The sequence below is a fragment of the Pithys albifrons genome, chromosome 4 (genome assembly GCF_047495875.1).
Source record: "Pithys albifrons albifrons isolate INPA30051 chromosome 4, PitAlb_v1, whole genome shotgun sequence".
NCBI classification, from domain to species: Eukaryota; Metazoa; Chordata; class Aves; order Passeriformes; family Thamnophilidae; genus Pithys; species Pithys albifrons.
Window position 1 is genome coordinate 41,807,744 of NC_092461.1, and position 72,089 is coordinate 41,879,832.

At 39.8% G+C, this 72,089-nt stretch overlaps 1 protein-coding gene across 5 annotated transcripts; it reads left to right on the top strand.

Moving 5' to 3' along the window:
- The first annotated feature begins 279 nt into the window (after positions 1 to 279).
- On the top strand, positions 280 to 57,389 carry ENPP2 (ectonucleotide pyrophosphatase/phosphodiesterase 2). 5 transcript variants are annotated; one of them, XM_071553937.1, is made up of 26 exons: positions 280 to 555; positions 851 to 953; positions 6,671 to 6,826; positions 8,870 to 8,995; positions 10,860 to 10,920; positions 12,133 to 12,230; positions 13,259 to 13,338; positions 14,480 to 14,599; positions 23,211 to 23,266; positions 25,454 to 25,519; positions 26,283 to 26,355; positions 31,000 to 31,152; positions 34,030 to 34,141; positions 35,477 to 35,602; positions 39,059 to 39,090; positions 39,895 to 40,022; positions 42,078 to 42,165; positions 42,345 to 42,432; positions 43,333 to 43,505; positions 43,779 to 43,830; positions 46,295 to 46,431; positions 46,888 to 47,023; positions 47,768 to 47,845; positions 51,267 to 51,399; positions 51,954 to 52,110; positions 56,778 to 57,389. In XM_071553937.1, exons 1-26 carry the CDS (start codon positions 523 to 525, stop codon positions 56,946 to 56,948), a joined length of 2,736 nt encoding a protein of 911 aa, XP_071410038.1. In that variant the 5' UTR covers positions 280 to 522; the 3' UTR covers positions 56,949 to 57,389. The 5 variants fall into 5 exon arrangements, with proteins under 5 accessions (XP_071410038.1, XP_071410040.1, XP_071410039.1 ...); XM_071553939.1 differs by having other exon boundaries at positions 280 to 414; XM_071553938.1 differs by having other exon boundaries at positions 281 to 555; positions 43,782 to 43,830.
- Positions 57,390 to 72,089: the final 14,700 nt, after the last annotated feature.

A 72,089-nucleotide genomic window follows, 5' to 3' on the forward strand; every position in this document is an offset into this window, starting at 1 on the left:
CCCGCCCGGTCCCGCGGGGTCGGCTGCTCCGGGGGCACCGTGCGCTGAGCCCACCGTGCTGCCACACCTGATACCGGGGGACTTTTGAGGGTGGCTTCGGGATATTTTCCCTTGGCGGCCCCCAGTGAGCTTCCCCCTCTTCTCTGAGCCAGATGAAGACGCATTTGGTTTCTCTTTTAACCCTGTTACTTTTGCGAGGAATAAAACGAGCAGGAGGAGCTATTGGCCGCCGCGGCACAAGCGAGCCCCGCTCTGCCAGAGGAAACCACATAAAAGCGCGCGGGTGTGTGTTTGGGGGGAGGGCGCAGCGAGGGATGATGCCTGGAGCTTCGTGCACTCGGAGCTGCGATTTGTGAGTGAAACATGATGAAATCACCCCCTGGACAAATCACACGAGCCTGTCAACCTCACCAGGTGGGATTACTCGTAGCTAATAGCCCGAACTCCCCGAGCAAACAGAGCTCTGCGCTCACTATAAAAAAAGGCGACGGTGCGGCGTAGACTTTTCAAGAATTCCCTGGTATGGCTAAGCAGGGCTGCGTCCACTCGCACCAGGTAGGGGAGGAGAGGAGCGTGTTTGCTTTTAGAGGAGTAGTAGCCCGTCTGTCCTGAAAAAGTTCCTACAAAAAGGAGCGTTTCAGCTTCAGAAAGAGATGTTTTATTCATAAACCCCTTCTGGTTTGTGTTTCTCTCCAACGGTGACGCTGTCAGCTGCTGCTCCAGTGATGGGAACCACAGTGCTGGGGAGCTCGAATGTACAGAGGACCATCTCTGCCCTTTATGCGTTATGCTCAGCGCGAAAGTCCTGCTTCTTGCACAGTTTGCTTACTCTGCTGTTTTACTTTTGCAGGTTATATCCTTGTTTGCTTTTGCCTTTGGAGTAAATGTCTGCATGGGATTTACAACAAATCGTTTTAGGAGATCTGAAGAATGGGATGAGGGCCCGGTCTCAGGTACAGTAATGAACATAAATTGTACATTGCCATACCCTTATGTTATAGACTCTGGTTAGAAACCAGTCTTACTCCGTAACAGCATTTTGCTTGTTCCTTTTTTCTCTAGGATGTAGAGAAGAATAAATAACTCGCCGAGCTCGAGTGAGTTGACCTTTGGGACTCACCTATAGGTCTCCTATTTACTTAAACTTTTGCTCTGTGTGCATGTGACTATGGACAATGTAGCTTATTTTAGGACTGAGCTCTGTCAACCTCATAGATGAGATCGGTCTCATCAGCTCCTCTGAAGCGTTTGGCTTGTTTTGTGTTCTGCACAGTTCCCTTCAGCACTAAGACGAACTCCCTGAGGGATTTAAGAGTACTGGGTTTATTTTGGTAGCTATTGAAGCGGTTTCTAGAAACTTGATTAATGCTTTCAAGAGGCGCTGGTGAGAAAAGCTTTTGGGATTTCTGTGGCTCCTGAGGTCATGCTGGTTTGTGAACAGTAGACGGCAGACATCTGACGGCGCAGAGGGCCGGGAGAGGAGAGCAGGTGTTCTTGCGAATGTGCTGTCACTGAGTCCTCTCTTTTCCTTATTCTTTCTACTTTATACTTTGGAAGACAGCAAGGACATGTCACAGAAGGAACTGTTGTTTGTGTTGTGTGACAGTGCAGGGTTTTGTAAGTTCAGGCATAACCAAAGTGAAAAAATGTATACAGAAAACTAGCCCTTTTTCCCTAAAAAAAAAAAAAAATGAAAAAAGAAGCAGACTTGACTTGTGTGTTTCTTTGGCAGGAGAAAGGAAACCTGTGGTCATTGACTTAGAGCTGGTTAACGTAATTGAAGTGAAAGGGTTTAATTTGCAATGCCCATCTGTAATGATAGCTTGTGAATTTTAATTACAAAATCGTTCACCATAGCCAGAGTTTGTTGTGTTCCTGGTAATGTATCGTTGTCCTTCTGTCCCACTCCCTCCCCCCCCCTCCCCCCCGCGTCTTTGACAGGAATTGACTTGTAATCACAGCCACCACCAGGGCTGTTGATCACTGAGAAGAAGCATTTTAAGTAATCCAAAAGATAGTGGCTGTTGCTTTTGATCTTTATATCAGTAAAAAAAAATGCTTTGCAAAACAGTTGGGGATCTTTCGGTGTATTTTTTGTGGGTTTTTTTGTTTGTTTGTTTGGTTGTTGTTTGTTTTTTTTTTACTCTTCTAGCATGTTAATAGTAGAGTCGTTGTGTAGTGTGTGTAATAGTAATGGGAAGGATTTGCACTTCAAGTGTTCAACCCCTGACTGCCAGTTGCTTTGATTTTCTGGTGACTGTTTGGGGCAGGGCTGCTCACCTGGTTTTCACTGAAGTCCCAAAGGTCTGATACTGGGGACCCATTGCAGCTGATCGGTGCCACCTCTGCTGAGCCAGCCGGCACCCTTCAACACCTCCAGGGCTGGCATCAGTAGCTGGGTGTTGTTCCCAATAGCAGGAGGATTAGAGCAGCATTCCAAGAAAGCAGCAATACAGGATCTCTTGTAAAAGGGGAGGAGATGCACTGTTTTTGGAAGTCTATTGAGAATTTGCTTACAGGTGGGATTGGCCCTGTGCCTGGCACGGAAGTAATCCAGTCTAGGTTGCAAGAGTGAGAGACAAAAGTAATGGAGGCTTTTGTCCACTCTGTGTTTATGAAGCTTGGTTACTTTTATTGCAGAAAAGGGAAAAAAAAGTGATAGCAAAGAATAAAGTATTATAGTCATATCTGTCTAAAAGGGACAGTAAAAAATTGGTCAGTTATACCTCATTAGCAGTCCAGTGCAATGAAGTATCCAGTCTAAAAGATTGGTATAGTTATTTTTCAACTTCTCTCTTCCTTAGCTTATTTGTATCCAAGTTTCTTGGTGTCAATTTAGATTGACAAGATAGTCTTTACTAAGCATTACTGTGGAAACCAATCTGTTATTTCTGAAGAGATATGCCACGATTGTAAACAAATTTTAGTTTTCATCTAGCATAGCACTCTGCTATAAGCCAAAAACAAATTACGGGGGTTTACTGAGTCCTTTATCAAGGCATTATCATCACCATAATGCCTAAATTCTCCCTTACTCTCTATTCACAGCATACAGATGTATGTCTTTATATATTTGAGCTGTTTGATATTTTCACCCAACAAAGTATTTTAAATTATTTTTTTACTTAAAATTTCTAAAAGACATTAGAGAACCAAGGCTCATAAGTTTGGTAAGGCCATTTCCCCCAAAAGGGTTTGAAAAGGAAGCTACAAAGCTCATAAAACAGTAATTTACAAGAGCAATCTCTTCAACCATGTTACTTGGTTGTGATAGGTGAACTTATGCTTTGGTAGAAGAAACACGGAAGTTTTCTATTCCTTCTCACTGGATTTTTAAACACGTTATTAAAAATTGAGTCTTACCTTTCTTGTATGGGTTAGGATGCGTTTTTTCCTTTATCTGATTTTCCATTGAAATTTTAATCCTTGCTAAAATGAAATGCAAGTTCATAATATGAATATTATCTGGAAAAACTGGAGCTCCAGATGTTTTGCATAAGTATTTGGTTGTTCCATATAAGTTCCATATGAGATCCATAGGATCCAAAATGGCAAATTGTTACCAGGTAGTCTCCTTCCAGTAATGACTGTGTAAGCATTTCTGTACTGTTCTATGTCTTAAACACTACTGAAAATAAATGCAATTTTTTTTTATGTTAGATATTGTAATCAGAGGAAGTAGTTTGATATGGCATTTTCAAAGATAAATGTAACACCTTTACAATGGAAATGTAATAACCTACATGAACTAAATCACAAAGGCACTATTGCCCTATGTAACTTTACTCTCCAACCTATGACAAAAAAGACAATTAGATGGTTGTTATGAGCTTAGTTGGCCAAAAAAGAATGTATGGAAAAGGATGTGAAAAGCTTTATGTATTAAATAAGGAGGGAAGGATCTTCATGTTGAGATCCCTTTGCCTACTGCCCAGTCTGACTGCAGGAGTTGTGAAGGGATACAGAAATTTTGAAAGTGACTTTTAAATTGTCCAAGTTTATTCTGTACAAGGGTTTCTGTTAGTTTGAAAGTGCTTACCAGGGATGGAGCTTCTGATGATATATTTTCAAACCATTTTGCATGCACCAGTACCTGTGCCATGGCATTGTGCACGACCTGAAAATCATGGTCTGGCTGCAAAGGCAAGGTCAAGCATGATAAACAAAGGAGTGATCTTAATATATGCAGAGAAATTAACTGAATCCCCTTTCGTGCTCTGATATGGAAAGTGTCCTACATTGACTCAAGAATTGCAGCTTGAATTTGCTAAATGGTTTGGGATAATTTGTCACCTCAGTAATGAGGTGATTGTCAAGAGATGTGAGAAAATAACAGGAAGGGTAGGTGGGCTGAACCTTTCTTGCATGATATGGAAACCCTACTTGTAGTTATAGAAGGTGGAGATAGAAGGGACCTTGATCAGCTATGTAGGCCTTTTCCATAGCCCAGGACATGGTCAGTTATTACCGAGGTGATCCTAACAGATCTTGGCCTAACCTGTTCTTCAAAATCTCTAAGCTCAGAGATTGCACTGCCTGTGGGCAATTTGTTCCAGTGGTTTCCTGATAAATGAGCTGCTCTTTACAACAGGTAGACATTCCTTGGGCTGCAGTTAATTGTCTCTTATGTAATCTTCAGTCAGATTTACACCTTCTCTTTCCTAAACATATGTTGATGTGGTTTTTTGGCCTTCTGAAAAGCTCTCCCTCTCAGTCCTTTGAAAAGGAGGGTTATGCCAGTGTAAGAGTTATATGCTAGTGCGTAATACCTTTTATTTAAAGCTTACTGGATCTGTGAATACATTTCCTAGCTTCCAAAAGGAAAAGTAGTGGAAGAGGTTAAATAACATGAAAATAGTTTTTGGTCACAGATTTTCAGAAGCAATTGACGGGAAGCAGCTGTCATTAAAAACAAGGAACAAGACATCGTAACACTGAAAATTTGAGTGTTAGCATACTTTAAACAATTCTCATGTGATTAATTTCTGACATAACTTTGTGATGTGGTCTGTGTATAGCCAGTGCAGATACACAACCTTTAGCTCCTTGCAATTCCAAATGGCTAAAAATATTTGTGGCTCCTTAGGAGCATGCTTGCAGGGTATGTATCTTTAGAGTGAAACTACACTATATGTATGATGTTACTCACTCTGAGCATTGCTGACCTGGTTGAAAAAAGTAAACCACAAAAGCAGAGAGACACAATTGTCTGCTACTGCCTTTTTCCCACAGTCACGCGAGTGTGTTTTGACACTGCTATGATCCATGACTGCAGTCACAGTAGGTTTGGGTTTCTTACCCATGATCTTGCTGTACTGTTGATTTGCTGACAGGTTTATTCCCTGAAATGGTTTGGCCTGGTGTCCAACCAGTGCCAGTACCACTCCAAGGGGAAGTGGCGGAGTAGTAGTGCTGGGGATGGCAGCTGGTGAGACACCAGCTACTGCAGTATCGCCTCTGAAGGCGTCCTTGGTTATCTTTTCCATCTATTCTCATGGTGTTTGGTTAATGTTATCTTATTTGGGAAGAGATTTCCCTTTGGTTTATGTGGAGACTAAACTTTCAGCTATGTAGAAGTGTAGGGAGAAAAATATAAAAGAAAATACCAGAGCAACTCTTTCCCAAAAAATGCCATTGTGGCAGTCCTCTTAAAATCATACTGCAAATCATGGTGAAGTTTGCCAGACCCAAAACCAAATCCTAACCTAAAAGAAAACAAGACCAAGATAATTTCAGACAATTAGTCTTTTAATAGATCTTTCAAGGAACAAAAGGCATTGTGAAATTTGCCTTGAAACGCCTCTGTATTTAAAGGATAGCATACATTCATTATTTATTAATAAATGATCCACAAAATACAGTTAACCCTGGAGAATTTTCCTGCTTTATATAAGCTGCAATGTAGGATTTTCTTAAAGGAAAAACTTTTAAAATATACGAAGACTACAAAATAGTAAGTTTTGAGAGAAGAGCAGACACATACATATCAGCTTTGACGTTAAGGACCCTTACTAATAGATTATTGAAGTCTAGTACTTTATTCATGGTGTTCACATTGGCAGTTCTCCATTTACTTACACTTATTTCTAAACTACTTCTACATGTTTAAAGTTTTTATAATGTGGTGCTCTGCAGAAGCCCACCACAAAGCCTTGCTTTATTTCTCCATTAATTTATAGAACATCTTAAAGTTTTGTTTCATGCTTCACATTGATTTGATGCATTCCAGCATAGCAAACCAAGTCCTGCTGTCTGCATGTAGATTAATTGGAGTCCTTTCCTATGCAAACTGACCAGCCAGCCATGAAAATGTCACTTGGTTTCTGAAAACAAAGGCCTGCTTCTGTGGAATAACTACAGCTCCTGGAATGGGGCCTTGGAGACTTCAATACATTTCTGCCAATGATCTCTTGATTGTTGCAGAGGTAAAGCGAGGGCCGTTTCCTTGCAGGATGTTATCACAGCATGTTGCTTCCTTTATTTTTTTTCTCCCTCAAAAGAACAACTCTTTTGGAATTTGTTCTTTTTCTGTTTTGTTTCTTCAAGCAATCCTTCTCCCTTCCCTTTCCCAGAGCAAGGCTCGGAGGTTTTGCTCCTTCGAGTGGCTTGGGACTGAGCCGTCCCATTGCTGCTGGCCTGACAGATGTTGCCCTGTTTCTTGTTCACACAGTCCTGTCAGATTCCCCCTGGATCAGTACCTCTGGCTCCTGCAAAAACAGGTGCTTTGAACTTCAAGAGGCAGAGCCTCCTGGCTGCCGCTGTGACAACCTGTGCAAGAGCTACAACAGCTGCTGCTTCGACTTTGATGAGCTGTGCTTAAAGACAGGTATGATGGGTCTCCTGTCCTGCACGGCCAGGTGCTGCTGACACCTGGGTCCTGACAGTGGCCCTGCTGACAAACCCGCACTCTCTGCCGTAACCTGCATCTCCTCCTCACCTTGCCTTGCTGGGCAGGTTCAGCTCAGCATGGAATACAGCCCATGTTTCCGTGCAAGGAGCAATAGGCACGTGCACTTATCGCTCCTCTCTACGGGGGCAGAAAAGGCAGGGTACTTGTCATACTACATGAAAAGCAGATCTTCTGGTACTAAATTAAAAGCAATTATCAGTGTTCAGGAGCTAATTTGATCTCCAGGCTACAATTAAAGGATGTAGTAAAAACTGGAGGTTGGTCATTTTGTCACCCACTCTTTTCCCTGCCCCCTCAAGTGGTAGCTTAATATTGAAGCAATTCAGACTCGTGGCACGAAGGCACCTTGGAAGTTGGGAGCATTGAAGAGGTATGGGTCCTCTTGGAGAAAGCCTGAGGGGACAGCCTGGGTTGGGTACCCCGGCCCCAGACTGATTTCCTGTTGTCAGGATGCATATGTAACTCTGGTACAAACATTTCACTTCAACTCTTTGGACCCTGGGGGATGGAAATACAGCAATGGGTTCACTTTCTTTTTGTTTGGGTTTTCTTCATGAGTTATAGGCAAGGAAAACTTCAGAGAGGGCCACGAGTTGTTTTACTTCTTAGCATAGTGCATTTAAATTATTAGTTACGCCCTTCTCCTTGAGTGTTTGTGCAGTGGTTGGAGTTGATGCAAGTGCCTTCTGCTTTTGCCATTAAACTTTTTCTTGCTTTATCAAAGTATTACACTTACTGAGCAGTCAGAAGAGAGATCTAATGATTCAATATATCTTTGTTCATGGATGCCATGCTTGAAAGTCCTGATTTCCTCAATTCTGCTTATCATTTTCATAGCTTGGTACCAAAAAATAGTGAGTTAATCTGGAATGAAAAACAACTTTGGTTCCAGGCCAAAAACTTCTAAATTTTAAGCTGATACTGATTTGCCCCTGGTGTAAATGACTGCAGAGTGAGAGGCTCTTTTTGAAGACTTCCAGCTTTCAGCAAGATGCCTTCTACCAAAGGGCAGATTTTCACTTCATCAGCCTCCTGTCTGCAGCAGATACACACGTTCACATAAGTGTATGGATACCTGCATAGCCCTTTGAACTGTTGGGCTAATATACTCCCACAGGCATTTATTGAGGCAATTATCACATGTATAATCTGTAACTGTTACATACTTAGAGAAAAAATCCCCAGTGAAGGAAAAAAGGTACTGCTCTGATGTGGTGTGGTTTATTTATTGTGTGCATGTTGTCTAAACTGATTTTTAAAGTTTTTTTATCGGGCCTGGATGAGGAAAATAGTGCTTAAAACTGTAGGCCCTGTTGCAAAGTGTCGCAGTTTTACTCCTCTTGAGAGAGCACCCATCGTAGACATGCTCTTAGATCCTCACTTCATTTGCAAAGTGAGAAGAGTGTGAGTGTTTTACAGCAGCTGTGCCATGCTTTTCTGTCAAGAACAGCTCTTGTTTTCTCACAACTTTGCAGTTGGTGCTGAATCTTACACTGTGGGTGAAGAGCTGACGAGAGTAAGGCATCAATTTGCAACGAAATAATCTCTTTTCTACTTTATCTTATTTTCTATGGATTGAACTGAGGACTGTAATAGTTGTGAGGATTACCCAAGAAACACCAGAATTCTTAGTTTGTGCTTCAGGGCCCACCGTTTATCTGTCAAAATCCCTTTTGGCCTTTTCTTCGCACACTTCTGGCATTCAGATGTACCAAGCCTGGAATACAACACCTGAGGGCAGCAGAAATACTTACGTGTGTTTAGTGGAGGAGCCCTCCTGCACCTGCAAATCACTACAGTCCTTTTTGGTTTTGGTTGACATACTTACTTCAAAGGTTTTAAAATCACAATAAACTTTACATCCAATTTTAACGACTAGAGTGTTGTCATTATGGCTTGAGTGGGTACTTAGTTTTGATTACTAACTATCGTATTTTGCTTACAATGTGAATATTTTAGCTCGGGGCTGGGAGTGTACCAAAGATCGCTGTGGAGAAACCAGGAATGATGACAATGCTTGTCACTGCTCTGAAGACTGCTTAAGTAGAGGAGATTGTTGTACTAATTACCAAGTCGTTTGCAAAGGTACGTCTTTGGTCTTTCTTCCTTTTATCTTTTCAAACCCAATAGAAGGAAGCCCTGTGGGTAAAGAGTTTTCTTCTAAAGAAGGAACACTCTCCTTGTTAGGATTTTTTTGGAGGAGGCAGGGGAGAATAAGCAGGATGAAAGAAGCGTTTAAAACAAAACCCTAAAATACTCAGATGCATTTGCCTGCATCTCAGGGAGAGCAGAGATATCTGATGGTCTCAGAAGGAATGAAGCATTCCTAGGTATGTTATCTCTGTCCCAAAGACCTCTCTCCACCCCCACCACAAAAGCTCCTGCTCGAACTACTTGGCTTAATACTTGTAGGCTTTGTTTCTTCTGGGAGAGGAGTTGCAGGGCTGTTGCTCGAAGGTGGGTGACATGGGCTTCAGATAAGCATGACATACCATTGGCTATAAAACAGCCTGCACTGGTTGGTGGGTGGGTGGGCTGTGAAGGACGAATTTTCATCCACTACTCCACTCTTTTAGTGCACATCCTGCCTGTGTGATGTGTCTGCCGTTCAGACCAGGTCCACATCCTTGGTAATGAGCTTTACAGGTTCCTTATTTGCTCCCCTTTGCTGGGGCAAGGAGTACAGATTGACATTTTTTCATCCACGCCGTTTTTGACAACTGTATATGTTCACAGAACGATAGCGGTCCAGATCCATACACTGAAAATGGGCTTTTTTGTTTACTTGAGTTTTGCTGTTGGGAATCCAAATGAAAAATGTATTTTCCAACAAATCCCGGTAGATGGTTCTTCCCCTTCCTAAAGAAATCCGAGGCTGAGACCACTTAAACACTGTTTAAGTTTTCAGTTCCTGCCTTTTTTGTGAGCTCCCTCTCACAAGGGTCAAGGTAGAGGAATTTATATGTCTCCAGCTTTAATGTACATAATCTTTGTTTAATTAGCTAATAACAAATTATCTCAATGACCCTGGAACTCTGACAGGAGTAAGCCTTGTGTAAGAACTGTGTTTCCTCTTTATTCATGCCTATCTGAGGATAGTGTGTTGGTTGTTTTTTTTTTCCTTGGAAATTGTCCCTCCATCTCCTGCCATGGTCAGTTGGAATTGCTGCAGCACACATTTCCTGCAAATCTTTTCTATGATTTTTTTTGTTTTGTTCTTTTAATTGAACTGCAGTTCCTTTAATAGTGCCAAGTTCAGGAAGCAGACTCATTAGTTAATTATTTGTTTTTCAATTGACCTGTGAAAGTGCAAGTCATGAGCCGTTCTATAGTCAGCATTCATCAGTGAAAACCTTAAGAAAATAGTTGATTACCTGAAGCAATTTTAACTAATCTAGTTCTGAAAGAGTATTAATCCTTTTTTTAGCCTGAGTCTCACCTGATCCATGAGCTGATCAGTTCTCTTAACCAGCTGGAAACTATTTAGAGTTGTTTTTCTTACCCGGAATGAATTTTGTTTTGTGCCTTTAGCCAGCTGAACCAGCTCATGAAGACATCAAAACTGGGGGGAGGAGAGTGGGAATTCATAGCCAGAAGCAGTACTACCTGTTTTTGGCAGATCAAAATTAAAAAAAAAATCAAAATAGATGACCACTGTGCCTAAAGCATTACCACTGTCTGCTGCGGTCAAAACTGCCTTTAATTCCAGTTTTAAGAGCTACTCATTGGAGTGCTAGTTTGAATGTTTTTGTTGAATAGAATATAACCAGATCACTTGTTCAGCCTTGTGAAAAGACATGGTCATTATTCATGGGAAGTATGACAAGACAGTCCATTAACTGGATCGAGACTTGAAGTTTTTATATATATTTTCTGTGAAACCTAAAGCTGTGTCCACAGATTTTTTAATTTTTCATTTTTTGAAACTCCAATGTGACTTTTCTGGCAGGAGAAACCCACTGGGTGGATGATGACTGTGAAGAGATAAAGGCTCCTGAATGTCCAGCAGGGTAAGTGCTTTGGATGGAACTGCAAAGCCAAATGCAGCAAAGCCAGTGGTCCCCAACTCTGCCCTGGTCCTCTGCCCACCATATTTCTACACTGGCCCTTGTCATGCAGGCTGAATGGCTGTGGGTTGGAGGCTTTCCTGGGCTTCACCATTTGTACTGTTAGGCTCACACCATTGTAATGCATTTGCCTTTAAGCTGCTGGGTGAGTAGTGTTGTATGATATATGGATTTGAACTCTTGGTCTTTGATCACCTGTTGCTGAGCTTTCCTGCTTCACTTACATGCATAGGGAAGGTAACCAGACTCATTTGAAGTCAGTAGAAAGGCTAAGGTTGTTCTACTTTGATAGAATTCAGGTTAAGCCATATATGAACACAGTTCAAGCCATTTTTTTTAAATTGAGTTTTATACTTTTACCATTATGTTCCTAAATGAAAGGATTTCTAAATTGCAGTGGGATACAGGCTTGACATAGTGAGCACATGAGTAACATTGAGGAAGTAAGCACTTTTGAAACCAGTTTTCTCTCTGTTATCCCTGAGGGCGGGCATCTGCTCAGGTGCTGCATTGTGTTGCAGCTCAGTCTGTGCTGTTAGGAGGATAGTTTGGAGAGCTTTTCCTGGTGACAGTGACGGCTGCTTACCCCTGCAGAAGGTGACTGACATTAAAAGACCAGGTGTGTCTGTCTGTGACAAATCTCTGCCTGCTTGCAATCAACTCTCAGTAGCAAATAAAAAAGTAATACCATGAAGTACTGTCATCTTTAATATGTGACAGTGAGCTGTGTCTCATAGAGCTTGCTCAAAATGCCTCATGGGCTTCTGTTTGTGAAGAGAGAAGACCAGCTGTTATGAGACCTGGTTTTTAACTACGCACTGTATGCTAGGGTGGGTATTCAGGCATCCTATTATTTTTCCTTCTTCATCTCCTTCTGTAAACACTTGCCTTTATGGGCTACATGTTTTCAGCTGCTCAGGGGAGATGTCTTTTAGGTTGAATATCAACACTTTCACTGACTGTGAGTGAACACTGGATGTTACTAAGTGTGAAGATGATCAGCTTCTGCTGGTCTGTTAAGTATGCAAAAGATTATAGACATGCAGGACAGTAACTGTACTTCAGATTCGCTGGAGTCCCAGTGAGCAAGTGGAAATAAAAAAGAAAAAGAAACAACTCTGAAATGCCTTATACTCCTTCTGCTTTTGCTTTTAGCTTTGTTCGTCCTCCTTTGATCATCTTCTCTGTTGATGGTTTCCGTGCATCATATATGAAAAAAGGGAACAAGGTCATGCCCAATATTGAAAAACTGAGTGAGTACATCTATTTTCCTATAATAAATGAAAGACTGTCTCGCAGCCCAGTTGTTTTCTTTGTGTTCAGCAACAGAAAGTCAGCAAGGAGCTGAAATGGCTCCCTTTGTTTTAGATGGTATCAGCTGGTGACTTGAAAGCAACCTGGTTAACACAGCACACAGAGGAGTGGGAAGAGCTGCTGCTTTAAGAAATGCTGCTCAGAATCAGTGAACTTCATGTGGTTTTATCAGCAAAGAATTGCATCTTCAGTACATAATATGTCATGCACTCTTTCAGGCTATTTGGGAGATACCCACAAAATTTCCCCCTTGATTCAGAAATGTCAGAGGTATGGATAAGTGACTGCAGAAGCTCTCCTGGATGCCTATTAATTGGCTGGAAATTTGCCCTGCACTCACCTCTGGGGGAATGTTACCTGGAATTCCACCTGAGTTTGTGGAATACTGGTTGCACTGCCTATTTGAACCTCTCTGTATAGTAGGGTAGTTTCTGTGTGTGTGCCCATACCTTTGAAAGGTGTTGGGGTTTTTTCCCCATATGTCTGCTGGCCCTTTTACTTGTGTAGCTAGCTATGGTTGGGTTCCATTGTCTTAAAAGTCTTTTCCAGCTTAATTGATTCTGTGATGTGGGGGCTGAGGTCAAAGCCCATTGCAAAACTGCAGCTTTAGTGTATTCATTACTTAAAATAAACCTGTGTGTTCTTACCTTGTTTTACTCAACAAGATATTTGCAATAACTCTGACTGGAGAGTAGTTCAGAAAACAGTCTGTGAGAATGTCACTGGTTCTGTAGTCATTTGACTGCATTATTTCAGTTGTTTGTTGTGAATTATGAAGAGTGCATGAGTAGATTTACTACTGCATTTACTGCTGACCACTGTTCAGCAGCACAGAAGTCATTTAAATTGGTTAAAATGTAATTAGTTTCTGCATCATTTTGAGTCACATAAATTGCTTATTCTGTTTTTGTTCTCTGTGCCTGAGAATTTTGCTTCCTCATGTTTGCATTTAATATTGATTTTTCAGGATCTTGTGGAACACATTCTCCTTACATGCGACCTGTCTACCCTACAAAAACCTTCCCCAACCTGTACACCCTTGCTACTGTAAGTCTATGGGAAAAATATTTTGATGATAAAATGTTGTACCAGACTTAAAAATGTGGGTTGTGGGCAGCAACATTTAAAGAAAACCTAGTTAGTTATGTTAAGGGTTTTTTCAGTATTTTGAAGTGCTGAGATGGAGTGTATCTCACTATTATACATTGTCGCAGTGTTCCTATGCTTGCTTATGCCTGCTTTGGCAGTTATTTGTACTGCTGCGTAATTACAGGTCAAAGTTTTCCTAGGGGGGGAAAAACCACCCCTGAAATCCTACTCGGAATACAGCCAGCAGTTGTTCCTTCATTGGAGCACTTGAAGTCAGTGGGGCTGACTTAGCAGTCAGCTTACAATTTACAGCTGCTGAGTGTGTCTGGATGCTGTGTTGGCCCTGCAGTAAAATGAGCCATCACATACTCCTGTGGCAGGGGTGGCAGCCAGGCTGTCCCACACTGACAGGCACACACCCCTGTGTGACACTGTCAGTGCTCCCAGAGCTGCCTGAGGGACTCTTTGCCTGCAGCTGCAGTTTTCCCCCCTTTTTTTCATGCAGCCAGTGCACAAATGTTAAATGGATGAGAAAGGAGGGGATGGGGAAAGAATAGGTGGGAATGGGAGAGGGCCAAGAGAAAGAGGGAAGAGCAGAAACTTAAATTGCTTTTACTGCAAAACAAATTGTCTGCCATGGCCTGCCTCAATTATTTTCTTGGAAATAAATTATCTCGCAGAGACTCTCACGAAGATAACACATTATAAAATGGAAATACTAAGTGTTACTCTTGCAAGGGGAGAATGAAATACTGTGTCCAGAAAGGGCATTCATGAAGAGGAACTGAAAGTAAAAATCAATTTTCTTTTCATACATTTTTGCTTTTTTTTGATGGCCTCAAACTAACTTTTAGCCAGTGTGAAAAACTTTAAAGCATCAAGTAACAGGAGTTTTCATGCTTTTTAGCACAATTCAGTCATCTACTGCTTTCATTGCTACAGCTGATTTTAATGTATTTATCTGAAAGTAAAAACCTTTTCTGGTCTGTAGTTACAAAGATACTTTTAAAAAAATAATTTAGTGGTATTTGCAGATAGCTATGAAGAACTGCATTTGTGTGCATTAGGGTTTTACTAATTAATCTACTTCTGCACAAAGGGACTCTATCCTGAATCACATGGGATTGTTGGCAATTCGATGTATGACCCAGTGTTTGATGCCAGCTTCAGTCTTCGAGGGCGAGAGAAATTCAATCACAGATGGTGGGGAGGTCAACCAGTAAGTTTCAGATTCCCTCCTCCTCCTTTCCTCCTCCCTCTCCTCCCCTCCCCCTGTGCTGTGGAACATAGCCAATAACAATAATTAGAAAAATACATATGTGAACAATTTGTACCTAATCCCCATACCCCCACCCCTCGGCTGGCCCTCTGTCTATCAGTTTAATGTAATGTTTTGAGTGGGCTTTTGCTTTTCAGAATAATAAATCCATTGACTATGGAAAGGTACTTGCATTGATAAGTATAAATTAGATGTGGCTGGGAAAACCCCCTCACTTGAGGCAGCAGTACAACACTATATTTTTGTTACTATGGCATCATGTTTCTTTTTGATTATGTGTTTCTCAGGGTTTTATTCCTTGTAATGTTCTTGAGCAGTTTTAGTATAAAAGTTCTGTCAGCATAGCATAGCACAATTTCATAATTATTATTTGTTAAGTCCACAAGCGATGACTGTTACACGACTGACTGCAGAGGCTGTGGAAACTTAGGAATTAATTTCTGCCTTAAGCACAGCAGTGGAGGCCGAACGAGGTACCCTCTCTTAAATTAGTGTTGGGTTTGCTTTCTCTAGCTCTGAATCCTTATGCTGAGCAAGGAAATGGACTCCTTTAAAGTATTCTGTGTTACTAAAGCTAAGACAGTCCTCTTGCTTCTGCTGCACTTTCCCCTAATGGTGCATGCTGTGGTGACTTGCTTTGTCAACAAAAGTGGTTTAAATTAAAGTAGTAAGTTTTAAGTGCAAGCAGCCAAGGTCTGTGCACATTTCATGGCACTGATTGCTTAGGGAACTATAGTTTAAATGCTCTCTGATCAATAAACCTCACAAAAAGTGAAATGATAGATGTGAGAAAACCGAAGGGGTTTGGTAACACCATAATCTGTCATTTCTGTTTGCTAAATTGATCAGTATCTTCTTCCAGATTTCTTAAGGCAGAAATATCCTAGAAGACTAAAGGAAGTTATTCAGATAGTTTTTAGGCTTAGCAAGTGTGTGTTATTTGTCTGCACGTGGTTTTAGTCTGCAACAAATGTGAGACATGAAAATTTAGAGCGGCAGGCAGATGTGTCTGGCTGCAGCTCAGCCAGAACAAGGTATTTGTACTCTTGTAAAATCTTTATGTAAGGATAGTCACTCCTTTGCCTGTCTGTGCCCTGGGTTTGGTGTGGGTTGTGTTGAGAAGAGAGGGTAAGTCGAGTTCATAGACAACCCTGTGGCTCAACTCCTGTGTGACAACTTGTTAGGCAGCTGTAACTTAATTATGCACTTTTAATTTTGCACCTTACCTTAATCATTATTAGGTAGGAGTTAGTGGAGAATGAACTGTATGGGCTTGTAAAAATGGCTCTTTTAAAACTGATTTTTTAAAAAGTACAATATAAGTCTACGAATACTTTACCTGCTTTGTTGTGTGGGGAACATTGTTGATTCCCACACTTAACTGTTAGTAACACCTATGCTACTCCAGAGAACAAAAGATTTCCTGGATTGTAAACAAGGAACATGAAAAATGTCATCTGAGAAGAGCTCAGGAGAATTCCACAACTGTGGATGACCATATGCTGGATGAAATCTTTAGAGGGTGAGGGGAGTGTTGCATACCCAAGTATGGATGATAAAATAAACTGCTGATCTGAAAAGTTTTTAAAAAGGAATAACACACAAATAATGTAATAAACTAGAAATATCTTTAGTTAATTGGAAGCAAATGCATAGAGGTAAAGCTGTAATTCGGTTCCCATACACTTAATATGAAGGAAACTCCTAAGTTTGTCAAACCTGATAGATTGGCCATAAAAGTTGTGTAATGAGGTGGTGGATCTCTTGCAGAAATATAACATAAATGAGACTCTATCTGCATCTGGGAGAATTGTACATTTGATTGCAGATTCTTATAAGAAAAAAAGTTATCTCTGTATGTCCAGAGAGATTAGATACAGTTACTTTCTAACTACTTGTTAAATTTTCTTTAAATATGACATCGTCATAGGCTTCCAAAAATAGCTGGTATTGAAAGACAAGACAGTACAATTAAGGGGGTAGGAAGGGTAATCTGGTTTGCACAGAAATCTTGTCTGTCATATCACATATTCAGCTGGTTCCTTTTAGGTCTTGCGTCTCGAAATATAGTACTACAAAACTGCAGAGTGGGATGTGATTTGCGCAGGAATTGCCCAAAAAGGCAAGAAAAGTGTCAGAGACCCCCAGTCTCATATTATGGTTAAAACTGCCTTGAATAGAATGTCATTTAATATTGATAATTTCTTTAATACTTTCTCGTTCCTGGAAACTGGCCTATTGTATATGGCTTTATCAAGATATGAGGAGTTTTGTCATATGTCTTTCTTTCGTTGTTCTAATACTCAGCTTGTTGTTGGGAAACATCCAGATTACCATGGACCAGTGGGATTTGGCAGATGAGTATTGAATGGTTTTACTCCAGGAATTATGAGAAATTAAAATTAATAGCATTAGGAAAAGGAAAAGCGGGGAGAAAGCGGTTTGGAAGTGTTTCAGGATGTTGTAGCTGGTTGTGGGACTTCTGAAATCCAGTCTTCTGATTTAGTATACAATCTTGATTTATTATATAAGCTTAAAACCTCCTTGTTTTCAAAACAAAAGTGTTTCATAGGAAACAACCATAAAACCACTCCTCATATTGCTACAGCATCTCACAGAAATGGTGAGCATCATGGCCCATGGGGGAAACTAAGTTTATTGCTCATTTTTCATGACACTGACATTCTGTTTTCATCCCAAGTAACTTTAAGCACTAAAATTAAGTCCCAGCTGCCCTTGGCTTCTGTTAAGCAGTAGTTTTCCATGTCTTGTTTTGCTGTAGTAAGTTTAAGCTTACAATACTTTGCTTTTTTTAGTGATCTGTCTTGATACTTAGAAATAACCCATTGGCTTCCCCAAGGTCAGAAGATGAAAGGTATGAAACTGCTGGTCTATGGCTAATGGGGAGCTAATGAGGACAGAGAGGCTTCTTCAGAAGGTAACCCAGCTTGCATCTGAGTTTAGGTCCAAAAGATGTCTCTCTTTTCAGAAATAAAATAATTATAAAAGGATGGATGGTTGTTTAGGGTGCTTTTATGTAGCTTTATTTCCACTATTGACCTCTTAAAGACTACAACCCTTAAAAAGGGCCCAGCTTGAGATGCTGAGACAATCCTTAAATAGGCCCATGATATTCCTTAGGTAAGTGACAGAATGTTGTGAAGCTCTCTACAGTCTGCAGAGGTATCCTGTGGACACCAGGCATCATCCCCATGCATCTTAACTTGATATTCCTGATTTTATCCAAATTTATATATCTGTATTTAGAATGAAACGATTATTGGAATTTTGTTGATTTTGCTTGTCTAAGTATTACAGAAAGAGTTTCAGAAAGTTGTCATCTGCCTTTCCATCCTGAACACATTTTGCAATCACTTTGTTGATTGATGGGGGAAGCAGGAGAGATGTCCATAGTTCTGCTTTATAAGTATTTCGTTTTATCCAGCTAGAGCCATGAACAAACAACAGGGCTCTTTAATGCTGTCTATTTACTTAACAGACTTCTTGCACTGAAGTCTTCTGTCTGGGCAAGAAGGCAATGCTTAGTTGCCAAGTCTGTGAGAATATTTGTGTTCTGCTAAAGGGTAAGAAGTGTGAAAGGGGCTACTCCACGTTTTATCTCATTGGCAGAACAAATTGCAAGTGGTGAAGGAGTGGTATGAATTTTGCATGCTTGCACCAGTTTTGTACATGGTTCTTTAATGGGAAATGCTGTGATTTCCTCTTTCCCACCTTTTCCTGGATGTGGAAGGGATTTCCCCTTCTTGCATCACCAACTCTCCATTGCAGTGACTGCATGCATTTCCTCTGATCCTGACATGGGTCTGCTTCCCTGCTTCGCAAATGAGGGCATGTTTGCCCAACCTGGCCCAAGGGCTGGACTTCAGAGCTGTCCCTCCCATCAGCCTTGACCTGAGATGTGCTGCTGCTGCCAGTCCTTTAATGGTGCAACAAACACAGGGCAGCCTCTGCAAAGTATGGGCTTTTGTTTATTCATGGAAGATTAAAACTAGGGAGGTGCCCCACTCTCTGTGCAGTTTTTTAAAGAAAATCCCACAGCTGTCTTGAATAACTCTGTTTGAAATATCTGTGTGCAAATGTGTCTTGTAGTCAGAAGGAAGAATTTGGAACTTTAGTGTTCTGTATGGAATGACACCTAGACTATTGCTTAGCCTTGTAATACTTTCACTCCTCAATAAAGGAGAGGAGAATTGTCATGAAACATGCAGGATATAAAACTAAAAGTAATTCAGCTTACACTATATGTTTTATTTATATCTAGCAAAGCATGTTTATTTTTTCTTAGGACATTTACCGGGGTACTAGGGTTGAAACTGTGAGTGCATAACCTAACAGGTCTTTCTGCATTGGAAATTTCCTCTGGGATAGCATGAAGACAGAGTGGTTGGTCTCTAAGTATTTTTTGAAATATTTATTTCCTTTCTTTCTGCTTAAGCAAATTAATTCAGAAATACGGCCTTTATACAGTTTGCAACACAATAGCCTTGTCACGTATGCAAGCCAGGAGTGGACATCTAACATAGTTAAACAGCTGACTATAAAATTCTAAGGTATTAACAGTTAAACCCAATATATTTACGTATGGCAAATAAATTACATAAGCTTACAAATGGTACTGACCTTGCAACTGTAACACAGCAAACTTTATAAGTGACCTGAGCAGATGTGACCAGCCGTAGAGTGTATATAACACATTGCATCTACGTGCTGAGCACTATGAGCCTAAACAAGAGGGAAAAAATGGAACAATAACCCTTATTTGCATCTTCATTTCCATTTTTAATTAATAAGGTCGAGAGGGAATCTGCTAACTTTTTCTTTCTATCCTACCCTTTAACATGACTTGTAGTTTACTGTGAAAGACAATGAGTTTAATTTAAAGACAGTGAGAGACGTTCACTGTTGATTAAACTGCGTGAAGAGTTTGCTGCTAACTCTTCTGCTGGAGTTACTACCCTATAGATGAGGTAGTAAATAAATTTGTGTGGTCCTACCAGCGGATCCAGTTTGTTGTCTAATTTTACTATCCACTAAAGCATCTGGGCAACCAAGGGCATTTCTGGTAGAGATAGCTACCACTAGATTCATCAGCACTGACTCTCACAATTCTAAAGCCTTGAATACTTGATTTAAATCTTGTTCAATGCAAATAGAAATTCTTCCACCTAGGTGACTGCTGCTTCTCTGCATGCTTAAAGATGCCTTTGCAAATGTATTGTTATGAATAGCAGCTTTAGGTATGATGGTGAATAGCGTTGAATTTTCTTAGTTTGGGTTTAGATAAACCAAAGGCGGTCCCTGCTCTCCCGCCCCCTCTTTAAAAGACAAAAGAGGGCAGAGGTCCAGTAGTGTGTTGTTGTAAGCCTGAGTTGTATCAGGCTCAGCTTGGCAAAGTCAGGATGGAGTCATTCAGATGTTGTGGACAGATAGGGGCCTTTTGATTTGCTGATTTTTTTACTTAACAGATCTTTGTCTTAGTTACTGAGCTTATTTCAAGTGCAGCAGACACCTGTAGTCATCCAAACAGTTAATGCCAATGTAAATGACTGCATTCCTGAGGTGAAATACCTGAGAGCAGGGCAGGTACATATTTTCCCTCTCTGAAGCCAATCTGGGTGCTTTTAGACTGCATAGTTTCTGATTCAGAAAGGTGTACATGCTGGTTTTATGTGATATTCATGGAGCACACTCTATGCTCAACATGACTGAAAAATAGCTACCACTTTCTCACAGGTGTGCTGGCTACCTTGGTAATGTGTTTAGGATACAATCATCTGTCAGGATGACTAGTATTTTACTTTCCTGGCCAGAGGGAGGGTGTCTTTTAGCACATGTTCAAAATCACTGTCTAAAATACACAGAGCACTAACAGCCAGGAGCAGTGCAGGACATCTTCAGCTGCTGAGGGTGGAACTTGGCTGATTTCATTTAGCCAAGCAGGCAGACTGGACTATTTATACCTGTGTAGGCCAAAGAGCTAGAAAGTCAGAGTTAGCAGATGGTAAAATCCAAACACCGAATTCCCTCAGCTTAGTTTATTGGTACCTTCCCAAAGATGTCTGAAAAACTATTTAAACTTTGCAGGAACACAAAAGCTTTCAAAGAAAAATAAATCTGCTGCAGCTCTGTTGGGACAATGGATTTCCAAGCAGAGCAAAACCAAAGAGCATAACAGCAGTGGAGCTCACATGCCTTGTGCTGAATTTGTATTTGACCTCCTTTCTCTGCCATGACTGGGTTCTTCTCTAGGAATAAATCTGCAGTGCAAAGAAAAATGTAATTAGTTTAAGTGTGGGTCCTTTTTCAGCTGTGAATACCATGAAACAGTAATGAATATGTAATGAATAACTGCCTTAATTAGACACAGGGTCCAAGCTGGAGTTATATACCCTGTGCTGATTTATATGACACAAATGAACACCCTTGTATTGCATTACACCTGACTGCAGTGTGTGGATACAGTCACTGGATTGTAGGCATGCTTCCTCCTCTCTCCTGTTCATTTGCATTCTTCTGTCCCATCCTGTTAGGGCCAGTATCCTGTGAGCTTTTGAAAACCATAATCCCTGATATTCAACACAAACCCCATGTTCCTATATAAATTCAAAGTTGGGTTTTCCTCTTTTGCTGGCAGTTACTTTGCAGCCACACCATCTTGTGATCATTGTCACCATGCAAACCATAGTGCTGGTGGAAGGCTTCGGCTGCAGAACCTGGGGGAGATGTTTGGGAGAGACTGCTTGTTTGAATGTAAGCTTCAGTGTATGTTATATGGACCAAAGCTGAAATCAGAATCTTGAGGAGAAGCACCTGAATACAGAAGAGTGGGCTGCAAATCTGTGGCCATTCTGCTCTGTCTCTTGCTGCATTTATTCAGTAAAATACCATTTCTGTGGAATTACTCTGGATGTATTCTTCTCTACAAAAGAGGACACATTAGTCAAACATCAGAATAAAATGAAAACAAATGATCTTTTATAGCTGTGATTTTAATTTAACTGGACTGAGTCCAGTAAGATTTGGTGGAGTAGATGAGAGGAGGTGTCCAGGGCCCTGGAAAACCAAACATGAACAACTTTCCTGTAAATAACATGGCAATATCAACATTTAATTGTTGATAACTATAACCTCATTGTACAAAACATCTTTCACCAGACTGTGACAAACTTATTTCAATTAAGACTGATGTGGGAATAATTCAGGCATGACATGAGTAATGCATGTCCACATAGCAGTTTATAAGTGCCTGTTTATACAAGGTAGAGGGGCTTAGAATGTACTTGCAAAGAGTTGATTTAAAGTAAACCAAAGACTTTGCAATTATTAAGTAAGAGAACTACATTTTGTCCTAACTCCTCATGAAGCTGATACATTGCAATATGCATAAATAATGGAAAGAAAAAAAATTTACTATATCGACCATGCTGGCCCTTAAGCTGCTTTAGAAAAGAGTTTTGAGATAATTGGATAGTTTCTTGAAAGAGAGATTTAGTTCTGTAGGGCTACAAACTTGTATTGTTTGTTTTCTTGTTTGTGGATCTTTCTGATTCTCATTCCTCTGACTTGTATAGAGTCATAGGATGGAAAAGAGAAAGATGGTGAAGGGAGGGAGTGAGAGATGGGTAATGAAGATAACCAGGGCTTTGGTATGGCTTTCATTACAGAAAGATCAAACATACCAGGACTACTCGTGTTTGAAAAGGGATAAGGAGATGGGAATATCATGAATGTTGTACAGAAGTGGGAAGAGAAAGGATTAGTAACCAGCTAAAGGATTAGTAACTCCAGTTAAACTGGCAGATTTTAAACCAAACAAAATTAGAAATATGCTCTTGCAGTGTGTGACTACATTTTGGAACTCTGTTACAAACTGATTTATAGCTAGAAAAAGATATGGGACTTGAAGGATTAAAAAAAGGTTTAAAAAATTCATAGAGATTTTTTTTTTCATTTCCATCAATCACCATGTCAGGTGAGCTCACAAAATTCTTAAACATTTATGGAGGAAGGTGTCCCTCCCCACTTTCTTAACACCTGCTCACTCAGCTGCTCCCTTTTTTGTGTACTCTTTTCTGACACATTTTCTGTTGATGGCTACTGATGGTAGAATATGGGGGAAGAAGCACATTTATGTAGACAGTGATTAGTGTTAAGGTATGTTCCTTTCTCACTGAGTATCCTCCAAAAGCTGAACATCTGAAGACTTAAAAGGGTCAGGTTAGTAATGGCTGAGTTTTGAAAATTAAATTATATGCTGGAGGAATTCCTGGTTGTGAATCTTAATACTTTTAATTAAAAGCAACATAGAGATTTAGAGGTGAAAGTCTACTGCACAGCAGCTGACCTGCTGCAGGAGAGTTTGCAGAGGTTTGTCAGTCCATGTTTTCAAATCAGGACCACAGGCTGAAAACTGCAATTTCCTCTTCTAAGCTCAGGGTAGAAGAATGTGTCTTGAGAACATTTTCTTTTGATTTGAAAGAGTCATTAAAGATCTGAGCACATTCTAATCCTCTTATATTTTCCTCATTAGATTTGGATTACTGCAGCAAAGCAAGGGGTGAAAGCTGGCACGTTCTTCTGGTCTATGTAAGTGCCTTCTGTTTTCTGGAGATTTTTAGCAAATAATTCAGAATTAATTTGATGTGTTTATTAAGTTTGTTTTCCTTTCTCTAAGCATTTGGTAACTTGGAGACTGTACCTGTAACCCTCCATTGTTTAATTTGTGTGATGTTTCTGATGCTGCAGTTTGCTGCTTTAGATTCATGCATTGATTTTTAGCAGTTGTCTAAAGAAAAGATATGTAACTATGTGAAAAATTACTGTCTTTCATTTCACAGTGTGTTTTTTTGCCTCCTTAGTATTGCTAGCAATGTTTCCTAGTCCTCTGAGAGTGGAAGACTCTTACTGTCCTCTTATGTTAACTGATATCACCCGTCTGCTTGACTCAAAGGTCTGACTCATTCATTTTACAATAGAGTCTGACTTTTGGGTAAGATATCCAATATCCCTTTCCTAAAAGACAGCCTGGAGAATCTTTGTTGTTGGTTCTTTTGTTTAATGATTCCAATTTATTTTCCCTTGTCCCTACTAAAATGTGTCTTTACAAACAAAAATGAATGCATTTTGATAATTTTTGAGTTCTGAGGAATTCATAGGGATCAGTCTCTCTATTACATTTTGGTGACAGGATTGCAGGAGCAAAGAAAATGTTTAAATTGCAAGACTGAAACAGTAACAGAATTTGCCTATTTTTTTGTGATTCCATTAGGCATAATACTCTTTACTGCTCTAAATATCATATAGCACATGGAGGGAATAAAAAAAACATACCACAAGCTGGTGATATGTTTAGGCTTGCAGGATGGCTATCTGACAGAGCTCCAATCTGGTGCTCTACAAACCAAAGAAATTTATGTGATTCCTAAGCTCTACAGCAACACAGTCTCCATAAACACCCTGGTCAATGCATGCTTGGGGATATAGAATGTTATGAAAGGTAACCAGGGATATGTCATATGAATGGCAATAGTACAGGAGTGAGACAGCCACTTCATGTATGAAAGAAATATATATGCCTTAAAACTGTATTATTTAGTTTGGGACACAGACTATTTTGGGGGAGAATTTTCAGGCAAAACAGAATTGTTAGTATTTTAGTCAGAAATGAGGTAATTGAAATGATGGACTTTTTCCATATTGTACAGTTAATAAAATATAAAAATTGAGCTATAGCCAAAATTATTATTCCACTTGAAAATATTGCCTTATTTGCAAACTTTAGCATAAATTCTAATTTTTATAGTTGGTTTTACAACTCAAAGTTCTCCATGTAGTTGGAGACTGAGGACCACTGTTATTTTACAAGGCATTACAAACTAACATACTTCCAAATGGCTGTTGACATCTCTATTTCTCAGTCGAAGATTTCCAAAGCGTGCTGAATTCAATTCAACATGGTGGCTCTGATGGCTGTGTTTGGTTCCTGTCTTGGGATTCTGCTGTTGATCTAATGGGAACTGGCCTGACTGTGCTATTGTATTAAAATAACTGTGTGGTCACTGACCTGCAGAGCTTTCTTAAGATGACAGAGATATTTGGAATTTTAACAGCTATTTCTAAGGTTAGTCATTCTCATAGCATGAACTTGGCCTCAGCAGCCAAGTGAGAATGGCTGTCACTATACAAACAGTGGAATGGGACGAGTTTGTTCTGCAGAGTGAGAAGCTGGCAGAGTTGTGCTAGTCACAGTGCTGATGGCCTGATGTTTCAGGTTACTCTGCTGTCCTCAGATTTACACCAGCCTACCCCTCAGTTTGGTTACTGTTAAGTCTATGAGAACTTTTTCAGTGTCTGCAAGACTCCCAGAGCTGGATGGTCGTTTAAACCTGTACTGATGTGAGCAATGTAGTGGTTTTCACTCATGCCAGCTATCCAATGGCAGCACAATTGTGCACAAGAAAAGGTTCACTGGGTTAAAGCTAACAGGATGGATCATTGTTCACTGCTGTTTCAGAGAGTTAGTTTTACTGCCTTGAGTTCTGACTACAGTTGCAAACTTTTACTCATCTTTCTTTTGGAGTATGTGAATATTCAGGAGGTCTGATGTGATTCTGTTTGCAAATTAAGAATCAGTATTAAGCAAGAAAGAAGCTACAGTATGCTAAGAGAAAATGATTCTATTATTATTTGTGTTAGAACCAATATATAACAAGGTTTTGTTTATGCTTTTTGTATCGTATGATAACAAGATATATTTTGTATTTTGTGGTCCAGTGTCATTCCCCATGAGCGCAGAATATTAACAATACTGCAATGGTTAACCCTTCCAGACAATGAAAGGTAATTATCTTATTGTCATCTGCTGTTGGATAACTGCTAGTTTGTCTGCTCCTTAAAAGTAGCTGGAAGAACAAGGGGAAATTTAATTCCAAAAATTATTTTTTCAGTTACAGGCTATCACTGATTTAAGGATTTGTTTGGGGTTTATATTTAGTGGGAGTTTCTTTTGCATTTTGTTTGTTTTGGTGTTTTGCTGTTGTTATGTTTTTCAATATCAGCTTTTAACCATCAGGAGTTTGACTCCAAATAAATGTATGGTATGAATTTATTTCTTATCAAAAAGCACGTAGTACATGGATTAGCTTGTATTGTTCTTATCCTACTGAGCCTACTATGGTTTCACAACATTACATACAATAGCAGTTGCAGAACTGGACACTGAGCACTAGGAAAATGTTAAGATTTTTATTATGAGTGGGATTTAGTACACAACTTCCCATATGCTGATGGCTGCAAGGCTCAGGCAAGCTGCTGTTGTGATTTCTCCTACAGGACTTAGAATGAGCCTGTGTCCTCAGATGGTACACCATGTGCTTCCCTTTGTGTGATTTTGGATCTAATAAAGCTGCCAAACAACTGTTTGCTTAATTATACCATGGAAACAAAGGACTGCTAAATGATTCTATGACTGAGAAACAGTTCTTTTTCCATAAAGATAAGACTCATTGGAAAGTTGAATTGATTTGACTTGACCTAGCAGGCCCATGTTTTGTGTTATTGCAGAAAAGCTAACCTGAACAAAACCTTTCTTTCTTTATTTCAGGCCTTATGTTTATGCTTTTTACTCTGAGCAACCAGATGCTGCTGGCCACAGATATGGTCCTTTCAACTCAGAGGTTAGTACAGATTTTTTTTTTTCTGCAGAAAAGCAGGTCTCTCAAATACTTGTTTTTTGAATAATTGATGATGCTCAGGAGTAGCACTTTTAGCAACTTTTTTTTTTCACTTGTTTCTGAAGTATGAATCCTCTCTGCCAAAGGAAACAAAGTTATTGTCTAAAGGATTTATCACATGAGATTCACTTCTGGGAGAAGGAACTGCTCATGGCTTTCAGGAGGCCATTTCTCTGGGTGGTGTGATTATGCAAATGGAAGATTTGTTTGGCAAAGACAGTAGTATGTTTGTGTGCAACAGTGTAATTTAACTTTTCTCTAAAAATTTACCCTTCTTAAAATTAATTAAAATATAATGCATAAAATATTGAGGAAAAATGCAGAGAAGGAAAAAAGCTTTCTTTAAAGCTGACAGCTTGCAGTAGACAAAGTAATAATTCCGGTCTGTCAGGAACTGTAAAATGCTGCTAGTTCCAGTTTCATATAGGCCCTACAGGGGTTCAGAAAGCTTTGCCAGTACTGTTCCCTCAGGACCATACTGTTGAGTTTGGAATAAGTTTTGAAGCACCACAAGGCATTTTACTGAAAAAAGTTTAACCCCTTGTTTGACTTTGCGTAGTTTTCTGTGACTGAAGAGCACTGTTACTCTGCCAACAATATCCAGGAGACCAGAACTTCAAGAGGATGCACTTGCCAGGGATTTGTGAGGAGGGAAAGAAAATTCAGTACCCAAATATCCTACTTCAAATGTCTGGGATCTGGCATTTGCAATGATCTCTGACATCTGGATAAGGTTCCCTAGTCTCAGTGCAAATGTATACCTGTGGATTCCCATCAAAAAAGACTTCAGGAATTTTTATACAAGCTTTTCAATGGGTACACAAATGTTTGCAAATCTTTGAAAAGTGTGGAGTGTATCAAATACCCACCCTCTGGATGGAAATACAAATTTCCTTGAGCAACCATGTGCCCAGCAGTAATTTCTTACTTGTTTGGTACCTGTTTCTTGAATGGAGAGGAGAGGAAAGAGAAGCAGCATTAATATTTTTTGTATGCTTGAGTTATTTGGCCTGTTAAAATAGGTTTCAGTGGTTATGAGGTTTTAGTGGGTAGCATTACTGTTGGAGCACTTTGAGCCACGGTCTGAGAGCAGTGAGTGAGAGGAATTATTGCAGGGCAGTGCTGAAACACTATACTGGTGTTAAGAGGGTGGTTAAGATCTGCTAAACTGACAGGCATGGATATGTGTCCATATTGCCATGGCTTAGAACAGGAGCTATGTCTGATTCAATCAGGTGAGGTATCAGTAATGAGAGCTCTCTGATTATATGGTATTTCTCAATAATGCTTTACAGTTCCTCTTACTGAATGTTACAATTACTAAGTGTGGCTTATGACTGAAAGCTCTGATTTTACTTACCTGGAGACAAGTAATTCCTTCTGAACAGAGGTTTTCCTATGGACCTAAAGGACAAGATTAAGATGATTACATTGAAATTATTCTTTAAATTGAAGTTGCGGTCTAGTTTCAGGTTAATTATATGGGTTTGAAAAGTGAAGTGTAAGAAAGTGTTTGTCATAAGAAAAGTCATTACACAAGCAAAGAGCCCCCAAACACTCTTACTGGTTGGGGGTTCTTCTGGGTGATTATCTGAAGGTTGATCTCTAATTGCAAGGCAAAGCTTAGGTTCTTAATGAGTGTGAATTAATAGCTTATGAAACTTCTGCAAAAAAATAGTTTTATGTTGTTTATGTTACACCCAAGAAGACTGTACAATTGATTTTTAGCAAATTGAGAACAGATGACTTAGCAGAAGAGCATGTATGGGTTTGCAGTTCAAACAGTGGAGCTAACTTTGTGAATGGAAATTTAAGTGAACTAATACAGCTGTGTGAGTACACGGATGCTGAGGTTTGGGAGGGGCCTGCTTTCAAGATAGAAAAGCTAGAAAGTATTTTATATTGTTTCTCTTGACACTGCTTTTAATGTAACTTTTAGGAGCTATGAAATTTACATTCACCAGCTGGAAGAAAGTCCTCACAGGGTTTCCTCTCAGCTACTTTCTTGATACTGAGAATGGGACCTCCCCATGAAATAATTCTTTTCTTGAATACTCCTGGAAGCAGTTAGACAGCTGGAGTAGTTCTGATCATTTTATTTCATGCAAAGGCAGATCAGCCAGAAAATAATGTTTGAAAACAAGCTCATAGTAACTCTGATGTATTTAAAATGGGCTTCTTATTTCTTCTTTTGAAGAGTGAATCTTTTATGCTGAATTTTTCCTGCTGTAGTTAATAGTTTGAGGAATGGTTTTATACCTTGAAAACTTCCAAATGTTAAAAAGCTCCACTGGAATAAAGTAAATTAGAGCTTATTATACCAAGTAATGTTCTAAATATATTTTAAATTCATAATCTTAAAGATCTAATGGCATCCATTACTGGTAATTTTTAGCTTCCACACTTCAGCAGATGGAACTTAGATCTTCCCGGGACATGCACAGCATCCAATTTGCAGTGTCTTAAAAGCTAGAAGTAATGGACTTAGATACACTTAAACTTTTGGTGAATTTCCAGGTTTTTTTAGATAAATGCGGTTTATATTATGGCTAGTACCCACAGCTGTACCTTTAAATATAAGCTAGTGTGAATTTCAGTGTAAATGAGTTGGTTGTTTAGGTTTTTGGATTTTCTTTTTTGCTTTGGGGTGGGTTTGAGTTTTTTTGGGGGGGTTGTTTTGTTGTTATTGTTTTTGTTGTTTTAGTTTGGGACTTTCTCAGTATTTCAATAGGTTCCATTGTTTCCAGGAGCAGTTATGGGACTTTTAAAATATATGCTTGCTTTTGATTTAGTTCTGCTTTTTTTAATTTCCCTCTGTGCTTCTGCAGTTGAACTCTGGTAGGTTGGTCCATCCGGGTCAAGAAGAGCTTTGGCTGGCTAGTTACCCTTGTGATGTTACAGTTTCCTTCTGTAAGTGGGGAGGGATTTTCTTCCCTCCTCCATAACTCTGTTCTGACTCTTCTCAAGCAAGACTAAGATTTGGCTGGTTAATAAGAACTTGGCTTTTTTTTTTCCTCTTAGCTAATTTTTTTTTTTTTTACATAAAATATTGTAGATATATACTACCATAAGAGTTCTAAAATACATGGAAATCTGGCACTGCTAAGCCATTTCTGCTGCTCCTCTAACATGCTGTCTTGAGACAGTAATTTCAGTGTTCAGACCTGGGTCTCCTGCGCTCGCATTTCCTGGCATTGTGGAGCTCTGTCTGAGCCGATTCAGAGACAGTAAAATGAGAATCCTTCCTTCCCTGCTGCTCCTCTCATCAGGACTGCACAAAGCTTGAAGCATTTTAAAAACAGAAAACTCTGGTGCTGCTTTATTAAAATGCCTTTCTGGAGAAAGACGAATGAGACTGGACTAGAATCTCCTTTCCAGCTGCTTGCGTTGGAAGCAATGAAACAGCATGGCAGATGGTAACATCCCCTTCCTTCCCTTCCCTGTTTATGTGGCTCTGTAACTGAACAACTGTGAGAAACTGCCTAAGTACACAGAAGTCCAACAGCATCATAAATCTCCAACTCTTCTCAAGCCCACACAGCAGCTGCATTACACATGGCATATTGTAGTTTATCTCCTGGTAGGCATCACCTGTCAGCACTTCACACACCATCTGAGCAGTGCCAGGAGCCTGTGACCTGTGTTCAAGTTAGTGAGAGTGGGAGAGCTTAAAATTATGAGCAAGATGATTAATGGGATAGTAGTTTATTTTAGCTATATCTTCTTTTTTTCCCTTTAATATTTTTTTCCTTCTTTAAGTCTATCCCAGTAAATGTGCATTTTTGAACAGTAACAATACACAGTGAGATGCCACACTGAAAGTGCTAGGAAATTAAATTCTCGAAATGCCCAGAAAGCTGGTAATAAGGCAGGTAGCAGGGCAGATTTCTCATGCACTGCCACTAATGTGCCCTGCCTGGCTGATTTGAAGGATATGAGCTTATTCTGAGTCTCACCTTCATAGCTCTGATCTGCAGACCCCAAATAGTGGCTAGTGGGTTCTGGTGATTTCAGTGGGGTACAAGGTCTGGCATACAATAGTGGCACCTGCTAATTCAATGGATGAGGGTTCTTGGTGTCACTGATTCAGTGAAAAAGTGAGTGGGGGAAACCTTGCAGAAGTCATTTAGACTAGACAGGCTCTAATAATCATACCTAACCTGTCATTCAAGTGAGATGTTGCATTTCCACCAGCACTTTACCTGCAGATACTTATTCAATTGTGTGCAATGAATTTTGCTTTAATTGGAATTAACTTAAATTTTGATAACATTAATGGATTAATATTGGATAACTAACCCCCTCTATATAACTATATATTTTCAAAACCAGAAGGCCCACCTACCTTCTGAAACACCAATTCAATTTGCTTTTATGCTGTCTGCTCTTGTAACTGCTGTTCCGCTTTCAGTACAATTTGGTGGATTCCTCCTTAAAGAGGAACAGACCCTAAATTGCCCAAAAGCCTAAATTTTTGAATAAGCCAGAGCATTTATGCTTCAGTATTATCTGGCACAGGTAGCTTTGTCTGATGTGAGATGAGACAGGCTTTTTTCTGAGTCCAGACATCTCTCCCTGCCAGTACAGGAGAGTAGTTATGGCTCCCCTCTTACTCCGCCTAAGAGACCTAAGAGAAAGCTTCCTCCTAAGAGGAGACAGGAAAGACCAGTTGCAGCTCCAAAGAAAAGAAGAAAAGTACATAGAGTGGATCAATATTCTACGGAAACTCGTCGGAAGAAAGTAAGTTCCAACAATTTATGATGGAAGTGCCACTTTTTAGGCACTATGCTGTCTTTATTTTTTTCAACATGGGAGTTCACTCCATGCCTCAGGTTGCGATTCTGCAGCTAAAACTTTTACAAATGTACTGAAGAACCCAACGCAGCCAAACCAGACCAAGCCTTCTGGGAGCTATGTTTTTCTTATTTCAGACTGTTTGCATTAGGGAGAGTTCTCTTTGTAATCTCTTTGTATTCTTAAATACAGCCATCAGCTGGAGGCAATGTCAGATAAATCCCAGGGAAGACACTACCACTGTTGCTAACCCTTCTGAATTATTACAAATTCTGTAATATGCTGTAGCCTCCTTAAATCCCAGCTCATGGGAGCTTGGTGATTATTTGAGATTTTGTGTCTAGTCATGATGTTTATGGAAAATATGATTCATAAAATCTAAAAGGGAAAGAACATTTGTTTTAAAAAAATTATATTTTAAAGTCATTTTGTGACTTTGGAGGGTAAGGGATTATTGATTACATGATTTCTGAATGCTGTGTTTGCAATAGAGAAACTGCATTACTCTGTTGTCACTTGGAAAACATCAAATAGAAATTGCTTTTTTAGGAAAAATTGCAAGTGGATGAAAACAGTATTCCTTAGTGTACCGTCTTTCTCCACCTGGCACTAACCAACACACTAGGAGGGGTTATAGACTGTTTCTGTATTATTTTCATTTCAGAAATCTAAATCATTGAAAAACTTTGTTTCTTTAGTTTCTTCCTTTCTTCTAATCAAAATTCTTTTAAGGGAAAACTCATGAGAGAATCCAGCTGTGATTCCTGTGTCTCATATCCCATACCCAATGCTGTTGCAATGCTACCAACTCTTTATTGTAGCACCATCTTAGAGATCCTTGTATCTTGAAAGATAAAATATTTCTGGACAGTCTTCCAAAGTTTTGATATCAATATATTAGGTGAAGAAAGGTATATGCAAGGGTTTTATTTGTTTGCCAATAACTCTGAAAGCTGCATCTGGGAAAGAATGTGAGCTGTAGGAGGAGATCAAATTACTGAAGAGGGTAGCTAAACAAAATTATCATCTCTTGGAATCTCTGTAATTATTGTTATTCTAATTTTTATCATTATTGTTTTTAAAAGAAACCTCAAGCCTGCTGACAAAAGTAAACATTAATGGGAAATCTCTCTGGTACTGATCTCTTCACTCTTGTAACCAGTGACAAGACTCAAGGAACTGACATGAAGCTGAGTTAGGGAGGTTTAAGTTGGATGTCAGGAAAAGGTTCTTCACTCAGAGAGTAGCTGAGCACTGGAACAGGCTTCCCAGGGAAGTGGTCAGAGTGCCAAGCCTGCATGAGTCCAAGAAGCATTTGGACAGTACTTTCAGGTGCATGGTGTGACTCCTGGGATGGTCCTGTGCAGGGCCAGGAGTTGGACTCGATGATCCTGATGGGTCCCTTACAACTCAGTATATTCTATGATTGTATGGATTTCCAGCTTCCTTGAATAAGCTTTGGATTCTGAGTGAATGTATTTTCATACATGAATGATGTTAAATAAATAGTTTCATAAAAGTGGAATTCCCATTTGCAGAAGAAATTTTTTGTATTTGAGAGTGGAAGAATGCTAAAATAGACAATTTTCTTCCAAACTTGAATGTTTCAAAGTTTTAGCTAAAGTGACTACTTAGGCTTTCCTGAACTAAAATATTTCAAAATTTTACCCTTTGTCTGAACCAGTTCCATATGAAGTAAAAACTGTTCCTCCTGTTCCCCACTGTGATTCCTTCTCTCATGTGTGTATTTATATTGTCACATGGGAGTTGACATTTCCTGTCTTATCTTATAATCAATCAGACTCATTTAACATCTATCCCTTAATGACTCAGGCAAAAGGAGAATTTCTGAACCATCTCTTTCTGGGTCATACTAATGTGGTGTTTATTTTAGAAAATTCTGGCAAAATCTGGGGTTTTTTTCTCATCCACAAGTTGTTATCATTCTTTTTGTCACTGGGAGGACTTTTTATTGCAGATACCAGCCAAATCAAACAGACAAGTGAGAAAGAAGTTCTCAAGTGACACCAAATGTTTTCTTCTCAAAAGGAAAGCAAAATCTGAGTCTTCTGACTACAATCTTACTTCTACCTCCTCTGTTCCATCCGGGTAAAAATGTTTCATTTCCTTAAAGCTAAAAACACAGTCCTGTACCCTGCTGTTTTCTGGATTTTTTTCTTAATGTAAAAGAAACTCAAATGAAGAATTCACAGTCCTCTGTGTGCTCTAGCGCCTGCTGCAATTTTGCCAGAACTGTCATTTGATCTGTTGGGAACTCTTGGCTTTGAAGCTGAAGAACGCTCCCTCTGAGCCGCATGTGCTCCTCAAGTGACAAGCATGTTGTCATCCAAGTATCAGATGACCTTTGAAGGGAATTTCATTAAGTGACTTGGCACGTGAATCCCAAGTCCAAAGCTTCATCTCATGTTCATGTTTTGACTAAACCATTCACATAAAATAGCCTTTTAAAAGTACTGCTCTTTATCTATAAGAAACAAATAATCCCAAAGTCATGTGTGTTTTTCTACCACCTATACATAGTTTTACCAACTGTACATGTGTTTACAGGAGGCCGAGGATGAGCCTTAAAGATCTTTGCTGTCTTGTGTCAGCATCTCAGCAGGGCTTTTTCACGATGAAATTGTGGTGTGGATATACAAAAGGAAATGGTATGATAATTGTGGGTGTAACAGCTCAGCCAAGGCTTTGCCTCTTGACCTGGATGGTTATCCTACCAGAATTTTGCCAAAGGACCGCCAGTTGTGTTGTAGGAACATCACAATGACAAAATTAACCTTTTTTTCTTTCTGCATATTTATACAGCTCATGGTGAATCCTCTGAGAGAGATTGACAAGACAGTAGGACAACTAATGGATGGTCTCAAACAGTTGAAACTACATCGATGTGTCAATGTCATATTTGTTGGTGATCATGGTAAGTTTTAAACTATAATATTTATCAGTCCACAAATGCTTAAACAATGTAGCTGTAGATACAATAGGTGACCAAAATGAAAGCTTCATTTAAAGTATTTTTGTGCTGGTTTTTTTCTAGTAGTTTTAACACTACCCAAGCCAGTTGGTGTGGACTGGCCACTCAGCTCACCTTTTAATTGCTGCTCGAGGACACTTCTCTTTCATAACAGTGATCTGGGTATTTAAATCTTCACTCAGAGCTTTTCAAATGTTGTAATTTCTGATATTGCATCCAAGTACAGTTCTTCTTGCATGTTTTGGAAGGCTATAATGTGCCTAGAGTAATACTTTTGTCAGTATTTATGGAAGGAAAAGGTTTGATTGCTCTGTTCTGTACATGAGGAGAGAAGTAGGGCTTCAGACTAAGGCATTTCCACGGTAATTAGTGGGTCAAGTTATCTGACTAGGAAAAAGACTGGAATATCTGTAGAAGACTGTGTCCAGCTTGGATGGAAAAGACATCAAAATAATGGAGGAAAGAGGTAAAAAGATACGGTCAGATGGAGAGTTACCTAAAAGCAGAGATATTTGGTAGGTCTTATTTTTTCAGACATTAGAAGAAACTTTACAATAGAAGAAATAGTAAATATTAGCAAAAACAAAAAGCTTTTTATTAAAGAAAAATGTGACCATATTTGAGAGAAACCTGATTTTACATAACTTTTTTAGTGATGCCACCAAACATCCTGTTCTGTTTAGATCTTTGTTCATGAATATCTTACAAAAACCGCTACATCAGCAACAAAATGGCATATGCATCCCTTCTGACTGTGGGGAGAGAAGGGTAAAGGGCAGGGCAGGAAGGATTTCCAGAGGTGGCAGTTTTGTGCTGAGAACATCCTGTGGCTGGCAATACATTTCTCCCCACCACAAATGGCTGCAAGAGAAAAGTGTTTATCTGCGGCTGCCTTAGACCACCAACAGACAATACCTTTTGTGTGCAATTTCTCTTAAAATCATTTGTTTAAAAAGAAATAATCCCCAAAGCAGTACACTAAACTAGAAACAGATTTTGATTTTTCCATGAGCTTAATTTGCAGTTGTGTCAGTGCACACATGGTATATGTGGTGACTTTTTCTATGACTCTGAGACTGGTATTTCTCTTGTATATGCCAGTGCTAAAATCACTCCTAGTTTGACTCCTACCAGTGTGTTATGTTGGAATTAGATGGCTGTAAAGAATAAGATTAGTCATCCAAAATAATATATATGGTGTTTGGGGTCTCTTTTTTTGCTTTTCTGGAATATGTGTTTATTTTCAGGCTGGATTAATTTTGCATTTCCCTTCTGCAGGGATGGAAGACACTACTTGTGAAAGAACTGAATTTTTAAGCAACTATCTGACTAATGTGGATGATATAATTTTGCTGCCTGGATCTTTAGGGCGAATTCGCCCTAGGCCTAGCAATAACCTAAAGTGTAAGTTAATTAATTGTACCTCTTACATCCTGAGAACTAGACTTAATTCCTTCCTTGGACTGATGTCACCCAAAGGGTGTAACTTTTCAGTGTGTGTTGGTAAGAATTTCAGAGGGAATCCCACAGCAGACCAGCTGCTTTTTCTCTTCCCAGTCAGCAGTTCACAGACTCCACAGAGGTAAAGCTATCAAGTGGGTGACTGAAATGTGTGGGTTAAACCTCACTCTTTTATATCACGAGGGAGTGGGAACCCCAAGCCAGTTTCATGTGCCAGCTTACGAGCCATTGGAGTTTATTCATGCCCTTTCTCCCTCTTGTCAACAAAAAATGGACTTTGAGGATCTCAGCACTGCACAGATTGGATATAAAAAAAGCATCTGGTACATTTTATGATCTAATAGAAAAAAAGGTGAATTGTTTACTTTTAATTCAGTAGTTTTATCATACTTTTGACATAGATTAGAAGCAGTGTGTGTTGCTAAACAGCAACAGGCTGGAGATTGTGAAGGATATAAAGAAGATTTCAAGTATGCATTTAGGGCCAATGTTGACAGTAAAACCTGTTGCTTTTTTGAAGCATGCTTTTAGAAATTCACCCTGACTTAGTATTTGAGATTAACTGAGCTTTGATTAGAGCATTCAAGGCTCAGGCAGGAGTCCTCTGGTAAATCTAACTCTGAGATTTCAAGCATTACAGACCCAGCTGCCCTCCTGTTGCTCCTAAGGTATACCACCCCCAGGGCAGCAGTACCAGGATGGGTCTTGTGCCAGCACCATGGCTGCTGTGGCTCACTGTACCAGGTCAAACCTGGCTTTGCCAGCAGTTTAAGCTGCCATGCAAACTGTGTAACTCATAAACTAACCATAAGTACCAATGTTTTTTGCAGCACAGCTACAAGGGTGACAACTTTTGTTGTATAGTCACCTGTCCTTTCACAACACTTCAGATTTGATTTGGTTGAGGACACATTTCATAGAAAAGTTGATATTTGAAGATTAAATACTACCAAAATGGTAGCAGAGATCATGAGAATATGGTAAAAAAAACTATGCATTTATTTTACTATAAACTTATTTACCTGGGTATTTATGCTTGATGAATATATGAAGAGTGTGTAAAGATCTGTTGAAAATAGTGCACATGTTGTTCAAACTTAGTAGACTACCATGAAGACTGAATTCCTACCCTTCACAGTCTACCAAAAACAAATTTCAGTTCTGAGAAGTCTTTTTTTAAAAGATCTTTCAGTCTTCAATTCCCAAATTGCTGAGAAAAATAAGTTTTCTTTGGAGAGTGAATGGCAGTATCTTACAAAGAGATCAGCTTGTCTCACTGACCTCTGAGTCATACCACTGCCTTTCCCGCAATAGCATTTTCTTTTGGCCTCTGTCCGCAGCTTCCTAGTTTGAATATTTGCAATTGCTTATAAATCAGCAGTTTGAACATAGAACAAAGAAACGTGTTTCTTATCCTTAGAACTGGGGTTCACCCCCTTAAATGGCAAATTGGCATCTTTTTTATTCCTCCTCCATTTTTCTGTTCCGTGATTCTGTCTTAATATTGCAAACACACCTTTGCACTGAAAAAGCCTGTAGCTTGAGTTTTGAGATTCTGTAGAGCCCATTCCAAGCTTAGCAAGATCATGCCTTAAGCAATCAAAACATTAGTAGCTAAACAAGAGATTTTCACTTTCTAAGATTTTCTTTTAGCCTTTTTTTATTCCTAGGACTGAAAAATGCTTTCTCCCACTCCCCAGAAGAAAACAGTTAGTATGGACTGTTGTCAGTTTAGGGCTTTCTACATCGTGCATGACCCTTTAATAGGCCAAAGATTTATCCCAAAATACTTTACTGTGGCTTTTCACTTAGTAGCCTATGAAATCAGATGAATATTAAAAGTGACCAAAAAATACTATCCATATATCTTACTGCTTCTAACAGAGTGTATTGTTGCATTCAAATGTACTTTCAAAATTTTTCAAGTAAACTAATTGTGTTTTGGGATGATTTTTTATTTTTAAGGATAGTTAAAAGTTAGAAGTCTTGACAGTATGTGTTTTCAGAAAATAGTGTAAGTGTAAAGTTAAGGCCCAGACCATAAAGCAATGAGAACACTACTAAGCAACTTCTTACTACTGAGCCATCACACAGCATGTGCAGGACAACAGGGGATCAGGCCCATCCAGCACAGGTTGGTCCTGCTTGACCAACCAGATCTCCTTCTATGACATGGTGACCTACTTAGTGGATGAGGGAAGGACTGTGGATGTTGTCTTAACTGGACTTCAGTAAAGCCTTTGAGACTGTCTCCCACAGCATTCTCTTGGAAAAACTGGAAGCCCATGGCTTGCACAGATGCACCTTCACTGGGTTAAAAGTTGGCTGGATGGCTGGGTCCAGGGTGTTCCCCAGTGCTCAGTACCGGGGCAAGTTCTGTTTAATGTCTTTATTGATGACCTGGACAAGGGGATCAAGGGCACCCTCATTCAATTTGGAGGCAACATCAGTCTGGTTAGGAGTGTTGATCTGCTGGAAGATAGGAGGGTCCTACAGAGGGATCTGGACAGGTTGGATCACTGGGCCAAGGCCAATGGCAAGAGGTTTCACAAGGCCAAATGTCAGATCCTGCACCTGGATAGCAACAACGCCAGGCAGTGCTACAGGCCCCAGCCAAAAAGCACCTGGGAGTGCTGGTCAACAGCAACTGAACATGGGCCAGCCCAGATAGCCAAGAAGGTCGATGGTGTCCTGGCTTGTACCAGGAACAGTGTGGCCAGTGGGACCTGGGCAGTGATTATCCCCTGTACTCATCACTGGTGAGGCTGCCCTTAAAGCCCATGTTCAGATTTGGGCCCCTCACTACAAGAACACAGAGGTTTTGGAGCATGTCCAGAGAAGAGCAGCAGAGCTGAGGAAGGCTCTGGAGCATGAGTCTTATAAGGAGCAGCTGAGGGAGCTGGGAGTGTTTAGGAAAAGGAGGCTCAGGGGACACCTTATCGCTCTCTACAACTGTCTGAATGGAGGCTGTAGCCAGGTGGGTGTTGACGTCTTCCAGGTAACAAGTTGACAGGATAAGAGGAAATGGCCTTAAGGGTTACCAGGGGAGCTTTAGATTGGATATTAGGAAAACTTTCTTTACAGAAAGGATTGTCAAACATTGGAACTGGCTGCCCAGAGATGTGGTGGAGTCACCACCCCTGGAGGTATTTAAAAGACATGTAGATGTGTCACTTAGGGATGTGGTTTAGCAGTGCACTTGGCAATACTGGGTTAATGGTTGGACCTGATGATGTTAAAGGTCTTTCCCAACCTAAATTATTTGATGGTATATACAGAGTACTTTTAGTAAAGGTCAGTGAACTATTAGGAATGATGCTTATGTAAATCTTGTGTTTTCTTCTGTGAATTTTTAATCTTTTATATTTTTATCTTTTTTTTTTTTCTTTTGCTTAACAGATGATCCTAAAGTGATTGTTGCCAACCTTACAGTAAGTATTTAGGACTGGGAGGGATCTGTCTCTATTGCACTGTTCAGATCTTGATTTGTGATGTTATTCAGCTTTCTCTGTTCACTCTTTAGACAGGAAAACTAATGATTATCATTAATAAAGAGTGTTAAATGGTGCCCTTCATGAGGACAGATTAATGTTTGTTATAAATTCCGCTGTTTGCTGCTGTAGTAGCTTTTATAACCTTTTTGGGCAGCACAGGGACAGAATCTCCTGGAGTGTCTTTTACACCCTGAATTGAGTCTATTTATTCATTGCTTCAGAAATGGAAAGTAATCTTTTAGGGTAAATATTTCACTAGCACTTTGAAGACACTGAAAAAGTGCATTTGATAGCCTTCAACTATATAACCTTGCTTTTAATGGAAGAAAAGTGTTTAAAATAAAAATGAAAATAAACCCAAAATAACCAGATGACTTTAAATATATCTCATACAGATGAGGTGTATTTTTGAGCATTCGGGTTTCTCTGAAACTTAAGCTTCTGTCCAATTAGAATAAAATTCTTCATCTGTGAGCTAAGTTAAGTGTGGTGTTTTGAGTGATGCTTCCAATAAGACTGTCATGAGAATGAAGCTTTTCAAATATATCTTTGAATGACTCTCTGGTCCCTGGACATGTGTAAATATTGCACAGAAATGACTGGACTACATACTTTAGATGTACACTTTGTTTTCAGGACACCATCAGTGATGACCTTAACAGCTGGATTTCTGTAGCTGATGGTTTTATGTGTACCTTAAGCTAACTGACAGTGTATCATTTGTAACCATTTATATTTTAGTGTAGAAAGCCAGACCAGCACTTCAAGCCTTACTTGAAACAGCACTTGCCTAAACGCTTGCACTACGCTTACAACCGAAGGATTGAGGATGTCCATTTGCTCGTGGATCGCAAATGGCATGTGGCAAGGTAAACCCTTGCTTTTGCTTCCATCCTGATTTTCAGTTGTCTTTTCTAAGGAAAAGGGTCACCTGGGATTGCCTTGTGTGTTAGCATCCTGCTCCTGCACCCTGTGAGCAAGAGGAGCTTCAAACTCCTGTTGAGATTCAATCACTTTTGGTACAGGAGGATGTGATTCAGAACACAAAATATTTTAAATTTTGGGAAAATCAGTTGCCGGATAGATAGTGAAAACCCAGTCTGATTTTTCTCAAGCAGCTTTATGGTTTTTGACTGAAGAGCTCAAATATAGGACCTGATAAACTTTTTTAATGAGGTACATGCTTATTCCAACTGAGGAATAGGGAATGGGAGAGGAAGAGGCAGGCTTCTGAGATGAGGGGATGTTAAGGAACAAGAATCTGAGAGGATGCAATGGGTGAATGGAAAGAAAATCGAGATATTGACAGTAGGTGAATGTCTGAGAACATGTGGAAGGGTATGACAGGGTAGCCATCAAAATGCTTTGCTGGTAGTATATTGTGTTTCAAATCCACAGAAAGCCAGGATGCTTTAGCTCAGAGAAAACCCTGGTTTGGATTGCTCTTGGCCATATGACTGAATTTTCGGTTATAAAATATGGGAAATTTCTAGTATTCTTAGTTAGCTAAAAATTGAGTGAGGAGTAACTAATTGGCAGATAACTGGAGTGAACAGCAGAAGAGTAGCCTTTGTTTATGAATTGTGCATGGCTTTCTGTTTTAATATATTTTAGTGCATGTTGTGTATTACATTATGAAAATGATTGAGTCTTTATACATGAAGCTGACTCAGTCGTTCTTGGAAGATGACACAGCTTTTGGCTCATGGTGTAGTCTGTTATGAGCTTTAAATTATGGTAGAGTTTTCTGCCCATAGAGCTGCCAGGCAAACACACAGTGTGTTGTAAGTGCCTTTTGACATCTGTGCTTATCTTTCCATGAATTATGCAAGGATCACTCTGCTGAAGCAGTGAGTGAGAAACCTCAGTTGTTTTCTTGCATAACTCCACTGGCTGACTGGCTGCCCCATGCAGACACGGTGGCAGAGGTTCACGTACATTTCAAGGAATCACACTGAATTTGAGCCCTCTAAAAGTTTCAGTTTTAAGAATTTTACTGGAACTAATGGGGTTGCCCAGGTTGATTTACATTTAGCAATTTCTTATTAATTGTATCAGACTTTCTTTGGCTTATTTATTAATTTTCAGAAATCTCATCCACCAATAATTCATTTGTTAATGCAACTAATTTATTATATGTTCACAGCCAGGAAAATGGTAGTTACAGACCTGATTGCTGTGACTCTAGTAATTTACAAGGCCAAAATCAACCTTTGACTGAGCAGTATTTTATTGCAGATGAAGAAATAATTTGTAGGATAATCTGGTCCTCTGCATATATTGATTGCGTATGTTCCTATAAAACTGTAAAAAAATGAAACAACCTGGTAATTATAATTCCTATAACGTAACACTTATTTTCCACATGTTTTGTACAAAAAAAACACCTCAGTAACAAGCTGATAATTACCATTCCTGGAGTACAGCACTTATTGTCTCAGCTATTTTTCTTCATGAAAATCTTTCTCTTTTCCTTTCAGCTTTGTTTCTCCTCTCCATTTTTGTTTATTGGAGTGAAGGCAAAGAAGTGAAAACCCTTTATGGCATTGTATGACATTTGCAGCATAGTAACACCTACATTACAAATGTGCTTTGTGAGAACCCTCAGTTGGCCTTCTGATAATTGGAGGAGTATGGTCCAACACCTCCAGTCTGCAAAAGATTATGTGACATGAGAAAGTCCAAGAAAATAGTAGACACTAAGGCTTTTATCAATGATAAGAGTTGTCTCTTAGTTTTGCTCCCTCTTAGAGTGGGAGCAGATGGAGAAACCCTGGAGATGCTGGATAAGTCTGCAGCCCCCACTACTGTTATTCAAGAAAGATAAACAATGCACTGCCCTGTAACCTTATGCTTCCTGCCCCCAAAGTATATTGTCAGGTCAGCCACCTTTGAGGAAATTTTCTAATACTTTTTCAATTTAGGAAAGCTGTGGATGTTTACAAGAAACCAACAGGAAAATGTTTCTTCCACGGAGACCATGGCTATGATAACAAGATAAACAGTATGCAGGTATGAGCAATGCCTTTGTGGGAGGGTCACTGAAGGCAGATAAAATTGAAATGTAAATACTCAGTGAAAAAACCCTACATTTTAATGCTCTTCTTTTTTATTCTTCTTTCTTAATTTTTGTCTTTTTTTCTTTTATTTTCTTTTTTGTTTGTTTGTTTATGTTTTGGGTTTTTTTTAAGACTGTCTTCATAGGTTATGGTCCCACTTTCAAGTACAAGACCAAAGTACCTCCTTTTGAAAACATTGAGCTTTACAACGTCATGTGTGGTAAGCTGTCTGCTTGAGGAATTGCAAAAGCAGCAAGCTGTTTTGGCTGGCAGGGCTTCCTTTAGGTACCTGTGAGCTTGCCCTGACTCCCTCCCAGTGGTCTCTTCCCAGTCCCCCTTTCCCAAGTACTTGCCAGGAAGGTACTTCTGAGGGCCCTCAGTTTGCTCTACCGCAGCAGCTGGCCAGTGAAAGGATTTACTACAGGTTTGATATGTGCAGCTTGACAGAGATCAAAAGGACACCATGGCAACGCATGGTGTCCACATCTCAGCAGTCTGGGAAGGAGGTTTCTGTTCAGAGACTGCTTCTACACCTGATGTCTCATGCAGCAGCTCAGGTTCATAACTTAATTTTCTATGGCATCTCTTGGTAGAGGGACATTTCCTGAATTTGTACTGAAGCCATGAAGAAGAATCTGATGATACATACAGATACTCATTAGGATCTTTTCTTTAATACTGGTTTTCCAGCACAGTAAAACTTTCAAGTTGTTTCAAAGGTGCAATGCACTTACTTAGTTTTTTTCCCAAACATGTAATACCTAGGGAGATAGTTATCCCTTATTTATAAATCACTGTGTTGCAGATGTTTGGTATAAGGTCAGCACATTGACTGTAGGTTTGCAATGGAAAATGAAGGGGTAGTTATAATAAAATTGTTTTCCAGCATCTTGATGCAAATTAACCTTCTTGTCATAAAGACAACAGTGTTATTTTTGTGGCATCATCTGCAGTTTTATGATTTGGACAAAAGATGAATATTTTTATTGCATTAAAAGCTTTCATTAACGTGCTGTGTGTGTAAACAGTATTACTAATTAATGTCTTGACTCAGTAGAGTTGTTGATGAATACATGTTTGAAATCTAACCATCATGCATTTTGATTTGGTGGTTTCATAGATCTTCTTGGATTAAAGCCTGCTCCAAATAATGGCACCCACGGAAGTTTAAATCACCTGCTGAGAGCCAATGTTTATAAACCAACAGTACCAGATGAAGTTGCTAAACCACTGCATCCTGTAGCCCTTCCTTCTGCATCAGATTTTGATATAGGATGTACATGTGATGATAAGGTAAGTGTTAAGGATCTGTGGAAGCTTTATTAGCAGTAGTTTCCATTTAATTTGTAGTCATTTCATTTAGGTTTAGAGGGTTTGGTCTGTAAGAATTCCCCAAATCTTTCCTGTGAAATGTTTCTGCCCTTTGAGAACAATTATGGCTTTTGGTAAAAGAGAAGAAAATCATCAGTGTCATATAGCACTAGTTTTGTTTTGCTAGATTTCTATTAAAATGAGATGTCAGAATGCTCCAGTGATCCTAATCTTGTTCCTTTTTCTGTTCTTGAGAAGAACAAATTGGACGAACTCAACAAACGCTTTCATGTCAAGGGAACAGAAGGTAAGAGTCTGGTACCTCAGTTAATAGAATCTACTTCTGTTTTCTTTTGCAAATTACTTTGTGTCATTAATAACAGAGCAACCCCTGGTTTGGTTTATTAATGTGTAGTCATTTCAAGTAACTGTCAAAATAGCACGCAGATGTACATGAGATAGGTGGGCAATGTGAAGTGATGCTCACATGGGGGGAAGTGCATGCTGATTTTGTTGTTACCAGGACTGAAGTATCACTGAAAGTGATACAAGTTTTAGCTCTTACATTCAATTACTTTTAGAAGTTTTAAGCTCAGATGTGTAAGCAGAGACATGTGGAAAGGGTAGGGTGCATGAGGCAGTACTCTGTTCAGCGCCAAGTTGTAAATGGGAACAAAAACATAGGCTACATTTACATGCTGTATTTTATCAGTGTTGTTCAGACCCAGCTTTCACCTAGAAAGGATGCTGCAGTTGTCTTAACAATCCCTGACTAGGTCTGTGGTGCCTGTTTCCTAGGGTGCAAGATACCCAGTGAAACAAACCTTCTGATGGCTCAGGGGTACTCAGTGCAGTTCTGTCCCTCTTCAGTGTTCAAGTCAAGGTTACTCCCCGGTGAAAGCATCCTCTGCTGTCCTGGACGCTTGTTCCTGCAGCCTCCCTGCTGCACACCAGTGCTGACTCCCCTGCAGCTGCACCCTCAGCTGCATCAGAGCTGTGGTCCAGGTTAAAGTGTAGCAACAGGAGCAGAGAGAAAGGGAGGAGAGTTGTGTTTCTGAGCAGCAGTACTGACTGAAAGGCAAAGCAAAGCTGAGCTTCTCACAGTTGTGATCCACTTCAGCATAACAAGTCAAAGCATTTCTCTTAGTATAGCAATTGTCCAAATTAGCAAGTTCTGAAGCTTTGAGTTTAGACAAGGATTTTTGAGGCACCTCAAATTGCATTGCTCAGATGATCAAGGAGATTTAATTCCCTTATGAAGGTATTTTTTCAGTTTTTCACTTGTCAACAGGCAATGCGGCCTATCCTTTAGTTTCTAAAGGTGAAGTTATTCCTCTTCTTTGTGAGTTAAATTTCCTTTCCACAGTTTTTGTCTTGTTAAACTGATTTTTCTAATGAATAAAGAGCTACTCCTTGCCGTGGCAATTTCTGGCATCGGGAGCAAACACACTCACCATTGTAGTCTGGAGTATCTCAACGTCTTTGTTTTAGATTGTGGTTTGGATGCTTTTTCACTCTAGTAATATAAAAATAGTAATTTTGGTGTATTTTAAGATTTAAACATTTAAACCAGTTGCACTTGATAGTTTGTCAATTTGCTGTTCAATGGAATGATGTGCCCCTTATTTAAACAACAAGCAGTTCTGCTAGGTGCAAGTTATTTTGTTTTTCTTCATAACAGGCTGTAGCACCTGTTCACAGATCTTCCTGTGTTTATTTGTTAATGCCCTTCTCCCACACAGTGCACCATGTTGTTTTTCACATGCAGAAGAAAAAGAGGACTTCAGCTTCTTTGGAATAAATCAAGTTTATCATCTCTATCCTTAGACTAGGCTTTTCCTACCATTTTCTTGTGCCCGGCAAAAACATCCTGTCTTTTGACTCAAACACTAATAAAACATGCCCTTTTCTTTCAGGTTAAATGCCTATCTGTGAACTGTGTTTGCTGCTTTCCTTGTTTCTATGTTTTAATTTCTAAACGCAAGTCAAGTGCTTTTGCCAAAAGGTTATCAAAATCAGTGAACTGTACACTGCAATGCAAGATTAGCTAGAAAATTTATTTTTCTTCTATTTCTTTCAATGTTTTTGCCTTTTTATAAGCAAGCTTGCCAGAGTTATCTAAGGGCATTTAACTGCAACATATCACCAAGACAGAAGAAAAGCAAGTTTAACAGAGCTGGAGATGTCTTTGTAGCTAAAGTTAGGAAAAGGGGTTTTTTATTTATTTGTTGTCCTTGATATCAGTAACAAAAAATAGCACATCAGTTTCAGAACAAAATCTGTATCAGCCATGTGGAGAAATTCTACTCTTTTAGGGAGTGATCACTTCTGTCTCTGTTTTGAGAGGGACTTACAAAAACATAGGAAGGAGTGAAAGTCCAGAGAGGAAAGACAGGACTGCTGGAATAGGGACTGGTGTAAAGCTACAGAAAACGAGCTTATCATATTATGTGTAACTGGGCACAGGGATCCTTTGAAGAGTCTTCTGTGCTTGGAAAAACACCCTCTCTTTTTGCTATGACCCCAATAAGCCTTCAAGAGTAGAAGGGCCTTCTAATCCCAAAGGGGATTGTGAACTTGGAATGGGGATCCCAACCAGAACTATTGAAGAACTGCTGCTCTCTCTTTTACAAGATTTCTTTAGCAGTTATTTGGGATCAGTATCCTAGTAATGACTGAAAAATCAGCATGTGGTAGAAAGCCAATCCCCTTTTTTTTCATCTTCAAGGTTTTCAGTAATAAATATAAATGTAATTTCTTCTGATCTGTAGAAAAGCATCTTTTATATGGACGCCCTGCAGTGCTGTACCGCACAAAATACAATATCTTGCATCACCACGACTTTGAAAGTGGCTACAGTGAAACATTCCTGATGCCTCTCTGGACATCCTACACTATTTCCAAACAGGTTAGTGCTGTCTTTCCTCTTGAAAATGTGCTTAAAAATCACTTTAGTGCCTGTATTTTTTGTTCTAAAATTCCCCTTCACCAGGAAGATTTTCCCACCAAAAATTATGTCAAGTACCACTGCAAACAATGCCCAAATTCCTTTTTTTCCTTCATGAGGGAAGAATTTTAAGGCAGAAGGGTTGTATATTTCTCTTCCTGTTTTATTTTATTTTTAAAGTTTTTTTTCAATGGGGCTGGTTTTATTATCGGTGACTTAATTTGAATTCTTTCCTATGGTGACTTCTGCTATCTGAAGAAGGGACTCTGCAGCAAATGCAGGAGCAGGATTTGGTTGTTAATTTCACTGCACACAAGGCCTTCCATATAGTCTGTCAATGGTATGAAATAGTTTTCTGTTATCTTTAAGGGCTGAAATTACTTTTTCTGTTGTTTCTCTCTGTGTTGCTCAATGCAGGCAGAGGTGTCAGGTGTCCCAGAGCACCTGTCCAGCTGTGTGAGGCCTGACCTGCGCATTTCTCCAGGAAACAGCCAGAGCTGTGCAGCCTACAGAGGGGACAAACAGCTCTCCTATGGCTTTCTTTTCCCTCCTCGTAAGTTTGGATGGCTTTTTAATACCTAGAGATTTGTCATTTTCTTCTTTTGTTAGGGAAAAACCTTAAGTACAAACATGCTCCAGGCACACTCCCCAGATATAAAGAGAATAATTTTGAATTCAAGCAGCAGTAAGATATTTTTAATTTATACATTTATGCATACTCTAAAAATTTCTACCGTTCTATAGAAATAGTACTAGTAGAAAACCTGTGTAAATGAGTGTCCTGGATTCTCCCGGTGCAATTGCTTTGGTTCAGTCTTGGAGCAAGGATCTTCTGGAATTAGTAAATGTTCAAGGGACACAACTTCATTGCTCTGCCTTCCTCACTTAGTGGCTGAAATAATTTATGGTGGATTTCTGAAATGAAATTACTGGTGCAGAGGTTTGCTCAGAACGAGAAGATAATCCCACACTCTTCTCCCTGGAAATTTTTGGCCTCTTTTGTCAAAGCTTGCAGAGCAGCTCTCTGACTTTTGAGACAGAAATATAAAGCTATATAGAAATATTTTGGACTGGTTGACTGGTGAAGCAAAGATAAAATCCTTCCTTTCTATGTTCAGCTGTCACATTAAAGACAGATTTTTTTTTTTTACGTAGTGTGTACTTCTGAATATAGCATTCCGATTTAGGTTTGAGTGTTCCTGTTGATTAATCTCTGAAGACATTTTCAAAACACTTTTGTATTCTTTGAATTCTTATATTTCATCTTATTAATATTTTTCTTTATCACTCTTTTCAGAATTAAGTTCCTCTGCAGAAGCAAAATATGATGCTTTTCTAATAACAAATATAATTCCAATGTATCCTGCCTTCAAAAGTAAGTGACCTTACCATGGCTATACTTCTCTTTACCAACAAGCACTTTTTTTCTGTGTGTTGGATTATGGAAAGAATTGATGGGAGAAGTTTAGAACATAAAGTTCAGTCACCTGTAACCAGCATATGATACATGTGGGCACTTGTATAGTTCTAGATGTGGGCAGGCAAAATACCACAGGACTTAAGTTTTATGAAGGGTTTATTTTCCTTGGTGCTGGGCTAAGGTAAGAGACAAACAGGGCAGGAACTTTGCCTTATGACACAGTAATTCACTTTCTGTACGACTATTTAGATTCTCATCTGTTGCCCAAGCTGGTGCAGAACATACTTAGGCAACAGGTTTTTACTTTTTAATTGGAGCCTAAGAGAGTGCACAAGCCTGGGAGTGTGCCCTTAGCATGTTGCTGTAGTTCAGGGACAAGTGACTATATTTAATTTTTCTCTCCATGCCCTTAAAGGGAGACCAAACATATTTATTACCTATAAAGAAAAAAGAAAACAAATTCATGGAAAATGAGGAATTATTTAAACCTGGCTGAAACTTTCAGTGCTTCAAGAATACAGTATTAATGTTTCTTTTGTCTGCACATCCTTTTTCTCTCTAGTTTTGCCAAGAGGCAGGGAAGCCATCAGACTATTCTGGTGGCATTTTTAGCTTGGCAGGGATTGAGAACTCTTGGAATAATCTCAAGAGTCTGTTCTTATGAGATTTCCAATTTAGATTTTAGGCCAGCAGGGTTTGGATAAACATCAAAGCCTATGGAAGCCTTTTTCTTTTTAACCAGAAAACCTCTGAGTAGGAACAAGTGGTGATGTTTGCTGGAAATTTGAGCAAAGGCACTTAACTGATTACAGAGTGCAAAATTATTGGGGATTTCCCACTCTTAAATCACTTCATAAAAATGCTCTTTATGCTAATGTTAACCAATTTGGCTGAAATGCTAATCATAGGAAAACAACCCACCTCTAGCAGCTCGTTTTTTCTAGTGGCCTTCATCTTCATCACAAGTGGGTGAAGGTTTCCTTGAGAAAATATGCTGGCATTAGTATGATTACAAGCCACTACATGTGTGCAGCTTGCAATGCTGAGAACCCAGGTATAAGCTCATTATATAGATCTTTTTCCAGAGCAGGGAAAATACGAGGTGGTAGTTTTATGCTGTGCTGGCTTTGGTGGCAGTGCTGGCTGCAGAAGCCCCCTCCTCTTCTTTGTTTTTATAATTCACTGTCCTGTCCCATCCCCATGGGCAATAATTCTTTGTCTACCTTTTCCATAGGAAGACTGGCTTGAGCAGCTCCTGCTTTGCTGGAGCTATAAGAATGATCTCACTTGGTGGCATCCCATTGCTCTGGCCTTGCTCTCTGTGTGGTTGCAGTTGGAACTGGAGCAGGGAACTGATTTAGCTACAAAACCTGAGGCAGTGGGAGGGAGGGGGAAATCTTTCCTTTTTGGACAATTTTCATTGTTAAGGCATATGCATTGGAGGAGTGAGCAGCTGGAGGAGTGGTACTGCCAAGTGGTTACTGCAGCCGAGGTTCTTGTTAGACAATTGCTGAGAGAACCTTGTAATTCAGCCCTGGCAGGAACTGCATGTGGCACTGAGCAGTCTTAGGACAAGGTGTACTGGAGAGCTTTCTGAGACTGGCATTGCCATCAACACCAGGGAACCATGGACTTAAATGTCTGAGCTGAGAAGACAAGAGTTAAATTTTCAAGAGCCTGAGAATGTTTTTTTACACACTCTTCTGTTGGTTAAAATAAAAAGGGAAAAAGAACAAAAAGAACGATGTAACTGGAGTCCATCATCACCAAATTTGCAGATGACACCAAGATGGGAGTGTCAATCTGCTGGAAGGCAGGAGGGCTCTGCAGAGGGACCTGAACAGACTGGAGAGATGGGCTGATTCCATGGGATGAGGTTCAACAAGGTCAAGTGCCAGGTCCTGCACTTTGGCCACAATAACCCCATGCAGAGCTACAGGCTGGGCACAGAGTGGCTGGAGAGCAGCCAGGTGGAAAGGGACCTGGGGGTACTAATTGACAGGAAGCTTAACATGAGCCAACAGTGTGCCCAGGTGGCCAAGAGGGCCAGTGGCATCCTGGTCTTTGTCAAGAATAGTGTGGCCAGCAGGACCAGGGCAGTGATCCTTCCCCTGTACTCTGCGTTGTTGAGGCCACACCTTGAGTACTGTGTTCAGTTCTGGGCCCCTCAGTTCAGGAAAGATATTGAGGTGCTGGAGCAGGTCCAGAGAAGGGCAGTGAGGCTGGTGAAGTGATTCAAACACAAGTCCTATGAGGAGAGTCTGAAGGACCTGGGGTTGTTTGGTCTGGAGAAGAGGAGGCTCAGGGGAGACCTTATCACTCTCTACAACTACTTGAAAAGACATTTTAGCCAGATAGGGTTTGGTCTCTTTTCCCAGGCGACCAGCAATTGGACAAGAGGGCACAGGCTTAAGCTCTGCCAGGGGAGGTTTAGGTTAGATATTAGAAAGAAATTTTTTACAGAGAGAGTAATCAGGTATTGGAATGGCCTTCCCAGAGAGGTGATGGATTCACTGTCCCTGGAGGATTTTAAAATGAGACTGGATGTGGCACTCAGTGCTGTGATCTAGTAATCACAGTGGTGTTGGATCAAGGGTTGGACTTTATGATCTCAGAAGTCTCTTCCAACTCAGCTGATTCTATTCTATGGAGAGATTCCAGTGTGTTTCCCATCTTAACTTGTTAGGGTTGAGGAGGGCATGGTGGGAGAAAGAATGTCATGCTCTTCCCAAAAGGTACTGTAATGAGATGCTATGCTTTGGTCATCCTTGATGGCACCTAATTTAAAAGTTAGACATTTTGTATACAAGGAGAATTTAGCTGGATGAATATGATCTTTGTATTTCCCTTTCTTTTAAAATGTTTGGGATTTGCTTTTAATCATGGTGTTGTATCATTTTTTAAAATTAAAAAAAAAAGGCAAAACAAAACGAAAAACCACCACACCATTGTTCCCTGTAACTAGATAAGACAAAAGCAGTGTTTACAGGGACATGAAAAGCATGTGAATAGCTGTTTCTACAGCTTGGTGAAGGAACAGCAGAATCTCTGTGCACAGCCTATGGCAATGCCAGCCTGGAAGTGGTACTGTGCATTTCCCTTATCACTGGTTAGGCAAAAAAAATCTACAGAGAACAAAAGTCTGAATAGGCTTTACTGACAAAACTGAATGAAGCTGCAGTGACTCCGTAATGCTTAGTCTTTGATTCCCCCTACCATCATTTGAATGATGTCCACTGGATTTTTATCTTCAGAAAAAAAACTGTTTATAATCTTGACATGTTCTGACTTATCCAAATCTCAGTGTGTTGGGATTTTTTTGTTTGTTTGTTTATTTGATTGATTGATTGATTTGGTTTGGGTTTTTTACCCACAGAGGTATGGAACTATTTCCAAAGGATTTTGGTGAAGAGATATGCCACTGAACGAAATGGAGTCAATGTTATAAGTGGACCAATCTTTGACTATGACTATGATGGTTTACATGACACACCTGACAAAATAAAACAGTAAGAGTTTGTGTTTAAATTGATTTGGTGTTGTTTCTTTTAATGAACAATAAACAATTAATTGCCTGTACATTTTCTGATTTTGGGGAGTCTGTTTCTAAAATTATTGTTCATTAAGACTTGAATGTCCGTGTAGGTAGGACAGTGCTAAAATAAGGAAATGGCAATTCAGCAGTTAACTGTTCACCTTGACTTTGAAAAGAGGTGTTCATCCTTGAGATGGAGCTGAATTATGTTCCACATTGTTTTCTCTAAAATTCTCCAGAACTTAAGAGCAGTGCTATTGAGTTACATACTCATGTCTTTTGTTAATTCAATAATGCTTTCTCTCTGTGTCCCTGAACTGAAGAAGCCTTTCAGCACTGTATGGGGTATTTCTGCAGCACAGTATGAGCTAATTGGATGCTCATTCTCAGATAGTGTTCAGGAATCAAACACATCTCAACAATGTATGTGTGTCCTCACACGTAGGAGGTGAAAGACCATGTTCTTTGTGTAACCTCCTTCCAAACAAGTTTGTCCTTTGTGGATAAATGTTTGTTTTATTCCCACAGGTTTGTGGAAGGCAGCGCAATCCCTGTTCCTACTCATTACTATGCCATCATAACCAGCTGCTTAGATTTCACCCAGCCAGCTGACAAGTGTGATGGACCACTCTCTGTTCTTTCATACATCCTTCCCCACCGGCCTGACAATGATGAGAGCTGCAATGTAAGTCCTGCTGCACTACTGTAGCCCTGTGGTAAACATATCCCTGGGACATGGGAAAGCCCATTACTATTAGAAGTCAGTGCTCAAAGATGTTTTGCATGGAAGCACAGGGTAGTGACTCTGTTAAGTGCCATGTTTAGCTCATTAGATAAAAGCACTCCTCTGCAATATCAGAGAAAACAGGAACTATTCCTGCACCTAAAATTGTCTGGAAGAATGGACAACTGGCAGTAAACAACATGTAGAATTCTACAGTTTGGCAGACATCATCAGTATACCTTCAGAGCAGAGTGGGGGGAGGTTGTATGCATAGACTTATTGTGCTGGCACCCAGCCTGATGTTTTTATTGGGGTCTGTTTCCATATGCAGGTACAATACAGTCTGTCTGCTATGGCAGTCTGGGTGCATCAGAGAGCATGATTACATCCAACCCACAGAGTATTAAAAGTATATGTTAAAACGTGCCAAGGGTAGAGTGCCAACTCTTACTGTTTCCAGACTGCCTTGATTCAAGGGAAAAGTTCAGGTTCCTATTACAGAGATGGCCAGACACCTTCCCAATTTCTGTCCTATCTTCCTTTACGATGCAAGACCTTATACTGTAAGAATCTTGGTGAAGGCTTTGGTCTGGTCATCCCTGCAGAAAGTAATGCACACACCTGGCAGATGATCGTGTGGCAGGAGCACGGTTTGGTCCCCATGTGCTCTGGCACTCTGTGAGGACAGCAGTCCTCCCAGGCAGCTGGATTTAGACTTGTCCTTCCGCCTGAACTTGTTCTCCCATTACACACAGCTGTGTGGATTCCTGCACACAGACACTTCACTATAGGCTGCCAGGAGACCATTTCCTGAATGAACGCATTAATGTTATGAATTTTGCACTGGCAAAAAAGCTGAGGCTTCTGTTCCAGGTACAGGCAGAAATAGTCATTCCAATTCTGTACACAATTCACCTGGAACACTGTTTCTTTCTCATTCATCACGCATTGCCTGCTTTCAGGTCCCTCTTTTTAAAACCATGCTTTTGGAGAAGAATCCTTCTCTTGAGCAGTTTTAGCTTTCCTCTGCTTAGACTCTCAGCTGCTTTGTGTAGAGAAGTCTTCCACCAGAAGTCTCGCAAAGTCCTGCATATATTTCATCGTGGTTTTTCTCTGGACTGCTTTCCTCTGAATCAAGATTCAGTTGGTGATCTGGAGGTTACTAATCTGGCAGTTATTAGTGTCTCTGCCCTTATAACTCTGCCCATATGTAATTTTATGACAAAGTCATTTATTTTTTCCTCCCTGTATAGTGAGTCATAGTTCTCTTAAACTGTTGAAATCATTTTTATGAGCTCTTTACAATAATGGCCTCTTTTAGTCTTTGATTTCTTACATTTCAAACCAGGCTTCTTTTTTCTGTAGGTCACACTACTTATGGTATGTGTGTTTACAGTTCTGAGAGGAACTTCATTGCTACTACGAAATCATTAGCAGATATTGGTCTGTGCTTTTTATGTAGCAAAGAACCACTCTAAAAATATTTAAATGTTGCTCTTGAATGAAAGTACAGTTGGGCAAATTTTTGCCATCAGTCAGCATCAGTCTTACTTTTGCACATGGTGTTCCATCATATTTGTTCAAAGAAGTGATTGTGTAAAACCTTACCATACTTCATGGATGAAATGCATGGAATAATATAACAGTTCTACCTTAACCTCTCCATGATTTTCTTTTAAGATTTGAAGAAATATTATCTTTCCCCTCACTCTGCTCTAGCTACATGCACTTTCTCTTCAGCCAGCCATTGGAGAACACCAATATACTTCTCATTTGAATTTGTTCCATTTCTAAACTGTGTTTATTCATGGTGAGGTTATACCCATTTATTCTTGTGTCAACGTTTATCTATGGCTTAAATAGTCCTTCACTGGGTGTCTTTGAGATTTACCCTAGTGATGATTTATGATGAATCTCAAGGCATATACTTCTCTCTGTTCATGTAAGACTCAGGGGTTTTTAAGAAAGGATGAGCATGTTAGTAGCCTTCCTATGAACCTCTTCCATTCAGATTTTTTTTCCCTTGGATCATGAATGATATAAAGTCCTACAGTTCAGAGGTCAAAATGAAAATTTTTTTTTCCTCTGATACTACCTAGGATTTGCTTTTTCCACAGCCATGTCCTAATTGTGTCACACACTCATGCACATCCAGTACACCCAGGTCCTTCTCTTCTGTAATGTCAGTTTGGATAACCCAACTCCATATTATCCCAGGGACTCCTGCATCTGCAGTCTTCCTTTGCACTGACAGGCAGTCCCAGTTGCTATGACTTTTTACTCGTACACTAATGACCTTGGTTCAGGAAGCGTGTGTGAAATCATTACACAAAATCCTTTCCATGACCAAAGCTGAAGGAACCCTGCTAGAATCTTCCTCCAGGCCACTACTTTTCCTTTCAGAAAAACCTTTAAATTTCTTTTCATAGGTGAGTTCCTCACCCACCTGTCTATATGCATTATGTTCAGGTTTCTAGCTAATAATTTGATTTTAAAAGTGATTCCTGTTCAGAATATCTGGTATCTTTTCCACTGGATTTTAGGTTAGCCTCCTAATTGTTTGCCTATTTCAACTTATCTCCATGTTTTCAATTTTTATTTTTTCTTCTAAAACTCACTGTACTATTGAGGTGAGATCAACCAGCGCAGATGGAGAAGACTCTCATTGTAAAAGTAAATACTTCATTTATTTTTCTGTAGTTATACAATACTGCGCTAGCAAATCATTGCATTTTAAATCCTCACTTCTTGACCAGAGGCTTCATAGGCCAGTTGTGGAATGGAAAAACTAAAACCTAGATCAGTTGATTGATTCTCTGGAGTCAGGTAAATGCCATCTTGCTAGAATTGGTTTTGTCATGTTGTTCTAATGGCCATCTTGCTGGACTTGGTTTACAGTCCTGTGATTTATTCATATTGCAGATCTTTTGCAAACTGCTTTTATTCAAAAAAGTGAGTTTGTAGCTCATTTTGAACGTCCCCCTGAGCTCTGGAAAATGGAAATTTTCTGCTCAGCAGGAAGGCTTGGAAAAAACAATGCATTTGCAGTGACAACTCTGTTGAGGCCCATTTGAAGACTAGCAACCTGATTGCCAGGCTAAAGACTGAGCAGAGGGGATTCCTGGATTGTGACACTCCAGACAAAGGGGCACGAGCAGGATGCACTTCCTTCTCTTCTCTCCTCTCTTAATTTGCATTTTTATTTTTTTGTTCCAGGCCTCGGTTTGGGCCTGAGTTGGCTAGTGACATGGAGAAGAAAGTTGGTTTGGAGATGAGAAGCTTCAAACCTGACAAGTGCTGATTAGGTCATGGACTTTTGCTTTAGAGTAGCCAGCTGTGATCTGTCTGGTACTTTGTGTCCTCTCTGTGCAAACAATCACACTCAGCCTCCTGACTTTTGTTGGGTGACACACTTCCTGGTCTGTGGCACATTTACTGTGTTGGATGGGCTCTGGCCATTGCCAGAAGCTGAAGCTTAGTCTTGATTAATGAGAGGATCACTTTGTAGGAAGACCTTGTTGAAGCAGTCAGAAAAGGGTTCATTTCCAGAAGTAAGCCCAGAAATAGATTTTTAGCAGCAAGATTTCCAAGTCACATACATGAAGTCCAAATGCCCAGAGACACAAACCTCCATTCCTAACTTGCTTCCCCAGCAGCAGGGTAGACATATCAGCCAGAGAGGCCAAAGGGGAAAAGTTGTGTTTGCTTTGACCTTTTCCCACGTCTGCTCCCTGCCATGCAGTCCCCAGGGTTGGCTGCAACACTCATGGGGATGTGTTGCAGACCTGGTTAACACACTCAAACAGCCAGTCACGGCAGTGTTTTGCAGAGCTGGTTTTCTGATGTGTTTGTGAGTTACCTTCATTTGTGGATGACTCCAACACGTGCTGGTGCTGGCACGAGGCATGCAGCAGGAGCTGTCCTTGAGAGAAATTACCCCCATGCAACCTGACCCAATTCACTCTGGGATCAACACCTTTCTGATTTTTATTTTTCTCTTTTAATTGGCAAATTCTTTGTGAAAGTTGTTTTGGGTTTTGTTTTTTTTTTTTTTTTTCAGTGAATAATATGCGTGTTCCAGTTAGGTTTTTAGATACCAACATAAACCATTGTCCCAAATAGGTAATGAATTGCAATGGTCTCCTAAAGTGGAAATATTAAAATAATCCTGTTAGATGATGTGATGGTCAATTGGAATAATGTGTAGGGGTAGGGTTCAAAGTTAAACAGCCTAGAGTTTGAGCTTTGGTAATACAGAAGTGATTATTATATGGGATATTTCTGTGAGAAAAAAAGAGCATGCAGTGATCAGTGGATCTTCTAAAAGCATTTGTCCGTTCTTCTGAAACACCTTTCAACTTGGGGCCAGCTTTTCCTAGATAACTATGGTCATTGTCTCAAGCCAGTGCTAAAATGGATACTGGGATAAAACTGTAGGATTCATCTTGCATGTTAAATTTCCAATCTATTTTCTTGTCATTCGTTTACCTTAGTCATTCTTGAATAAAGCACAGAGATTCTTCAAATGTAACAAGTGTTTAGGAAAGTTGCATTTGCTTTTGGAGCTGATTTTTGACAAGGCATGTCATAAGTATGTTTTTGGCTTTTTTTTTTTTTAATTTTTTCAGAGCTTGGAGGATGAATCAAAGTGGGTTGAAGATCTTCTTAAGATGCACACTGCACGTGTGCGTGACATCGAACAGCTCACTAGCTTGGACTTCTTCCGAAAGACCAGTCGCAGCTACACAGAAATCCTCTCCCTAAAGACATACCTGCATACGTTTGAAAGTGAAATTTAGCTTTCTAACCTTACTCAGTGCATCCTTTTATCAACTGGTGTATATTTTTATATTGTTTTTATATTTATTAATTTGAAACCAGGACATTAAACATATTAGTATTTTAATCCTGTATCAAGTCTTATATATTAAACCTTTGTGTCATTGGTTTTGTTTCTCTAATGTTTAATGTAGGTATGTCTCTTGGTTGATTTAGTTGTGCTTGTAATACTGCAGTTTGAGTCCTTACTCTGAGCTTTTAAGTGGTGCTGCAGGGTTTGATGCGTGCATCAAGGAAATACGAATTTTCCATGCTCCTTTACTACACTTGTAGTCCTGTACTGTGTATTAAAATACTGAACATGTAAGATTACATTCATTTACTGTTAACTGTGTGACAGACATATTTAAACACTATAGACAAATAGCATCTTAAATATAATAAAACACACATTCAGTTTTTTTAATGTGTTTTGATTTCCTTTCACAGGGATGTTCAGAGGGGCTTGCGAGCAGCAAGAGTGCTGACAGATCTCTTACTGGGCAGAGCCCATCTCAAGAGCTTGGGTTTGCTGGTAAGAGGACTGCTAGGAGCACAGGTGCCCTGCCCTGGTATTCAGCAGTGAGACCATAAAATGGATATCCAGAATTAGTCATTACTGGTTAGGTTTTGCTATAGCAGCAGAGCTGGGAGAGAAGGATGCTTGTTGTCACAAGCTACCGGGGTACCCTTTGCCTGAGGCACCTTGGTCCTGCTCTGGAGCTGTGGAGAGGATTCAAGGTGATAATACTTGCTGTCACTCATTGGGCTGTGTCACACCCCTGTCCTACCACAGCTGCTGCTGGGCTGATTCCTGGAAATACCTGCTCCATCAGCCTTTGCTTTGACTTTGATGGAAATTGAAATAAGGCAGGTGTGGAAGGAGATGTCATTGCTAAACACACAGAAGTAGGCTTGTAGCTGGGAGATGAAAATCTGATTTTTATCATCTTATTGTAATGGCCAGAACCTGCCACATATTCGCCTCGTCCGTGTCTGAGGCTTAATGCCAGCCCTCATTTTCAAAGAAAGACCTTTGGCCAGGTTGCACACATATGACTTCTGGTACAATGAGGTCCATAGAGTGCATGTGACCTACAGCCATCACCTACCTGGTCAGTTGAGTCAAGACTGTTTGCTATTTCTGTGCAGTAACAGTCTCATAATCCCAGCAAGCCCCTGCAAGTGACACTGATGGCACAGTCCTAAGCCGATGGCAGAGACAGTGTTGCATGCTGGTATCTAGATAATGGCCTGATTTGGCTTGGGTAGCTTTTATAGAAGCCACATGTTGTGGAGCATTAGTGTTAGTGTAGTTAGGTGATGTAAAAGATAAATTATTGTTTAGAAAGCCTCTTGAGACTGAACCCACCAGTAAAACCTTCATTTGGGATTACAGATTTCCCTCTCTCTACAAAAGTGGTTTTCTATTTTCTCTTTGGGGGTTGCAGATACTGGAGGGAAGTGGGAGGGGCTGGAAAGCATCTCAGCCATGTACACAGATGAGTAGCCAGGTCTCCTAAGTAAAATTACTTTCAGCACAATTTCAACAACTTGCATCTCTGTAGCAACCATCTGAGAGAAATTAGAAACTGGAATTAATCATGTTAACATAGATGACAAAGTTCTTGTGAACAGTAGAAAAAAATTTTTAGCTGCCAGGATCTGTTTAATTTAGAAGAGCACAGAACTTGAGTATTTTAAAATATCCCCAAAATTTTAGAATGGAAATTCTAATAACTGGACAAAGCTCTGGGAAGCATCCTATTCTTGCAACTTAACAATTGTCTCTTTTGGTTGTCTGGTAGCACAGAAATATTTTCCTGAAAGCTTTTGGCAGGGCTTCTTGCCATGATAAACTTTATGTTCTTATAGGTACTACAAAGGGTATTTCCTCTGGATTTAAAAGAGTTTTCTGTTAAGACCTAGTTCCTTCAACAACAAATGTAGTGATGATTTAATGTAGTGATTCATAAACTAAACTAAAGACTACCACTACTGTTTTGTTTTGACACTGTTGATGTTTGTTTTGTTTTTTTAATTAAATTGAACAAATTACATAATTCTTTATTTTCCCCCAAAATGAGATGACATTTAATCAAAGGAACTTTAAAGCTATGAAAAATACTCTTCTTGTGCTCTGAGAAGTTTGCTTTTGAAATAGTTAGTGATAATTGTTGGGAGAGATGGTTTAACTCTCTGTTTCACTAAGGAATGACTATTAGGGTGTAGGGAAATGTTTTTTTGTTTTCTGTTTTTGTTTGTTTGTTTGGGGTTTTTTTTTGTTGTTGTTTTGGTTTTTTTGACTCAGTTGCTTATTGTGACAATAGATAATAGTAATTTACTTCTATCTACTTCTCTTCAGCCCCTGGCCCCCTGCTCTTGCAGGGTATTGCTGTTTTATTTTACTGAGCTAGCAGAAATAACTGAGCTGGGAAATGTTGGTGGTGATTTCTGCACATTGCATGGGGTACTTTTCCTGTTGGAAGATGCCTTATCATCACAAAAGCTCCAGTGCACAAAAGCTCCAGCTAAAACCTTGTAAATTCCTCTAAGCAACATGAGCTCTGCAGGAAAAACAGACATTTTAAAGGAAACTTGTAATTTGCCTTTGGCATTCCTCAAGGTGAATGTTAGCTTAGGGCAAAGGGAAGGAACTCCTCTGCTTTTCATTCCTGTTAGAACATTTTGAAAATGTGAAATACTTGTTTCTGTTATGTGTTTCCTTTTTCTTGATATTACTCTGGCTTCAGCAGGAGATCCATCGAGGAGAACAAGCACTGATTTTTTCTGTTGAGCAAACACTAGTTTTGACGGGTTGTGTAATTACTGTTAGCATTTGGTGATAAAAACTTGAGGCATGTTTAATGGGTTAGAGGCAGTTTGGTGGAGCAATTGCCATAACAACAAAAGCTGTAGCTGTCCTGCACTCCTAGCAAAGTCCTTTTGCTCTGGAAAAATTCCTCCAGAGGTAGTTTTCAACTGGAATAACCCTGCTACAGGAGCCTGTTATTTTTTAAAACTCCTTTTCCACAGTCACATATCCTTAATAGATAAGCACTGAAAGCAGGTCTAGTAACCTGATCAACAGCATGGTCATGATGGCAAAAGTATAGCAAAAGTCACCATCCTATCCTGTCTAATGATTATGTTCTGTCCTGGTCAGCTAACAGCTGGATTAGATCAATATTTTCTGCTTGCTGCTTCCCTCTTCTTCAAGCCCAGCCTTTAGCCCTTATAAGGAGTTAGTTGCAATATTCAACATTTTCTGCACTTGCTTGGTTATTGACTCTCTTTTGGTGATAGCAGATGAGTTTGTATTGTGTTATAAAGCAATTTGAGCTCCAGAAGAACAAGCAAATGAAAAGATTTAATTGTCAGGTCTATGCCATCTTTTGAAGGTTTTCCAGAATTCACAGGGATATGAGTAAATTTGAATAACCATATTTAATTAGGCCCATCTTGCAGTGTCCCTGGAGGCTGCTCCAAAGCAATCCTGCCATAATCCCTACCTTTTCTGTGCTTTACATGCAGTCAGTCAGCTCATTATGTGAAGGTTTTAAGACTTTAACAAATGAAAACACACATACACTTCTTGTAGGAGAGACCAGAAAACAAAAGCAGTGATAAAGAGAGAAGAGAGGAAGTTTCCCACTTCAGGAGACAGAAGAGGTTGAACAGGTTGAAGGTCCAGGAGATGCCACCAGAAGGCAACTGGGGCTGGAGAAGATTTATTTGGCAGGTTTCTGAAGTCTCTGTTTTCCTTGCATCTGGCTTCGTCTGATAGATCAGTCTCTCATGCACAACAGATGAAACAGTTCTCTTAATTCCTGCACACAGCCAGGAAACAGAAAACTTCTCAGGAAAGCTGAAGGAGCTCCTCTCTGAAGGTGTTGCTGCTGCAGGAGCAGAACAGGAACTTGAGGAATGTCCAGCCTGGACAGTGAGTATAGAGTGCAGAACCTGACCTGAAAGAAAGAAATTTGTAGCAGCAGGTGCTGATGTTCCGATAATCCTTCCCTTCAGTTTCACATCCACATCAAGTATCTTTAATTACCCTTAGATTGGCACTACATTTCTGTGCAGCTCACCTCTGCTTCACTCTGCAGGAGACAGGAAATATTGCTTGCAGCGCAATTGAGAGAATGCCCTTTATAGTTTTTTTTTTTAGGTTTGCAAGCCCCCACCTACAGAGAGGCAAATGCACTTGCTCTGCCCTGTGGGAGAGGGAGAAAACCAGGCTCTCCTGGACAGGGCAGGGTGTGGGTGCTGCAGTGCTCCCATCTCCTCTCTGCTTCGCTATGGTGCTCTTCCAATGAGTTTGGCACTTATGCCGGTGGAATTTATTCTGCTGGTTTGGCACAAAGGGACAAATGAAACTTCACTACATTCCTGGGAGGCTGCTGTTCCCACAGGTATGGATGAAACGGTGTCATGGAGGGGTTGAATTGTACGTTTAAGGGTGTGCATACAGTATGGCCAGTAAAGCTGGTCACGGCACTCCTGTGTGGCTTCAATATATGACATTTTGAAATAATTTCTGATGGTGCTACCACTGGTGGGAGGGCACAGGATAAGTTTTGTAAAGCAAAAGCCTCAGAATCATGTCTGAAATCAAATACGAATACAGGGCAATAGAAGCAGAACTCCCTTTCTCTGGGGAAATCAATCATGCAGAATTTTTTGTCTATCAATCCTGTGCATCAAAATTCCTTTGGGTAGGCCTGGTTCCAGAGGGATGCCACAGTACCTGTCTGTCCATCCTGTCTGTAGTTCTAGTCCAGCTCAGTTTTGTGACTAGTTTCAATTTCCGTTCCTGCTGTCTCAGACAACTGCTGCACTTGACCTGAAATACATGGTATAGTCATGAAAATACATGTTTACTCTGACCAGGATAGACCTGCCAGCCAATGATTAGTACAGCATTAACTGTACATCTTCCAAGTGGTGGAAATATGTTTGAAATGTTTAAAGTTCAGCCCTGGTTAAAGACACAAGGAAAAAAGGGCATTTCTAAACATTGTGGAAAAATACCTAATCTTGTTTCTTTGCACTTGTTGTGTAAATACAAGATAAGAGCAGTATTCCCAAGGTTACTGCAAACAGCCTGCCACTACAGAGTACAAACTAACATTTACTAAAATGTATGTTGACATAAAAAGCAGCATTGATGCACTCAGCCATGGTAAAAAACTCCATAGATTTCTTTGCCCCTACAAGTCAAAAATTTGGGGTGTAACTTATCCAGACCTGCCCCCATAGAGGAAAATCCCTGCTCTGCTTATAGCATGCACAGTATGTGCACAGTTGCTCTGGAGCCTTACTTTACCGACCTACCTTATCTGCTGTTTTCTAAATATGGTAGGGAAAGGCAGATGGAGGTCAGCCAGGTTTCATCTGTGGGTTTCACCATGGAGAGATCAGCAGGCAAAGAAGTTAGTAATAGTGGATTAGCACAGCTGTTAACTGATTGACCCTAAAACTGGAACTTACTAGAAAAAAGGTGATATTATTTGACATCATAAACCCTCAACAGAAAAATTAATAAATCCTTTTCAGGGGATATTTTCCTGAGTTTTCTTCTTCCTGATTGTATGCAGCAAGTAGGAAATTATTTCATCTGTTCTACATGAAGAACTGACATATCAGAAGAGGTTGGATGCAGGGGGAACAGGGACTTAATAAACTTGCTAAATAAACCTTCTCCAGCAATGGTCCCTTTCTGACATCATCTCCTGGACCTTCAACCTGTTCAACCTCTTGCATCTCCTTAAGTGGGAAACTTCCTCTTATCTTCTTACATACTATTTTTTAGTTTTTTCTGGCCTCTCTGTTTTATTTTAGCTTTGATCTGTTGTCATCTGCAAATTGCTTTAGCATTAATCTAACCAGTGCCTTTTCTGTGCACATGCATATCTATACAGCATGCACTGCAACCACTTCTTAGCTCTGCTAGGTCTTGCACACTCTCTGCAGAAAGGAGAATGTGGAAGATCCTGATACATAGCCAGTTTCTTCTCCAGTGCAGTTAAAACCCCAAGGCCAGCTTTCGCAGGTAAATTTAGGCTGGTGGCATTTACCCATCTGCATGGTTTTTTGGGGGGGCATTTAATATCACTGAGGATAGGGTGTCAAAGATCTGATGAATCAACCAGAACTTCATGCAGGCCATGACTGACTAGACCATTGCTAACATCTGAGAAAATCAGATATTAATAATGTCTGTAGTTTTTCCTACAGAAAGTAGGAAAAGAGAAAGTTCCGACCCAATCCAGATGCATCAGAGTTCAGGATCTATGCCAGCACTGACTGTGGGAATTGTGACAAATTACTGCCTCTGCTTATTGCCCCATTTTCATCTAACAAAGTCTGTAGGACATTGCCAATGGATGTAGTTTCACCTGCTCTCTTCTGGATGCACATTGTCATTTGTACTTGCAGTCTCACATGTTTCTAGCTGTCTTTTGGAATGTGTTTTGGGGTGCATGCACATGGTGTTCTGGATCAACAGTGACTACGTCCTCTTCCTCCTCCATTGTGCAACCACGTGAACAGTTGTCCTTACTTCCCCATGCCCATGGGCTGCTGGCTGGACTCAGGGTCTGTAGTCCAGTTACTGGATACCTCTGCAGAGGGTAGTGAAAACAGTAGGAAGGAGGTTGCTAATGATGTGTTGTCTTCTGGTGGGCTGTATCTAACTTGTGTGGGCTGGTCAGATTTGAACAGACTTTTCTCATGTGATAAAAAAAAATGAGTCCCCAAGCATTATTTGTTAGCAAAAAATAAGTTAATTTCAAAGATTCTCCCTATGGTAATACCAGAAGAAATGCTGCTATTTAGGAGATCTAACAACTGACATTTTTATAATGATCCTTTTAAGGCAGTAGAAAAAAAAATTGCAGAAAAATACTTCTCTTTGTTTCTCCATTTTGTTGAAGACAAAAGCCTTTATATGTAGCCTGTCAGCCAGACTAGCAAGTGTCCAGATTGAACTAAGACAGTGTGCCTTCACAGCTTTCACCTTCCATGCCTCATGATCTAGTTCTAGACTTTCCCAAAAGGTTTCCATATGCATTCATGAAACCTGGGAGCCCTCCTGTGGTCAAAATCATGAGCTATTCTTCCGGTTGTTACCCCAAATCTGGTGTAGTCAATTCCATTATAAACTTAATCCTTGGAAGTGTTCACTGAGAAAAGTTCAATCAATTAAAAAAAAAGTTTAGATGGTTTACTGTGTTTTTGCAGGGGGCGATCTCGGTACTTTTCCCTCCCCTCAGCCATTATCTGTTCCTGCCCACATCTCTTTTCCAAGGTTGGACTATTGCCTGACAATCTGCCTATTAATTCATCTTTCTTCCCTCCATAGTCCTCCTCCCTGTTTGCTGTTCTTTGTAGACTTCTCCTTTTCTGCTCTGATCTAGTCACGTTCTCACCACCAGTTTGTCTCAGTACCTTTCAGTTGTGCATCAACACAAATTCCATGTTTATTGTCTCATTGTCTTCTAAGTTGGAGAAGTATGTGATTTGCTTCCTTTTTAACAGTGTTTCATTGTACACAAGAAGCAAAACTCTTAGTCATCTGAAGCAGGTTTAGGAGGGAGTAGGAAAGGGTGAGGTGAAAATGAAGAAGGGCAAGAGGAGGAATAACCCCTTTGCTTTAGCCTGTAATGGGGCTGATACCGTTTCCTTCCTGCTCTATAACAAAGGAAAACAACCTGTGCTATTTGACAGCCACATACCATGACTGTTTGTGGGCTGCATTGCAGATCCCAGGATGATCCATTGGAAATGCTGCATTCACTACACAGAGTGATAAGCAGAGAAGGTCTGAGACCCTCAGCTCTTCCCTCTTTGCCCTGAAATTTGTGAAGGCAGATGGGTATTCATGAGGGTAAGTACTTCAAGGTTTGTCAGTTGTAAGATAGTACAGCACATACCACAAAGGCTTGAAAAGGATTTGAAACCTCTAGCTTGTACTACTTTTACAACATTTGAAGATACAGAAGATCATGGAAAATCCCACCCAAAATTTCAGCATCAAGTATGAATTGAGTAGGTGTCACAAGGTTAGCCCAGGATGGGGGAGAGTTTGGAGTGCTTCTGTCATGAGCATGGCCTGACAGAGAATAAAGTACCCCAAACACCACAGTCTTAGATGCTGCACTTCTAAATTTCACTTGAAAGAGTGCACAAATACTTTCAGTGGTGAGTTTTTTTGGATCACTGCATCCCAACTTGATACTGAAGGCAGCAGGTCTAGAAAACCTCTAGTGAAAACTGCAACAAGCTGTAGCTCTCTAGTGGAGTTAAGCTGTTGGCCTCACTGCCCTAGGTGAAAGCTACATCCAGAACTGTAATGATAAAAACTGGCAAGTCTTAATGTGGTCATGGTCAGATTATATCTTCTTATCCCTTTTGTGTCAACATCATTCTTATCTTAACAAGCTCATCTTCCTCACTGGTGTTTAAATAATTCACCAAGTCCTCAAAATACTTTTTTAGTTGATTGTTTCTTGTTGTGGTTTTTTTTTTGTTTTTTTTCCTTTCTTTTAATCTGCAAGCACATCTCTTTTGAATAAGAAGAAGCTGGTGTGACTGATCTCTGCAAAAGAGTCTTGTTTAATATTTATTTTATGGATTTAGATTTATGGGAGTACATACTAGTATTTTATGCCCTGGCTACCTTTGCTTAATTATAGTTTTATACTGTGGATGTCTTTGAGAGGACTGTATTTTCCATTCTCATAATTAAATGTACACTAGCAAATAAAGCTTGCACAGAGATAATGATTCTTCAGCATCTGCTCAGTCCATCCCCACATAATTTAGTGTGGGGTTTTGCCTAAAGATGTACTCTTGTGGGGCTTCCTAGAATGGTTTAACAAGTCACCATCTCCAGCACAAGGTTAAGATTCTTGGCATTGCAGAAGCACATCATGTGATATTCCTGGGCTTTGGACACAGACTCTCAGCTGCGCTGAACAGGCTGAAGAAATTATTGTCTCCTTTCCCTGCAAAGGTAATTGTTACCTCAGTGCCTGCAGAATTACATTCCTCTAACTCACTCCAGGAGGAAGAACAGTTTATTTCACTGAAGGGTTTAAAAGCTAGAAATCTTCTCACATAACTCATTTCACTTGGAATCGGATTAGGAAGCAACACAGAATATGCCTAGTTAGAAAAGGACTAATTAGTGATCTAGGGCCCGAGTTGATCGAGTGGGGACTATGGATATTTTCATTTGAGACAGCTGGAATTAGGTGAGATGATCCCTTACAACCCTTGTCTGCTTTGGACACAAAGCAGTCTGGTGACTTTAAATCACCTTTACTAATGCTTCTGACTCATGCAGTTACTCATGTTCGTGCAGGCTTGTCCTGAAGTGCTACGAGGCAGCTGAGCCTGTGAAACAGCACTTTGCCACCCAAAGTATGGCTTTACCACTTAAGATCCTGCACGTTCTCAGCTCAGTCTGTCTCCTGGCACTTCATTCTGGGGCCGCCCCCAAAAGCAGTAACTGGGGGCTCAGCTGAGGGACTGTTAAGTGTTAACGACTAAACCTCTACTCCTCTTCATGAAAAGTAAAAGTGACTAGGTCTGTAGAGTATTTCGTGTCATCAGTGGAAGTGTGCCAGAGTTAAAGAACTTTATTTTTTTTCCTGTGCTGTTCTATGATTCTATCTCTTGATTAAGAGAGCATCAGTCCAAAGCATGAAGATTTTGTGTCTGCTGCAGTAATAATTTTAAACAATTTAAAGCTGTTGCCTGACTATTTGCTCAATAAATCACGACTTGATTTTTAATGCTGCACTCTGTGCTCTCCAGTAGGATTCCTTACTTGCTCATGAAAACAATGTTCTGACACTGCACAGCTCTGTTCATCAAAGCATTTCAAGAGCTGCCTAAGTCCAGGTATTTGTTTATTCCAACTGATGGGAATGTTCTGTATGTGAAAAATACACTCTTCTCTGGAGTGCCAAACATTTCTGGCCTGGTAATGTGATTGCATCATTAGTGTGATCTCCTGCTTCAGCAAACTTTGTCTCTGTGGACTTATTTCAACTCATATAATCATTGGGTAAAGGTGTGAAAAATCTAGGTCCAACAGATGCCATAAATATAAGTGGTGGTCCACCTGGTTATAGTGAAGCTATTCTCCTTGGGTGAGAACCTTTGCAGGTGCATCAGCTGGTGGCTCACAGACCTGCTAGTCAGGAGGAAGAAGAAGATGCAAACACTGGGTGTATGTTTTGACATCTGTGCATTTTTTTATGTCCTGTATATAACATTTTTCTGAAAGAAAACAACCAGCCATGATGAAGGGTGGGCCTGATAGGAATGCAATTTCAGCATCTTTCACCACGCCACACACTATTAATGGAAAATGCTTTTTAGGTAATCTTATTCTTGCCTGTGCAAATGCTCCCTGGGGTGTGTTCTCACTTCACTTTAAATGACCCAAGGGCTGGGGTTTAATCACTTCACTGGCAATCTGTTACCCTTTCCTAAAGACTTCCTTCTTGGGATACTTTTCTGCACCAATCATTTTTTTGATATTTGATACCTTGCTTCTAGCTGAAGATCCTCTCACTGAACCCTCAGAAGCCCATTTTAGGCAGTGTCATGTTATTCTGCTAATTTTTTTTACCTTTTCAGTGGGTGTATTTTCAAGGCTGGAAGAACAGGATAAGCCATTTTTGCAGCACTTCACTGCAAGTGTCAGTCTATGCAGGATCTCTTCAAAATGTGATTAGCATGTCAATGAAAAAGCTCCTATTACTATCTGGCTCATCTGTGTTTTCGTATACCCTGTATTTACAATGGAAAAAACATCATTTTTCTCTGAAAGTTGCTTAATCTCTTTCTGCCTTTCATCCTGGACTTATGCTGAATTATCTTTGGATCATGACTCTCCACTGTGAATTATTTTTTGTCCTCTCTATCTAGGTAGAGCATTGTCAAGCAATTTAAAAACACATTTATTGACGGAAAAAGAAAATTATTTTTACATAGGTTTCTACATGTGGTTAAGACGGGATTGTCCTGGTTATCCAAGCTGTATAAATTAGCAAATTTATAAGTGTAAAACAGTTCCAAGAAGTTTGTTTCAAACCAAAGGGAATTTCAGTGTTCCAAACCTTTCTAGGAAAGATGAGTATTTAATGACACACAACATAATTATTTTTGCAAGAACAGATGAACTATGACAGCAAAATAGATAGAATTGTATTAAGTAACAGTTGGTTCTTTCTGGCCTGGTGACTTATTCAAAATTCTGGAGTCTTGAAGGCTGGTTAAGTCAAGAGGAAGAACCAGTAATGTCATTGATCTGATCCTGTTTATTTTCAGGAGTGTCTTGTAATTTAGCCTGGCATTTGACAAGATGGGTGCAGTGAGAGTCAGACTGTCTGTGGCCCACCCAGAGCCTGCCTGGCACACCTGGATTCTCTGAACATGGCAGAGCCATCAGCTCAGTATCTCAAATCCCAGCAGGACTTGCACATCCTGGATAAGCATGGCACATCTACCATCTGCTGGGACCAGAGCTGCATACAGAGCCTTTGAAAGGCAGAACTGAGAGGCAGCACTGAACAAGTAGTATGGAAGTGCCTAGAGAAACTTCCTCACTGGAATTAGAGGAGGAAACATGACCTTAAGGTAGCTCTAATTTAAGTGAAATTAAAAAAAATGTTTTTCTATCTGCTAGCAAAGGAGAAAACTCTTCTCATCCTCTCTACTCTCCCCTAACTCTTTCATATAACCTTTCACAGAACAACTCCTCAGCAAAATACTGGGGTATTGCACAATGGATATGTCATACCATGTGACAACCTTGGCTTTAAATATATACCTATAATTGGAATGTCAATTCAATCAGTCATATTAAATTCGTGTCTATCCAGCAGGATACTTGTGTGTGCTTAGATCACATCTGTAGTCTTAAATCCCTTTGATTTTTGAAGGCCCTTGATCATGTGTTAAAGTTGTAAAGTCTTCTTCAGCATTGGGTTTTACTTTGGAGGAGAAGTTCATTGGGTTGTTGGAAAAAGGATTTATAAACTGTGAATCCCTTCATGTCTTTTGGCTTGTCTGCTTTGTCCTTACTGCAGTCCCAGTGAAGGTCCCAGAGCTGACTGAAGTCTGCTCTAGGACGATTCCTGTTACCTGCTTGATGTCTTACACCATGAATTATAGGACTGAGCTGTTCTACAGAGCGATACCAGCTGTGATTGTGATATATGTTCCCTTTGGAAAGAAATCAGTTTCCAGTTTTCCAAGTCTGTCTAAGCATGTCCTTGGCAAATCATTAAATCATTACTCCAGTTGCTAACCTGTGCTAAAAATAATCTTGATTGATTTTCCAGGAATGGTAATGTATAGTTGAAAAATAACCTTGATCTTTATAAGTATTATGTCTGTCTTCTACCAATTACATGTATAAATGTACTTGCCCATTTCTTTCTGTAGAACTTCTGCATGTTGGAATATAATTTTTTTCTCCGTTAGTTTCAGTTTATGGGGCATGGGGTTTAGGGAGCCTCTTGTCTGTTTATTCTGTTGTTCTTGAAGTATGTTTATCTGCAGTAAATTCTTATATTCATTGATCATGCAAAATAGCATATAAAAGGAAATAAGGATATAATGATTCATCATTAAGAGTGCCTGCATACAGTAGTGATTAGTGTGTAGTGAGCTTAGTAGTTCATGGCCTTCCAGGTAGTGAGCTTTCAGTAAGAAATAAAGCAAGCAATCTTTGTCAGTTGATGGGATGTTTGGTTTTATAAATTATGGGACAACATGAAAACTGCCTTTTATTTTGATTAGATGAAGCACTTTGGTCTGAGGTTCAGGAATTTGGGAAAAATGTTTCTTCGAAGTAAGGAGGGAGAAAAGGGCAAAACAGATTTTGACATTTTGAGTCCTATCTTGATAAACTCCTCTAAACCCACACACTTAACTTGCAAATGCATTTCAAAATATATTTTTCTCTGTATTTTAAGTTGTACATTAATCTCAATTGATTTCTTCTTAGAATAAATGAAACTTTAAATGTTAAACCATGGAAGATTTTTTGGCACTTAATACACAAAATAGTTCTTAAATAATCTTTAAATGTTGAATTGAAATCTCTGGTTACAATGAGGTAAAATACCTGCATAAGAGGTATTAAAGCTATAAAATGTTAAGCTGCGTGTAGGCCAAAGATGTAAATATCAAGCTGGCATCTTTTCATATACCTGTTAACCTGTTTTACATGTACAGCTCAGTCTATTTTTGGCCTGTTGTGTTAAATCTGCTCAGAAAAGCTAATGTGTTAAGAAAAGAAGATGATCTCAGAATATGAAAAATCAAGGGGCAGCTCTTGAGGGTTTTTTCTTAGCAAGGAGACTCAAATGAAGTCCCTTTTTTTCTTGTCTTAAAAGGTTAATTCAGAACATTAAAATCATTAGTATTTTCTAATTCTTTTAGTAGAGAAAATCTCCCAGTTAAAATTTTCTTATGCAATGCAAGGCATATTTGAAAGTAATAAATTTTCATCTGTAATGATCCTTGAAATAATTGTTAGAGTGAGAAATAACTGTATGCCTGGATAGGAATTACACCTGGAAACATGTCAGAACATGCTCAAAAAGATGCTCAGTCCTGCCACATGTACCAGCTTCTTCCACTGCATCCAGCACTCCCAATCCCCTCATGGCATCTGGGAGAAGGACCTTGCTGGATGTCCCATTTTCTGGTTTTTGTAAGGGCTTCTGCTTTGCCAAAAAAAGGACATTCCCTCTGCTACAGTTTTCTCCCCTTCCCAGGATTTTCAGAGACACCATGTGCCTTCCCCACAAATAACTCTGCCTGGCACTGGCATGCAATTCAGAGGCTTGGGGTCAATGTTTAACATATATGACCTTGGATAGGTCATACTTGCGTTGTTTTTGGGGCTCCTGAGGAGCTCAGGCACAGCTTTGTAACTCAGTGCACAGTCTTTGCTGCTGTGGGTTTGGTGCATAGAGGTGGGCAAATCTGCAGCATGGGAGAGCGTCTCCATCATCCTGCACAGCTGACAATGCAGCCTTTTGCTCCTAACATGCATCCTGTGAGACTCCAGCAGCACTGTATGCCTGACTCGGGGTCTGTGGAAGGCTGGGGCTGTGCACACAGCCAGGAGAGGTCCATCTTCACACTTTCCTGACATGCACTCTCCCCTGGATCCTGCTGTCTGCCTCAGAGGCACTGAACAGTGTTCCTTTGGGTCAGCATTTCTAAACATACTTAATATGCAACAAATAGAATTTCTAATGTTGCATTACTTTCTCCCTGTCCTTAAGTTCTAAATCAAAATCTGCTTATGGAGACATAAGTACACAGTGACAGTATTATGACTTTATCAACATTTATAAACTCAATAGAAAGAAGATGTGTTTGTTTAGCAATGTCTATTTCTCATATATCTCTTCCCACTGTTTCTTGCCTCCCTTTCAATCCCAGTACTTTACTAACTCAGTCCCATCACAGCTGTTCTTTTTCCAGTATTCAATGCCTGGCAGATAAATCTGCAAGTTCTGCAGTTGTCCTTGGTCACCTCCTCCAGAAACTGGCCAAACTTAAATCTTTTTACTGTCCTGTATGTTTCCTGATACTGTCACAAACTGAAATTCATTGTTTAAAAACTCCTGGGTGAGATAGTTGATTGAAAGTGATGTGAACTTGCCACTTCATTTAGATCTATTTTTCATACCCTTTTTCTTTATTGCATTTCACCAGCACACCAATCAGCACAGCATAGAAATAAGAATTTTCTTTTCTTCCAAATGGAAACCCAAAAAACCAAGAAATTCCAGAACTATGATTCTGTGATTCTCCCTCCCACTTTTACCATCAAGCACTGAATAATTGCTACACTTAGGAGGCCTTTTCCCTCTGATATGCTTAGAACAAAATCACCCTCCCTACTGTCATTCCAATGGCCATACATCCCCCTTTGTATCCCATTGTTTCCTGTCATCTACCTTTGCTGGTGTCTGATACACAGTTGTTATCACCAGTTCCTTCCTTATTAATGATGATATATGTGGGGTTTGTTTGTTTTATATTTTGTTGCTGAGAGAATTGTGTAAAGGGGATTG

Excerpts from the sequence above, each read along its gene's own strand:
- ENPP2 (XM_071553939.1), top strand. The coding sequence starts at position 364 with ATGATGAAATCACCCCCTGGACAAATCACACGAGCCTGTCAACCTCAC. Across the intron at positions 25,520-26,282 it reads ACCCTTCCAGACAATGAAAG|GCCTTATGTTTATGCTTTTT; the intron begins GTAATTATCTTA and ends TCTTTATTTCAG. Across the intron at positions 51,400-51,953 it reads ACACCTGACAAAATAAAACA|GTTTGTGGAAGGCAGCGCAA; the intron begins GTAAGAGTTTGT and ends TTATTCCCACAG.